Genomic DNA, 60,948 nt, shown 5'->3' on the forward strand with positions numbered 1-60,948 from the left:
TTAGCAGCTTTACACCACTTAAAAGTATTGTGTTAATTTTGTGCACGATAATGAGAATGTGCAAGTATAAAAAGATAACATATACAAAATCAATAAATCATTATGACTTGACTCAATATTGTTATATAATAATGCACCTGGGTTTATGCCCGTAATCCAATTAAAATATAATAACATATATAAGAAACAGAATGATCCAGACACATTAATTCGTAGGTATAACATGATGTTGATGCAAACATTGTGCACACGTACTCAAAACAAAAAGTATATTGATTTAGCCGCAATAAACCAGTCATAATGGAGGTTTTAGCCTCCTTTGATTTAAATGATGCATCTGCAGCTACAATGAACGGCCTGGTTGCTTTAACGCACATACTTGCATGGACTTTATTATGAAGAGGCCTGTTTGTGTAAACTGCGTAAAGCTCATTTCCTCAATCTGCCGTATTGTGATCTGTGTGATCTCTCCCGCAGATCATCCGGGTTAGTGCGTCGGCCTCTGCGTGACCTCTCGCTGTCACCCTGCGTTACAGGACGCCCGGCATGCTGGCCAATTAGGCGTCCCCTCTGTAAACGTGTCAGGGGAATGAAAAAAAAAACCCGTTTTTAATCAAGAAAAGCGATTTTTAAAGGAGGATTTTGTTAAACAATATTTATATTTGTCCCCTAATTTTATCCCACACTTTGCTTTTCTTGTTCCTCCCACACGGCAATCCCAAATAAAAAGAATTTAAAATGTATAATTCCTTCATCAACAATTATTTTATTAAGTTATCTTTACTTTTTTTTTTTTCTGTTATACGGAAACACATTTTCACTAAAGCGCGCATGCTCAACAAGTATTAAAAACACCAAGCAAATGAATATGAAATCCGAAGAGACAGAGCAGATCGTTTCTTTTTAAATAGGCAAATAAACATTATTTATAAAACTTTGAAAGTAAAGTAAAAATATCACAGTTCTTTTTTTTTCAACATGAAATACCCACAGAGAACAGCAGGTTAGGCGCTCGGATGCCTTCATCCCCTTTTCCTTTTTTTTTGTTGTTGTTGTTGATTTATGTTTCTTCTTTTTTTTACGTTTCTTCTCCGGGCGTCGGTTTAGCGATTAGTCCGTGAAATATGTCTGGTCCTTGTTAAGTTCAGTTTATCCACACGTGGGTGAAACGCCACCAAAGGTGTACAGGCCTAGAACAGGATAAGGACGCACAGTCAGATCCCCTCACGTTTTGGCATCGGTCAGTATCAGTGTGTGTGAGTGTGTGTGTGTGTGTGCGTGATGTGTGTGTTTTGTGTTTTAACTCAACGCAGGCACTATGACTCGTTTTTTATTAGATTGTCTTTCACTCGAATCCCTCTTCACTTCATCGACACCGGGGCCGTGTCAGATGTCACATTCACTGTCGCTGGAGGTGATGGAGATGGCCGAGGCCGCCGCTTTGCTGGACAGACTCGCCTCCGGACTGGACGAGTTCCCCAGGCGGTCCACGGTGCCGTCCTCGTCCGCCAGGGAGCGAACCGAGCCGCCGGACAGGACCTGCTGCTGGAGCCTGGAGAGACGTGGACAAGAGAAAGAATTAGCCTTTTCAGTGTTTACCCTCCTGACAACTGCATGGAAATAGAAAATATAGAATGAAGGATTTATAGTGGCACAACAGCCTCCTATCAATTTTCAAAATGTACTGTCTAAAGAATTTCCTGGAACAATTGGTTCAATAAATGCAACCTCTTTTTAATTTTAACTCTCACAAAAATATTTAATTACATTTGAAAAAAATTGTGGAGTGCATGGTTGAAAATATCCCAAACAACTAGCACTTTTATGGTATATTTCAAATAACTATAACATAGCAAGATCACATATATTATGTGCAATATAATAATACAACAGTGGACTATTTCAAATACTGCCATTTCACCAAGATCTCAGTAATTCACACCATTCACTCTAAGTGCCTATTGGAAGATTATAGGCTATTTCAGCTGTATTAATTCAACAGTGTGACCTCGACCCACACTGTAACAGGCCTTTCAGCACAGTGGCTATTATTGTAACAGGCAGTTAAAATACATTTAAGTTGTTACAGAGCCACTGGCCTATAGGGTGTCATAATAATCAAATATTAAAAATAACTACATGTATATAATATAATAAATGATATAGGCTAGCAATTAATGTGACTCAAATTGGCCTCAATGTTGTTATTCAAAAAAGTGACAAATAAAACCATTTATTAGGAGCTTTGTTCTCCCATATTTTTGTTATTGTCACAATAGTGCTGACTGGACATTTTCTTGCATTTCATCCTCCATAAAATATCATTTCATCACAGACACAGAGATCAGCGTTCAGACGAAAGAATAAAAACAAAACCCTGATGTTGGGATTAGAGGATGATTGTGATAGTGCAGAGAAATGTCAGAGTTGAATGGCTCCATGCAGGCAGCGTGGAAACGGCCTGGTTTTGTTATAGTAAACTGAATGTGTAGTAATTCACATGATGCATAGATCGAGTCCAGATGCACGGTGTGTGTTTTTTAAATTATTATTTGTATCCTATGATGATATAAATCTTTTGTTTACAGTTGCAGTCATCAGACATCGTCCAGCAGACGCGTGTGGCTCACCTGTTCTTCGCAGCCGCCGCTCTGTCTCTTTGTCTGCGGTTTTTGAACCAGTTTCCTACTTGTGTGGGTGTAAGTCCGGTAGCCTGTGCAAGCTCCCTCTTTTTACTGGGGTTCGGGTACGGGTCCTGCAGGTACCACTCTCGTAACAAGTGCCGGGTCCTCTCCTTGAAGCAGTGGGTCTTCTGCTCTCCATCCCAGATGGTCCTGGGTAAGGGGAACTTCTTGCGCACCCTGTATTTGTCCACCGGCCCCAGCGGGCGTCCCCGCAGCTTCTCCGCCTCCTGGTAGTGCGCTTCGAGCCACAGCGCCTGCAGCTTCGTGTGCGACTCTTTGGTGAACTTGTGGTTCTCCAGGATGTGGTAGAGTTCGCGGAAATTGCCGGTGTGGAAGGCGACGACGGCGCGGGCCCTCAGCACCGACTCGTTCTTGTTGAGGACCTCGCAGGCCGCCGGCGCGACGGGCAGCGACCACAGGAAGCGGCCGAGGCGCTCGACGTCCCCGCTCTCCTCCAGGGTCTCGCAGACCCCGGCGACCTGCTGGGGGCTGAAATTCAAGATGGGCAGCTGAAACATGGAGGCTTCTCCTTGTTGTTTCCCTCTCCCCCTCCTTTCTCTCTCCTCTCCTCTCGCCCTCTCTCCTCCGCGTCGAGTCCTCCGCTGCTTCCCTCCGTGCGCCGAGGCAAATCCAAGACCACCCTCTGAAAAAAACGAGGCAATCCCAAAGTTGGCGCACCCGCCGTGTGACCAGCCGTGAACGAGCAGCGAGACGCCGCGGAGGAGGAACGACGGTGCGCGGGGGGCCGGCTACCGCATCCTCGTGCTGCGGGCAAACTTGGCTGGCAAAGGGCTGAAGGTGCGAGACAATTAAAGCCGGAGCCGCGATGTATTTTTCAAGGTGGGATGCGGGAAAGAATTAAAGCCCGAGCCGAGATGTGTTTTTGAAGGGGGGGAGGAAAAAGACAGTCAGGCCCCCCTCCGATGATTTCCTATTGGACTTGGCAGATTGGCTGCCCGGTTGCCATGGCTGCACGTCAATCACTGTCAAGTCCGGCCAATCAGGCGGAAAGGAGATGTGTGCGCCTCCCTTTTCAAAAATAATACAAACATTTTGACCTTTTTTGCGCTCCGCAGTCTGCAAACGTTTAGCTGCCCCCGAACACCCCGCGCCTTTGTGCGGCGGGCGGTGTTAAAGAAAGACTCTTCAGTGTAAATGGTCAAGTGCCAAAGCAGGAAAACACGCTCAGCAGTCTCCTGCTCTTCAGACAGCAGAACGACTCTGTCCCGCCCTGAGATCAATCATTCATCTACACTGTGTTCTGCACATTTTATCACAGTTCATATTCAGCTTGATTTACTGAATTATGATTCGTGTATTGACCTCACTTATTTTAATCTACTAGGCTCATTAGGCCCCTTAATGCTCTTATGATATTCCTACATCCCAAATCCACATTGCTTCTATATGCAATCTGCATGCATTCATTTATAAAATCAGCTTATAGCCATGTATACCTTTTTAGATATATTTAATATCCCTTTTAGGCTTATATAGGCGAAGTTATAAAACTAAAGCAATCATTTTTATTTGAAAGGCTTCATCGTGGCCTTTATTTGTGAGTGTGAATCTGCAGCCCGCAGCCCAGTTTTAAAACCTTGAAGAGTTAGTCAAGGCTCCCCTCGTTTTTTAAATCTTCATTGATGAATGACAATTAATTATATTAGAGGATAAGTTGTGATGATGCATGCTCTTTTATGTGGGGCATGAATAAATGCTCTTTTTTGAAAAACACAGGCTAATTGATTGCTGATCTCTTGTGGTGTGTGTGTGTGTGTGTGTGTGTGTGTGTGTGTGTGTGTGTGTGTGTGTGTGTGTGTGTGTGTGTGTGTGTGTGTGTGTATACCATATATTTACTATATAAGTTGCATCAGTACCGACAGCATCAGTAGGGGAGGCTGCTCCCAGGCTGTGATGGCTGTTAAACATAGCAGGGGAGAGAAACGCTCCTTGCATTTGTGTGTGTATTTGTGTGTGTATATAGGATTATCATGGCACTGCCAGGCTACTCGGCTTTAGTATCAGACACACTCCGTTTTGTGCACAGGCTGATTTAGTAAATAAGAGGGCGGATAGATAGCGCAGATGGTTTGAAGTGTCGGGTCAGATTATTTCATGGCTGAATACAGTAGTAAAGTTCATTCTGACGGAAAAGCCCGATATTATTTTCACAGACCCCCTCTCCCCTACTCTCTTTCTCTCTCTAACACATACACACAGTTGTCTCTCTCTCTCTCTCTCTCTCTCTCTCTCTCTCTCTCTCTCTCTCTCTTTCTCTCACGCACACGCACGCACGCACCACACACTGGAGCTAAATCTCCCTCGGGCTCTTTTTTTGCATGAATTATAGACTCTTGATGCGGGGTTATGAATGCCTTCTGCACAGGAAGCTGCTCATTCTCTCGCTGGTCTGCTGGAGACTGATGCATCACCACTATTGAGGTTGTAAGAAAATATACGAAATAATCAAGAATAAAGACGAGGCGTGTGCGTTTCTTACAATTCGGCGTGTGCATTGGTTGCAGCCTCTTGTAAATGGAGGAGCCCGTTTTGCACCTGCACGAACACACAACCCCAACTCGCCGCTCACTGCACGCGAATTACACGAGTAAATATTGGTAAATAAGTGAGTGTAAGACCTGCACCAGACGCAGCGGTGGATGTAAAATGCGAGGGCGGATGACAAGGTGCCGGACTGAAATATTCAGCTGCCTCCTGTAAATATTGCATCCCTGCAGGCTGCCCCGTCCCAATCTAAATTTACAAGCACTGCAGCGGTCCTATACCTTTTTCCTAGGAAGCGCGCATCAATAAAATATAGGCGTGTTGTGGATCTCTTAAACGGAGGGCTGGAAATAACAATTGCAGACTGTGCTCTGTAACCAACACGTCTACCTTTAAGGCGCTGTTTAAAGATTTATAACGAAAAGAAAAGAGAAGAATATTTCTCCCAGTGAATTCAGCATTTCTGTGCTGATAATCTCGTGGAAAAACCTCATGAAAAGGCCCCTTTCATTCACTTGTTATTATTCTTATATAATTGTTTTTTTTACAAATGGTTGAAGCCTCATAATTTCCCCTCAATATTCAATGCCCCCTATGATAAATATTGCATGTGATCTCCAGGAGTGGTTACTGTATGTCTCAGTGAGTCCGGGCCTGTGTCACAGTGTCAGGAGATACTGGGCCTCCTGACACCAATATCCCCGCACATTCAGCAGCAGCACAGAGACACTCATTCAAACGCCAACACATTTTTTCTGTCTCTTGTCCATTTGTTACATGGATCCCACCCCAGCAGTCTCCCGTCAGACTACAGTCACATTAATGATGCTGTAGCTGTCTATATAAGACCATTATTATCATTATTGATTATCATTATTGTCAGTATTATGTGGGTGATTTTTCATGTCCGGTATATTATTATTATTATTACTATTATTGTGATTATTTCAATTCGATTTCCATAGCTTATTTTGTTGTACATTAACCTTTACTACCCTCTTACTGAAATTCTTGTAATCTGGAGATTGAGTGAAGAAGAAGAGTATTGAGGTAACTGGGTGTGAAGACCTGCCACTAAAATCCAAACTATTGTAACTCAATCTGCAAAATGAGCAGAATTTCAATTCAACACTACTCTGACAGCAGTTGCAATAAAAAACTGACCATTATAGCTGTCAGTAAATAAATAGCAGGCTTTTTGTGCTAAATTACAATTAGGTTCTGAATGCAAGGTTTTGTTAAAGATGCTAGACATGGGCATTTTATTTCTTAATATATCAAAAGCAAAATATTATTTACAATAAGTCTATAAATTGCTGAGAAAAATATAAACCTTCAATTATACCATGACAAAGTCCGTCTGCTGTTAAGGATCATGAGATATGACTGAAAGCTCCAGGACAGCAACTAAATGCACCAATTGTAAGTGAATGTCTTGTAAACTGATGTTTCCAAGTAATGAGAATGAACTTTAACCTTAAAAAATATTCATCATTTATTTATCTGTCATTATGTAGCCGGCAGCTTATGTAGCTGCTGTTGAAGTAATACCAGCTGATACAGATCCATCACTGCATTTAGCTGCAGATTATTCCCACAGAGAAAAAGCTTTATATCTGCTTCTTAAGGTGGAAGCTCAGTGACAAAAAAAAAAAAAAGATGGATGACGGATCAGAGGTGTAGTGCACCCTGCTCCAACTCAGCCTCCAATAAGAGACATTTATTTTGTGTCATCATTAGCATGTAGCTGGGTCGTAGCTCGCCCTGGGCAGAGGGAGGGAAGGAGTGGGGAACAGTTACATGTGAACAGGCTGGAAATGACCCAGATTCCCTAGGATCAGTGGAGCAGACGAGACGCTACAAGAGTCTGTCACCAACAGCCATCCTGCCACTATCCCATGCAGACCTACAGTACCTTTCTCTCCCCATCTGCCCTCCCCCACATCACGGCTGCTCCTCATATTCATAAGCCTACTGAAATGTATGCAAACAAGCAGGCAGGCACAGCAAAGGCTTTTCTCACACTAAATGCCACTGAAAAATTCCAATCCGAGTTTGAAACACATAGCTCATATCACCAAAGTGTTAACGTGCTCCTGTTATTGTAAATACCCCGTGTGTGTAGGCACAGAGCACGAGTCAGAACATTTGTACAGCATCCAGAGGAGGCAGGCAGGGATGTAAAACAGTGCCACAGTGTAAATGTACGCTGTTAGTTTGCCTGGGGTGTGCAGGCACTCCTGCCTGGCAAAGATGGGGAATAAAAACATCACTGTGTACGTTCACAAGCTGCCGGGCTTCAGCGTTTAGTTGACTTCTACCATGTGCGACAGACTGTTTTAACCGAAGAGTTAGCTGTCCCGGCCCGGGATTAACTTTCCAATTAAGATATCATGTCAGTAACACCAACCCGTAAACCCTGGATGACCCGGACGTATTTAAAGGCCAGGCTCATGCAGCGGGACTTAAAGAGTCACTTCGCTCGTACGTTGTCTCGTGGCTCCGCAGTGACAGAAGGGTTAAGTCAAAGCTCTCTGCGAGTTGTATTTTCAGGCCCATTTGCCCCCGGGGCAGCACTAGCTCTTGACGCTGCATTTAATCTGTGGATTTGTGGTAACAGAGAAGACTTCTTATCCACTGACCCATTGGCCCCCAGTGTACGTAATCCAGTGCCTTTCAGTCACTCAGCACTGCTGACATGGATAGTGGAGAGAATACACTGCAGCAGTGCAGCGTGGGGGCACACACACACACACACACACATGGCCAGCCGTGCCCTGACACACATACTCCTCCCCCCAAGCTTTTGTTTTGCAGGGCATATTCAACACAGCACAGTCTGCCATAATCAGTGCACTTGATACTAGAAATTATATCCACTAAGCCAATTCACACTAGCATGATGTCCTGAATATGTAATTCCATAATGCCTATTTCAAACCCGCGATTGACAGCAGCAGAGTGTATACTGGATTGTACATTCCCAACGCTGCCGTGAAAAGAATCATTTTACCAACGCACGCCTGCATTATGTGCGTGGCAAGGCCTTACAAAAGCAGGAGTGCCATTAAACCTCGGTCAAAGGCATTTCTTCTTGTGTAAATCTCTGCAGTGCTCATACATATTACAACAGGCTTTATCAACCATCCGTGGCCTGTAAACGCAACTTCATTGAATCTCGCTATTGTCACGCAGCATAAAAAGTGAGATCCGGTGTCCAAGGTTTCCCAGAATCTCCATGTTTCGTCCTACCCGGTGGTTGTAAACGTAAGTGAGAGAACACATTTCATGGAGCATGTTATAGAGTGCATACAATTATTACATCCATTCCACTCTTGAATGCAGTCAATTTCTGGCCAGATAGAGGGCTAGATGAAACCAAGCAGAGTGCCCGTTGCACATCGTCTGCTTACCAGTGTTTGTGAAAGAGGCAGAGCAATAGAGGAGCAGAAATTGCAAACAAATGAACAAATGCATGCATCACCTATAGCACTTGCACAACAAAGCGATTGTATGCGGGAGGCAGCGTTTCTATGTTAGCGCTAAAATGCCAGCCTTGTAATTATGAACAGTAAATCCTCCGCTCATGCAGTTATATATAGGGCGCTCTTGAAATTGAAATTGAACACAGCGGTAAGTGATTTTTCCGCATACAAAACATACATGAATTTGGCTTCCAGTGGTGTGTTTTCCTTTGCAATCACTCCCTTGTTTCCAGTCATAGTGAACTGCAACTGTAGAGAAGCGGTGAATGAAAAGCAAGCCGTCCAAAAATCAATTCCATATCAAAATGTTCTAACACCTCACATAATGGTCTAGTTGTCAAGTCCGAGTGTTGCATGACCAGATATTTAACAAACTAAAGAAAAAAAAACCTTTTCAGTGACACAGCTACTGTCAAAACAGGTGGGTTGACTGAATGCCTGGGCCTTAGACCTTCCTCTGCTGCCACCCACACACTATCTCTGTCTCCCTTTCTTTATTTTATCTACTAACAAACAGTCAACAATGGATCAGGCTTGAAATAGGAAAAAGAGTGAGAGTGCAGTTTTTATGTAACGTTTCAAAAATACTAGACACGAGCACATAGAAAGTTTATGACTGAATTTCTTACACCATTATCCGGGACAACAGGAGGTTTCTAAAGAGCATGGCTCTATGAGGGGTTTCTGAGTTATTCAGTTCACGGTGTGACAAGAGCAAACCTTTTTTTTTTTCTTCAGTTTCCTGGTGTCTTGATTCTGTCTGGAAAGCAAAGAAAAAAAAAAAAAAATCCATGCCCATGTCAGAGGATCTTGACGACACCCAAAGGTGACAGGAGTCAAAACTCATCACAGTCAGGACGTCCTCTGGCGCCAGGGAGCTACATGATGCGTGAGTCAGGGCACAGGTCACAATGCCCGGCAATGCCGCCTGGGCCTCACCTCCACTTCACATTGTCCAAGAGCCTCGGCTTCTCCTAATCCACCCCCACCACACACACACACACACACACACACACACACACACACACACACACACACACACACACACACACACACAGACGACTGTCAATAAATGTCTCTTCTAGCAAGAGACTTTGCTCTTTTGTCTGCACTATCGCAGCTTTTTTGACAGTGACCTTTACATGGTCTCTTTAGGATGCTTGTGTTTTAATACATAGTATGGGGGGTAAAAAAATAAACAGCTTCCTTCTCGTACAGTACAAATATGGGACGCTGGATTAATTTCATGTGTTTATTTCAATGTATTGCCACTAACAACAACTCATACATCTTCAGGCAATTTGTGAGAGAAAAAAGAGCGAAGCCTGGATTGTGTCTATTAGCTATGGGGAATGATTCATCCATCCCCTCATAGAGCGGTGACTTCACCCTGAGCTCAGAATTAATTTATAGTAAATGGTACATTCATCACTGCATTACACTCTCCCATACTATGAGGACCAAAAAGCCTCCTTCAGGTTCATTAGTGCCCACAGAGCAGAATTGTTTTGCAAATGTAGAGTTTTTATATGTGAAGGAGAGCTTTCACACACAATGCGGCACAGTTACACTCTGAGAAAAGTTGATTCAAAGTTGAGTCTTGGGTAACTATGACCTGGACGACTGAGAAGCTTCACAGACACGGTTATACTTTGTGTCTATTGAATATGAAATTATTTGCATATTTTTTACATCCATCAAATGCAAGTTTTAGAATGAAGATACAATAGTGATGATCTTCAACATTTAAGAAGGTTATTTAAAAGAAATAAAGATGATGTTCATGCTGGTGGTACATCAGCGTTCCATCATACTGTATCAGCTCAAAATGTGAGCGTCATAATCCTTCAAATTGCAAGCGGAGCACCAACTCCGATTTTTCAGAACATTTTCCACTGCAAGGGGCAGAGGCCGGGGATATCCTGAATTTCCAGACTCTTAATGTCTGTCAGCTGTGCTTTATTGATGGCTTATGTCAAATGCCATTCTGACAGAGCTCATTAGGATGAAGAGAGTCATCTAGGTAGAGACAGGAGAAGGCAGAGCTGGCAAGCTGCCTGATCAGTGTGTGCACAAAGATCACCACTGTACCTACAGGGTGATGCCTCTGACAGGAGACTGCAGACAGGGCTAGCTCTCCCTGTGTGTGTGTGTGTGTGTGTGTGTGTGTGTGTGTGTGTGTGTGTGTGTGTGTGTGTGTGTGTGTGTGTGTGACACAGACAGGGGCAAGGGAGGTCGATGCATGCAGTGCAGAGAGAGAGAGTATATGTGTATTCATGTCATTGCTTGAGTTACCCCGTGTCACTGAGCAGGTCCCTGCTTGATGCCGCGACGCCAAACACAACTGACAGGCTGAGAGTCATCTCGCTTTTGCCACTCACACATACTCAGATATTTAACCGTGCACAGCCCTCTCAGTGCACCGCGTGGCATCAGCAGTCTTGCACTACAAGGACGAGGCCCTGTGGAGATTTCAGAGACCTTGAGAAGATGAGTCAAATGATTTCCCTCACTGGTCTGTGCACTTCTCCGCCAAACACTGAACCTGAACATCCTGCGATTCCCTTTAAACAGACACCAAGATTACGTTTTATTTGCAGCTGAATTTTCACCCTTGCTATAGCTCTCGTATAGGAAAAATACATTTTACACATCATCATTCAGTGATTACTCCCTAACAGCCTGTAGCCAGGGTCTAATACTGCTTTAAACAGCTGAATCCATATCTGCTATGGCCAGCGGCACTGCTGATGAGCTCAGACTGTTATGTGACATCTTAATATACTGATTAAAAATGCATGTTTGGAGGGTAAGCAGAGGGGTGCTGTGGGTGCTCCTGCCAGGGAAGATTAAATCATTCTCCTTAACAGACACGCTGGGAATTCGGGTCAATGTAAATGAGCAAGATATAAGACACCAAAGTAAACAATGGATTTTTTTTTTTTACGACGTTGTATCACAGGAAAGAAGAGGATGTATTATAATAAATAATCCAATTTGTGAGTTATTGTAGCTAGTTTGGAGCAATTAAAATTTCAATTTCAGTCAGTTTAAAAAAAGAAATCCACATTGGAATCAGATGCAAAAGTTGGCTGCACTCATGATAGAAAGATATCAGTAGCAGAAATCCTGACGTGCAAGTTGAGCAATTGTTTAAGAATGTGAAAAAAGTTTGTCAACAGCCTCATCAGCATCCAGTTCCATTAAGGTCCTGCCAAATATTTTGGCACGCTGCGGCACATCAGCCCTGACAGCGACGGGCGAGGCTGAGCCAGTAAAACCTGAGACAGTGTTAATGCCATCTTAGCTCGGGAGTTGTATGGAGCCGGGCCAAATCGACGTGGCTGCTAATCCAATCGGCTAAAATACAAGTGTGTGTAGGCTTTGAGCTGAGCTGATCATAGCTGCTCTTTCTTTGCCAGACTCACACTCACACCTGTTCACACACACAGGTGGACCCACACTTAAACACAAAACAGCATCGTCAAACACAAAGCATCACTATCTTCATCCCGATGAGCTGAAATCAAGGTTTACAACGTGAGCAACTTATTTAACTGTAAAACATGAAAAAAGTCATGGCAATGAAAGATATAACATGAATTCCTATAGTTTTATATTTGTTTATTATTAATTGATGTGTCAGATGTCTTTAAAGTGTAATCATGTTAATATTTAATTTATTGAATATTTAATATACTGAATAACTTCATGTTGGTCTATTTACACATTCATATTTAATGTACAAGAAATAACAAAAGCATATGTGTGAATATAATGCATTGAATTAAATTGAAGCAAGCAAATGGCTGCATCTGCAATTACTTAATGTTCGTTTTTTGTCTTGTTGGGCATTATTAAATGTCCAATTAATGTTTTCAATGCATTACAATGTAGTTGAAACTAGCAGCAGCAGCATCGTCTCAACAGGTTTAAGAGTCCAGATAAATTGCTGTTGTATTGACACCAGGATTCACATATTTTATCAAAAGCAACATTAACGAGCTTCTCAGGAAAACACAGTATCCAAGAGATATTTAAGTGCATGCCTGTATCTTGCTCCAGACATTTTCTCTACCTCCCACATATAAAGGATTGCTATTGTGTACAGTATCTTTCTTCTTTTTGTAAATTGGTGGGTTCCTGACAGTTTTTAGCATCACCATTTACAATCTTCCAGATGCTTTTAGAAATCCTGACTGTCATGGCCTTGTGCTGAATAATACAGCTTTAGAGAGAGCAGGGGAATTTTCCTCAGGGCACACCTGTGGCCTGATAGTCTCATAAGCCCCCGGCAGCACAAAGAAAGGAAGATGCTTTCTTGGTGAAAAGGAATCGGGAGGCATGAGGTGGAGAAACAGATCAACAATGGCTTTTTCGTTTGGGTGTATTTGGTTTTGACCTTCAGACAGAGCTTCAAATAAATGCGAAACCGAAGGGGAATATGTGATGTTCAAAGATGACTGGGAGGGGAAAAAAAACGTCTCTAATTCTTGAAATGTGTAATACGTTTTCAGACAAGCGGAGAGACAAAGTGTGCAGGCAAAGCCTCTCCACAATCGGCAGCACCAGCAGCCGCAGTCGTTTTCTTTTTATGTTTGAGGACATTTGAAGACAGAAGAGCAAATATACTGTACCTATAAATGTCAATAAAATACATTAAGCCTCATGTCTATCATGCATGTGACTTACCGGTACATGATAAACCTGAATGTTGATTCTTCTGCTGTGCAAATAATCAGCAAATAATAAAGCTTAAATCACTCTACTACAAACCAGTGAAGTTTGACATTAAACTAAAATATATGTGATAAAAAGAGCAGCTAAAATGATCTAGAACAAACGGCCTTGGACTTTAAACTCTTCCATTTCTACCAGGCTCTTAACTTCTGCCTGCACATGGTCCTCTGAAAGGGGCTGAGATGCTTGACATGCACTGACTGGGTTGACAAGGTAAGTGGCCATACTGCTAAGTCAGGCCGTCAGGAGAAAGACAAGACACTTATCGAATGAGGAGACGTGCAGAAGGAAGTGTGTGCTCAGGAAAATTCAACGAGTCCGTCAGAAAAATCTAAATAACGACCATATCGGCTGTAGTTGGTATTAGGAGGGAGGTGATCGTTTCAAAATACACACAGCTCATTTAATAATCTCACTGTATAGATTTGGAACACAACGGTATTTCAAATGGCAACTCAAACAGCGATGCCTGCAGGGAGAAGGGAAATTCTGCCTGCCCGCCACCATGAGAAGATTTTATTTATTTAATTATTTTGCTGATAGCGCAAAGTGTCTCCATGAGGCTAATGCTTTATGTCACATTCTATACTAACTAGCACATTAGAAAGAGGGGATCCACCTTTACTTTCTCCCATAAAAGCATTTTTCTTTTCCAGCTACACTCAGCAGCAGTGAGGGGTTTTAAGTATCGACACAGTTGAAAAGCTGATGACTAGGTTCTAATAGGTGCTAGAGGTGTACTGTAGAATCCTCCATGATTCGCCCTGTTTTGTGTGTTTTCTCTTCATTTTATTATCTACACTTCAGCAACAAGGGGAGCCAGACAAGTGAATTGATGGGGAGGGTGGAGCAGGGACGGGAGGCGGAGGCGGAGGGGAGTGATAAGGAAAAGAAAACAAAACAAAAAGGAAAACAGACAAGGAGTGCCAGGCTCTGAAAACTGGCATGCTGCAGTTGTATGTCAGTCACCTAGCAACAAGTCCTCCCCATCACTTACCCCCCGCTTCCCTGTCTCCCGCTGCGCTCTCTAATTCAACAAATCTGCTCAGAATGTATGGCTGCTCTTCTAACAAAACGCATTCTGTGCTGGGGGCTAAGGATGTGGGCCTCCGCTGAACACGCCACTCAGCTGCCCATTGACCACCGGGGCCTTTCTCTGCACACACTAAGGAGCGAGGGACAAAGACCCTGAAAGCACGGGCAGCTCCACAGAGAAAACATTTGCTTGTAATTGTGTTTGACTGCATAATGAAAATGATGTTCTTTTTTAATTTGGGCTTATTAAGGCCACACTATTTTCCCCTGGTCACCTGATCATTGTAAAGAAGCAACCCCTCACTTGCCCTATGGGGCACAGAGGGGGGAAATATTGAAAATGGTCCAAAGACCTCCCCACTCTTTACTTTAACCCCTCTTGTGTTTCAAGTGTTCCCTGTAAAAAAACATAAATATGTAGACTCTGTTCATTACAGGATGGGAGAGTATGCTAGAATGAGTTTTCTCCTGAAGAAGGATAATGACAACAGGGCACACAAATACACAAATGGGAGCAGTACCATGCGATCCCCGAGTTGCGAAGCATTGAGAAGGTTAGCATTCCTGGTGCTACTTCAGCGAAACGGACCAATAGCGGGAGCATCGGGCTAGCACCCAAAAGAGTGCTTCAATGCACACATTCACATTCAGCAATTATTTGCACTTTTTAGCCCCCAATTTCCTGTGTTATTAACATCTGTTCTCCACATTCACCTGCCTTTTCCCTTTCCCCCCCCTCACTGCTTTCCTGTGGTAAAGGTGAGTATCATTCGAGTGGGTATCAACTTGAAAAACAGATATTTTAAATTACTTTAAGCGGGGAAAAAATTTGTTTAATTGCGAAAATGTGTTTAATGTAAAAATAGCCTATACTGTACCAGTGCTTCTTTTTTTGATGGTTTTAATGTCACATGTCTCTGACGATTTCTGTCAGACAGTCAGAAGCTGATGTGTCTTTGAATCCTTCAAGGTTTGCCGTCCCCCTCCCTGCACTATCCACTGATTTAATTGGTTTAAGTCAGGGATCCGTTTTCACCATCATCTCCCTCGATAAAGCGTCAGGTTGCTGAGAGGTCGTGGTGAAGAAGAAACCCGGGCTGCCCTCTGCTCACTGATATTCAAGTGTATTCTCTAGGTTTTCATGCAGGAGGTCTGGATGTGAGGTCGACTCATTTGACCCCGACAGAGAACTGCGGCCTTCCCCAAAAACCACAACACCTTTTTCTGCAGGTGCAACACCAAAGTCATTCATGATCCGGCCTCGTGTTATTGAAAATTGGAAAATAATATATATATATACGTGTGAGTTATGAGAACATCCCCCAGCACGGTAACCACTGGCCTGCTATTATAGATTGATTATATAGAATTAATTCAGGGTTTATTATATATAGCAAATACCTCAATGTGAGCTTGAGGTTTAGGGCTGTTTCTTATATTTTGTACACTGCATTTAAATCAATGAGCGTAGATATGCAACGGATAAAATGACATAAAGTTGAATCAACACCTGCATCTACAGCAGTTTTACCACAAACTGATCATTATAACCATCATGAAGAAGGTTGATTTACTGCAGGACTTTTGCACTAGGCTGCAGGAATTACTGCTATGAGGACTTAATAAACACTTACAGGTAAAATCAGCAAATGGGAATGTCTGTTTTTACCTTTTCCAGCCTGGAAAAATCAAAGTACTTCATTAAATTCAAGCAAAAATCGAATTGTTCCGCTCATTGATTTGCAACATTACCAAAGATAGTTTTATGCCACCAGAGATATTCAAAAAATGATTATGAACTTAGAAAATATAGGAAAATCACTATCATCTCCCAGTATTCATCCCAGTAAGCATCATTGGAGATAAGATGATTAGTTAATTAATTGATAGTTCGATATATTCGTTATTGTTGTCTAAGGTGGATTTGCTGCCTAACACAAACGTAATAATGCACTAATATTGTTTTAGACAGCTTAACACACAAACCAAGCAATATGAGGACGTCGCCTTGAGCTCTGGGAAATCACAATCGACAACTTTCACTGCTGCCTGACTGGAACGGTCGGAGGAGGAAATAATAGGTGAACTGAAAGTGAATATAAATGGGAGTTGCTGCCCTACCCCTATTCATATAAACAGATGAAATGTCACACTCCGATGAGCACAGAGAGAGTGAAATCTCCTCTGTCATCCAGCCTGGTGAGCAGTGAGTCTGCAGGTGTAAAGAGGAAGGGTTGAACAGTCTGAGGGGTCAGACGGGACTGACTTAAGACGAAGGATCCTGTCAGACTGGAGTGGCTAGAGGGCCCGCGCTAACACCCCCACCCCCTCCACCTCCCACTATAGATTAACAAGTTTCAGCACCACATCTACGAGGCCCCCGTTTCATTTGGTGTGTGTGTTTTTTTAAGTGTCAACAAGTGAGCGTGTCTGTCTCCGTGGGTATTTTCAGGACTTTCACCATAAGGACCCCAACTCTGACACCAATTAAAGAGATTACGTCTTAAGATGAGAGGGAAACTATAGCCGTGTGTTACCACGGTGATTACTTTTGACAAGGTCACGGGGTACGGTGCAACAGTGCACGACCTCGACTGGCAGCTGCTGATTTTAGTGGGATGAACGCAAACAAAAAAAGAGAGAATAATCCCTTCAAAAACACCCAGACACAGAATGTGAAACAACAGCTTAAAGATAAAACCTCAGAAACAAAACAAAAGTGTGTATCTGATGAACCAAACAGTGAGCGTGGGTCAGTAGAAGGATATGACGGTTTAATTTTAAAACTTTTAATTCACTTTACTGAGCTTTGCTATTTTCTTTAGACACGTGGCTGCAGTTCAGCACTGCTCTCCTCTACATGGCCTCCATTAAGTCAATAGTAGAGGAGTAAAATATAATTTACCTTAAACTTGATAGTTTTTTTTGTTATCGCTGCTTTTTATAAGATAATCAAAAACTAATTCGTTTTTTTATAAACAATTTTAACAAATTTTGACCATAAATAAGTCTTATTTGATCTTATCCTAATTGCAAATATCATTTAAGTCGTTTTGGTTTACATATATGTGTGTTGTTGTTGTTTTTTGTTTGATTAGATATAAGTTGATTCATTTACACAAAAAAAATTGATACAGCACATAAACTTAAAAGACTTGACCAACTATCTTTAACTAATATCAATAAAGTTGTATTGATTAATAAGAATAATAAATCTGAGTTAGTCTGGCTGATGCAATCAACAATCCAAGCAAACCCTTTTTATTTACATTATTAATGTCAATCACATCATCCAATCCTATTAACTAGATATAATTCAGAGTAATAAACTGATATTTTATTGAGAAACATTCATTTTAAAATTAAAACAAACGAAAAATAGAACAAAGCTGGAGGAGATGATTTATTTTTAAAGGCCAAATTTATTTATGTGAGTGAGTTTTTTTTGTCAGCCTTTTGCTTAAATTAGTAAACTAAACTCTTTATTAGCCTTCACGCTTTACAGGTCTTTTTTAAATTCTCAAATGAGCAACAGAGGAAAACAAACAAACAAACAAACAAATAAACAAAAGAATAAATAAAAAGGAAAAAATGTAGAGTACATGTAATTAATAAACCTGAATCAGCTGAGAAGGCCTCACCACAGCTAACTTTACAGCATCAGCGCTACATTAGCTTACATTAGCATCATGCTACATGCTAACCTGTAGCTTTAATATGGTCGCTGTATGTTTTATAAAGTTTGTGAAGTCCTACCTTAATGTGGAGGGTTAGGCTCATTCTGACGGCAGTTTTGTATCAGTGGGAGGAAACTCTCTCCTCTTCCTCCTCTTCCTCTTCTTCTTTTAAAAAAAAAAATCAGGTTTTCACGTTAATTGGCAGCAGTTGAACCGCGAGCCGTAAATCAACAGGCGCAGAGTGTATTAATGAGTTGGACCACCCAGGAAAACTATTTTCTCTGCACTTTCTTAGCGGACAATGTGAGGATACTCGAGTTTGCCATGCTCTGAAAACCATGAATGAACCCTCACAAGAGCAGTGCTCCCCTGCTGCCACGTTTCCAGCAGGCTAATGGCTGCTACAAGTACTGATTAAAGTATGTCAAAAAAAAGGTAGTATTCTGGACAAAAACAGATCATTTTGCTGGATGAAGTTAGGATCCCTGCATGTGTCGTGGAGTATTACGCTGAAATAGAAAACGTTAAAAGTTAAGGTTAAGCATAAACTAGCGGAGTGAAAAAAAATAAAGCCAAAAATAAATGGACAAATCACGATTAACCACTGGCCTTGATATCAATATAAGGAAGTTTTTTTATCAGTTTACTTTATGATAAAATAACCTTGATGATAACGTTTGCTGATAGTTTGACCCCAGTTTTTTTAAATAAAATCTTAGATGTAGCAGAAAAGTCAACTTACAGGTTACAGGTCTCGCTATCCATCAGACTTCAGTTTAAAGAAAAAGAAAAAGAAATTTCCCCTCCACACACACATTAACAACCTGCCAAAAATAAATATTTTTTCCTACAAGAGCAGATCCCCCTGCACTGAAAGTAGTGCTTAATTGTCTTCCATTATGAAACCTCACAAAGCTAGACCACTGGCTACTAAAATACCAAGGTTAATCTTGATTAAATGTCTTTCCAGGGTACAAAAAGCATATTTTACATAAAACATCCCTCAAGGGGATTGAGGCATGATGTTGGAAGAAAAAAAAAAAAACATAAAATATCCCTGATGGCAAGGCCAAGCATCCCATCATTACAAATCAACATACCACTAATATGGCTTCATCTGCCGTCCTTATTATCCTCCTCCCCAATTCAAGTCACACCTTCGCAAAGCCGAAGCTGCAACTTCAATCTTTCCTCAAAGTATGTGTTAAGATTTCACGTGAATGGTTTTCAGTGCATATGTGGTACTTACATTTTTTCTCCTTTTGTGGCCCAGCACCGTTCGTTGGGAAAGACACGTTTTGTTGCCTTTGAGAGGCTGCATTTAATAGACTTGGGTATTTTAAAAATATTAAAACAACGAAACATCAGTTTCCATTTGTGGATTTCTTACATAGAAACAAAATGTGAAGGCAAACCTTAAATATTACGGTTAATTCAAAAAGATAAAATTTACAGATTTTCAATTGCCATAGATAATTCTGGAGCATTTAAGTCATAGATAGTATAGTTATAGATGTTTCTGCACATGCAGCTGCATCAAGGCCGTCCTCTCTGAGTGGGGAAATCCTCCTTCAGACTGAATGCCCTCTCGCCAGTTCCCTCGCTCTCACCCCACACACTCATAAAGTAACATCCCTCTGCAGACAGCAAATATTCCTGCCCACACCTGTTGATGAATTGTGTTTGTGTGTGAGGCTCAGACAGGGCAATAACACTTGTGTCTTTATATGACTGAGGCACCGACCCAAAATAAGTCGTTTCCCCTCATGGGCGGTGGTGAATGAGGGGAAACCCTTTCACAAAAGCAGCAAAGAGAGTTGTGGCCAAATGAGAGGAATCATCATTGACAAGCAGAAAGTAGTTCCTTGGACAGGAAAGTCATGTTCAGATGCCTTAATGACTGCTGCTGCTGTGCATGCAGGAGGAAAAGAGACTGTGCTCTTGTTGTGCGGCTGGTGGCCGGCTGCCCACCCCATGAACCCACACAGTGTTATTACACCAACAATATAGAGGAACAAGACAGGAAGTCAAATTGAAGAAGTAACTAAACTCTTTCAATTTATGTGCGAGTTTTTTATCCAGAGCCATTTGTCACCAAGGAGGTTGTGTTTTGTACCTTTCACTATGTAGCTTTTGTCTATTTTGAATTATGACAATTTTTCAATTAAACTCTGCCAAATGAAACATTCAAATGTATTAACTGATAATTTCAACTTTAACATTTTTCTAACTGTGATTAGGTTTCGACCAGACATTTTATATCAGGTTTGCAAAAAAGCTCATCTACTATAAATGAAGTGAGTGTAGAATTCTGACACTATTTAGTTCAAATATAAGATCTCTATCAATTTGAATCCAAAATCACAGATGTCAAACTTTTGGTAATGTCTAACATGTAATATTGCCCAAAAAAAATATTTTTGAAATTGCATTAAAAAAAAAATATATCACTTAGATTAAAGGGTTTGCGAATAAATTAATTCAAATAAGACCTCAATGAATCAGAAAACAATTAATCTCACAAATATGCAGCAGAAATTCGGTGTTATTCCTGCATATAAGTTATTCAGTATTCCTACACAATGAAGGAATCAATGTAATTTAATGGAGAACACTGGGCGCTCAGTGTCTGACCTTTCCCATTGTGGTGCTTTGCTTGTAAGCAAAGCAAATTGAAATGTGTTACACGACGATGAGCATGTTGGTGTGAGGTGTAGGAAGAGAGACAGTGGGAGAAGATGACAGAGACAAAGAGAGTGAAGGCACTTTATCTCTTCAATGTCACTTAAAGGAAGCATCGTCACCTCCCTGACCTACGATGCACAGCTCAGAATTCCCACAAAGGCTTTCACATAACACAACACACAACAGGGGTGACAGCTGCTCAAGGTTTTTATTCGTGGACACAAATTTCACACAGAACAATGTGATGTCACTCAGACCCCCCCACCCCCCCAACCCCGGGGGCACAAACATGGCCTCTGGATAGATAGTACAGTACATTTCAATGTTCACCTCTGTTTGATTTGTAAGCGCTGATCCAAAAGCTGTGTTGGTTCCAATCCTCGGTGGTCATACAGCAGGAATAATAATACACGCTCACTTTGGGGTTACAGCGTTAGAACCAGCAACTTACTTCAGCACCATTGTTTGCCACAGACTATTCAGTTACGAGTCGTGTGGCGAGGTCAGTAAAAGACAGAGGAACAACAAGTTGTATGATGGACTGAGAAAATCTGAGGGACACACAAATGGATTCCTCTTGAGTAAAAAACATACTGGTGCCATGAATGAAGAGCTTTGAGTGTGTAAGCTCAAAGCCTTGATTAATGCCTCTTTACATTGTTTTAGAATGACAAGAACCTGGTTTTTAAAAGTCCAACAGGTGATACACAGTCAGCGAGGTAAAATAATGATCTAGCACATTGGCAAACAGAGCTGCAGCAGTTTGTGCTGCAGCTATGGGCGGATTTCTTTAGAAATTGGTTTTACCCTTATTTACAGGGTGATGTAAAGGGATGGAAATTTACTCGTCCCAGTAGCCGAACATCTTAACTAAATATTTGCAGGAACAAGCTGATCTGATCTGGTGAGATGTTGATGACTGAAACAATATAAAGGTTATAGCAGCCAAAGCTAAAATAGACAAGTCTCCTGAGTGAGGGGAAATCATCCACAAGCTCTGCTGGTGAGCTACATACCTGTGAGAAAGTGATATGTTTCTGGAGCCATGATGAAAGACTTTTCGAAACTTATTGAAAAACCACCTGTGCGCTTTCCGAAGGTATTTGGGGATTTAGATATAACATGTGGAGATCAATAAGATGTTACTTAACTCAAATGCTGCCCAAAAAGTCGTAAAAACTGAACGATTCTAAAGTAAAACAACTTCCAACCACTTGGAATAGGGAATAAGAAACGTGGTGCGACTCCCCTCATTGGGCTGGTTTTTCTCTGCAGGTGTTACCGGACTAATTCCAGCCGACCACGATGATGTTGTCTTCTGTAATTTCCTTTTAGCTGTGGTGAATTTCACAGGTCCGTCCTGCTCATCTGCCTCCAGGCCTCTGCACTAGTCTCTCTGTCCACCACACAGCTAACAACTGAATCTCTGAATAACATCACCAGTGGGTTGTTGGAAGACCAAAAGTGAAAATCTTACCTAAATACATCAAGAAATGTATTCAGCCGTTGTCAGACAAGAAATCTGGAAGATATTCGGAAAATTGGGCCCTGGCATTTACTGGAGTTTGCCTTTCACATATGAAGAACGCAGGAGGAGACTGTCCACAATAGTGGTGTCTGGGTAGAGCATGCAGGAAACAGGACATGACGTATAAATTACCAGCAGTCTTTTGCCGTCAGTGCAACTTGTTTGAGAATTTCGGGATTGGCCCTCATCACCCAAAGGTCTTGAATCTCGTTATATTTCCGAGTTCACACAGTCTGTGTCTTCTTTTTCATCCTGAGATATTTGTGTTCTTTCAGTTTTGCTTCTGTCGTGTGTTAGAAACTTCATCAACACGCCCACTCGCTGCAAATTTTTCCAGAAAATGTCCTGCTGTATTCTCACATGGGCTCACTCTGACATTTTCAGGACATTTTACCAGGGGGGCTGGCAGGAAAAGTTCCTGGAAACGTCCGGAGCAGCTGAGTTGGACATTTGCGTTCTCACATGCAGCCGCTCTGGAAAATTTCATGAAAACGTCAGGGCATGTCTGAAAGCAGCTCAAGTTAAAGGACACAAAATTAGAAACGGAGACTAAAAACAAATGACATTAACACAGGAATAACTCTGAAGCCAAGGTACCTTCATAAGTGTAATATTCTGAGCATGTTTCAGTGATGTGTTGCTGCTTTACTGAGGTTTAAAGAATCACATGCAGCAGTGATTGATGTGGCTACCGGCTCCATCCATAATAATGTAACATGAGAATGCCCAGATTTAAATATGAAACATGAAATACGACTTGGTAAATTCCCATCCCTGCCCAGAGTCTGCTACAGAATCAAAATTAGTATTAAGATGCTGTTTGGAATGATGTTAACAATGATGACAACAGGTGAAGATAAGTTCATCTTTAAACAGGTGAAACTATATGATGATAAAATGGGCTTTTTGACATATCAGATGTGTAACTTGACGAGAGCAGACACTTTAGTGGATGATGGTGGAGAAATGCTTGGCTTGACATCCTCTGATTAGTTCTTGTTTTAGCTGAAACCACGGAAGAAGAGGATGTCTGGGTCCTGGGGAGGAGAAGAGGAGGGTGCAGATGAAGGGGGAGCGTATAGGTGCAGATGAAGTGAGCTGAAGGCATGCAGCAGGACTGAAACAGGGGCTGTCAAACCAGGGGCTGCGTGCTGCCAGATCCCACACAGCATGCAGACGAGATGGGGAAAAAAAGACAGAAAAGATAGAAATAAAGAAACCAACACCTTTGTGATGTTAGCATTAAAACGAAAAGAAAACATTAACGGTGAGGACCCACTGAGACGACAAGACACCCAGGCACAGTCGTGAACATTTCCATCTCACTGCAGCCCAATTACAGACAGGAGAGCATGCTGGAAACAAGAAAAGGCTGCACAGGTACAAAAGAAAAACAATTTGCTATCAGTCACATTTTCACAGTAAAGGACAATAGTTGGTTTTAGACGAACAGCGTAATGAAGGAAATTTCTGGTATGGATTTGACAGGCGACAGCCCACAAAGGCTCGGAATAAATACCGTACGCCTGTAGCAGCAGCAGACAATCCAGAGAAAACATCTAGAAACCTCATCGATAAATCGTATTTAACCTGTTTTACACATGAAATTGAATTGCAGTCTTTTCTTATCTTTTTATGTCGGCTACACCTCGTGTAAGCCTCAGTGGTCACTTCTCTGGGCTACGTTTCTCTTTCCTAATGCAGTTGAGACGTGTAGTTAAAGATTTCCTCTCCTTGCCACATTATGACATTTTGCAGTTTTTCGACTGATGATGAATTAAAATCACTTTGGGAATGTGAGACATATTAAGATTAACAGGATTCTGTCAGATTTAAAGGGCAGTTGCTGTGAGTTAGGATTGGACTTCCATAATTTTAGCGTACCTGCGAGATAAACATTTAAAACAATTAAATTCTGAAATTCTAAATATCCATGGTCCTACGATTCCCACAATGCAACTCAGAAGCATCATTTTTATAGGCTTCAAGCACAGGCTAATATACATTTATTATTATTTCATACATACACATTATTTCAGACTTTAAAAAGCTTCCTCCAGAGACACAGAAAACGTTATACCAAAGTTTTTCACAGGTTATCGCAAGTTTAGTCCAATTCACGGTTTCTGGGTCTACATGATGTAAAATTCATTATCTGCACAAGTTGACGAGGGTTCAAACTAATTCCTGGGTGGATGTCCACATACATAGCCCAAAATTTGAGACTGTGCAAATTGTTATCATACAACACTTGTTTCATGCTTAGTATTTAATGTTTTCCACATCCTTTGTCCTGTATCTGCTAAGTGGTCAAACACAAACACAGTTGCCCCCCACCTTGTTAAAAAACGTTTTCCTGTTCGACTAAATACACCACACAACATCATGCAGCACATTTACTTGCATGTGTGCTAAGTATGCATAAACTAGACTGTAGTATATCTAGGAGCATATGTGCACATGATATCCTAATGCAAGTCTGCAAAAAAGATGGAGCCTGTATTCTGTGTTTCTCACTGAAAGGTTTTGTACATTTCCTTGAGATCTAAAAAAGGTGTTAAAAGCATTTTGTTTCTGGACAAATATCCCAGATAGAGGTGCAGCCATCTTGCACATTCGATGTAATTTGGAACCAGAGTCTGTGCAGTTGCGATGGTGTTGTGTCGCAGTAACAACTGAAGATACAACAGTGGGATAACAACTACCTAAAATGACAGAAACCACTTTTGAGAAAAACTTATTTGACGTACACTTTAACTGTTTAGTTCGGTCCCACCCATTAACATGGAGGAGGTGGGATGTATATGCCCTGTACTGCAGCCAACCACCAGGGGGCAATCAATACAAATTGGCTTCACTTTTGGGGAGCAGTCATATCATCCATCTCCGTGTCATTCCTGGTCTTTCGAACAATAACGATTATGTAAAGAAAAAATACAAAATAACTGTTCAAACAATTTATTACATCAAAAAAAGTCATCAAGACTTAAAATGAGCAACAACAAAAATAAAAAAAAATCATCAAAAGGAGTAAAACCAACTTGGCATCTGCTGCAGGATTATGATACATGACTGAAAGAAGTAGTCAGCCACTTGCCAAACGAGAGTTATTCTGAGACAGGGTTTGTGTTCACCAGCTTCCACACAATGAAATATGGATAAGAGTGGCGGGGATAGTCGGCAGCTGTCAACCAATTCCACGGCTTCCCGCCACCACTGATCAATCAGCCCCGTATCTGAACCACAACAGCACTGACCCCGCCGGCGAGAGCTGACATTAATCCTAAACCTTCCAGTCAGTGTGGGGGAATGACAGGACGCAACGTTGTGATGGTGGTGGTGGAAAGTGAGCGCTGATACAGGCTCTAACAAGGAAAGGTGCTGATGCTAATGAGTGTTATCTGTGGCTCTTTAACAAGCCTGCATCATTTGATGTCCTAATTTACAGTGAGCTGTGTCTCAGGGGTGCGGAATAATGAGCTGGCCCGGGATTCCCAGGGCAGCAGCTTGTGTAACCCACCTCATGCAGGGGACACTCGCTCCCACCGAGTAGAAGTGAGAGACAGAGGGAGGGAAGTAGAGAGGGAGAGAGAGAGAGAGAGAGAGACGGTAGCAGAGTGAGCAGGAAGGACATATTCAAGGCGTGAGGGAGGAGGCTGGGGAGGTGGGTACATGTCATCCCTATTTGATATGCTTGTTTGTACACACCAATCATTGAATCGCTGCAACCAAGTGAGAAAAGCTTGTGTTCTCTGTGACAAACTGACCTCGGGCAACAAGAGCACTCACAGAAAGAGGAAATGGAGAAGGAGAGCATGGCGGGTGGAGGAGAACAGAGGCTCGACGTCGTATGGGCTCGGATCCTGATCGAGGAATACGAGGACGTCCCTTCCCTTGTTTCACTCTTTTTAATCCCATCACATTTTTTTGTGCACCGAGCAGCCAACTCCTTGTGCACTCCAAACCAAATTAGCAAATGTGGAGCTCAGTGACCTCAGCGTAGAGACCATCCTGAGCATGCAGTGTGCCTACCACCCCCACCTCTTACTGCTGTGTCTGCATGGCCGCATTAGTCAAGCTCAAATGGGTTTTTCCGCCATGCGAAGCAGAGCATGACATGCGCTAAACAATGGCAGGCAGATGACGAGCCAGCTCCATTTGATGATGGCCTCTGCCGACGTGGGCACTTTTTTCTTATGTGGAGGAATATAAGGGCAGCATGATTCATTAGGGGTGCACAGGTGGCCCGGGATCTAATGAGTCACATTCTGTGTCTCCTCTAACGTGCAAATGGCTCAAAGGCGAGTGTGCATCATTAAAAGAGAACAAGCTTGTTTTAGAAAGGACTTATGAATTCTCTCAATTTAGTGATATTTACTTTTACCCCCGGTAAATTTTAATTCGCTAAGCGACAGAAAAGGTTCCCAAGGCAACAGAGAAGACACCGAGTATTTAATACCAAAAACAACAGTGGCAATGGCCATTTACATTAATTTGTCACAAACTACGTGTGTTGCTTGTGTGTATTCAAGAAATTATAACCACACGGCTTAAAAGACAAAAGTGTTACATGCTGTAATTGTATGCAACTAAAAGCTGTCATCATCATCATCTATAATAAATGGAAACTGAATTTTTCTATTAATTAACTTTCAGAGGACGGTTTGTCTTAGTGAGGATTCCCCTGTTGGTGTCAGCCTCAGCTATTAACACTGCCCCCCTCTGGTGAGCTGCCTGCCTGATTAGAACATAGCTATTCCAGTTGATCACTTAGATATTGGGTCTTAGGAAAAACAACAGAATGCATGAGACATGTTGTTGCACTTCTACAACAGATTCCCTCTTACATTCAGGATATATTCACTTATGTGCAATTTGTGAATGTTAATGGTTGCTAGAGCAAACGCCAAACTGCAAAAATAAATCTGACCTCGCTTCAGTGTCTGTTAAAGTTACCCCCCAAAAAAAAATCATGCTGCAAAAAACAGCTTGTTGTAACATACTAGTCAATTCATCACAGGGGCCACAATAACCCAAATCGTACCTGATCTATTAACTGCTCGCCACTGAGCACCGTTTGAACATTTGACCTTCTAACACAGCTCATGACATTATGTTGACATTTAAAGTAATCCCTCCCACAGTTCTTAATCCCAGTGGCTGTGGACTGCCCTGACCCATCCTCCGAGCTCAAGCCCCTGACGTGCACTTGCCACACACACACACTGACAGAAGAGGCAGCGAGACGAGCGTGGCGGCTCTGATAGCCAGACGAGTCAACAACACCGCTGTGCTGTGAAGGGCTCGTGGGGCTCCGAACATGCAGCAGCAAAAGGGCTTGTTAGTTTATCATACACACACTGAAGCTGTAAATCACATGCTGAGATTGAAGGTGTAACACGAGGACAGCTGCGGTTTGTGCCTCTCATGTTTTACCAGAACAACAGAAGTCACAGAGCTCAGCATAGATTTACTGTAAATAAATAAATACCGGCTCATTTGAGCTTGTTCGACAACGGTTACATCTGTGCTGAAGGAATCTCCAGAATCATAGGACATCTGGATGAAAATCATTTTTAAACGGTTTCTCAGGTTGCCACTGTATTTTCTAACACTAGTATCCTGAGATGACAGTTAAATTGCATTAAAATACAGAATATTAAATACATCAAAATATACCATATTGCGTATATGGCAAGGATAGTTTTATATTTTGGTTTGTTATACAAACTGAGCAAGACGACAATGTGTTTACCAGCTGCCATTTTTGGAACAGGAATAAATCATTAAAACATTTTTTATTTTGCAGTAGACATATTCTTTATTCATATGTCTAGAAGAATCTTTAAGGATTTAGGAAATACCATCAGAACAGCCATACGTTTTGTAAAATGACCATTTCTTTTTATAAACGTAAAGTTTTGAGGAAGTTGGATGCTCAGCTTTGTAACCTGAGGGGGATGGTAATAATACAAGAGAGAAAACTGGAGCTAGCATGAGAAATACCAGAAAGATATTTACAGTACGACTCCCTCTACACTTTCAATTTAATAATTTTTTTTTGTTAAAGATCATTATACTACTCCAGAGCTACAGTTACTGACATCAGCTTCTTCTTGGCCTTAGAGGAATAATTGACAACGTGGGTCTGGAGTCATGTGAGAACAACTGAAATATTTGCATAACGTTTAATCAATATCTTATGTAACTCCTATTTCCTGTTTGGACTTAATATCCTCCATAAATCCTCTTAGAGACTAGAACCCAATCAATACATCAGTTGGTCGATTTGATCAGCCGATATCGGCCTATCACAGATCGGTATGAGCACATATGTTGTCCAATATGAACTAATAAGAACTGTTTTTGTAGAGAACATAATGCAGAGGAATATAATTCATTTGCGATAACTTGGCCAACCCCATTGTTTACAATACTCTCAGCACTTTAAGCACAGCATGCCTCACTGCCGAGCAGATGTGGAGACAGGTGTTGTTTTCATGCCAAGTTACGAACTAGAAAGTGAAAAAATAAAATTGCTGGATATATTAATATTGTAACTTTTACTGATGAGTGTTCTTTTCAGTTCAGCTTTCACTGTAAGCCGTATTGTTTCTTCAAGTTTCCCTTGTGCAACAGGCCCGAACAGATAAAAAGTGATGAAATGAGAGGTACAAGATGACAACCCATTTATTTAGTAATACATTCTGCAAACTAGAAATTTTATTCAAACTTCAAAGGCTAAAAAATGAAAGAAAGGAGGGAAAGAATGGGAGAAAATGTAAGGAGCAGGGAGAGAAATGCATCAATTCACAAGCAAGGAATGCAATTTGTTCAATCAACAACACAAATAGTACAATTTAGTTCAGGGAACAAAGCTTTTTTAAACATTTTCTTTTTTTTTGCCATTCCTTTGGAGCTAGAACATAATACAAAATATACAGTTATTGTACTTTGTAAAATCACTCACAGAGGCCTCTGAAGCATTTGAATGGACATTGACAATACGTATCTACAGCATTCTAAAGCTATTCTTGAATGTAATCATAAATATAGCAGACATTGATGTATGTATGCACATTTTGAATGCTTACGAGGTTACCATGTTAAAACACTTGCATTTGTTAAAAGTATGACATCATCTGCAGTGGAGAGTTGAATAAGCTTTCGAGACCGAACTTCAATCAAAGGAAACATGGAGGGAAAATGAAGCATACAAACCAGCGATGGTTGGAAAAGTTGTACCTTGTGACAACCAGGACAAAGTCACTTTGTTGATAGCTTAAGTACCCTAACATGGAGACGAGCTTTTGAATCTAGAAGAGCGTAATGTCAGCAGCATTACTCCTCCTCGTAGTGTTTGTGTTGAACAAGTATTTTAGGGGGCAACATGAGATTGGGTAAGGCAAATCGGTGAGCTTATTTATGAGCTGAAAAAAGGTCAGCAAAGTGGGGCTCGGGTCGCCCTGCGAGGGGACATGCAAACCGCCACTGCTAGGGGTCACACAGTAAACGCCACAACCGAGGTACATCGATATGTACAAGAGGGCGCAAGTGTTTTTAAATCTCTTCAACTTCTGCAAGGTAGTCCGCCGTACAAGAATATACAGGATGCGTTCCAGGCAACCAAAGGTAGCTCTGTTAATAGCTTTATAATTTTTTTTTCCTCGACAATAACAACTTTCGGAAATAAAAAGCTGATTATACAGATGATCAGTGCATATGACTACGATCATTGAGTCACACCTATTTTCTCACACGTTTCTAAAAACCCTGAACTCTCGATACAGTTACACAGGTGAGCATCTGAGGGCGCTGCTGCTTGAGAGGGGGCTGGTCAGCTTATAATCAAAGGCCAATAGTGTTCCTAGTTAGTAATATATCATCAGCACTTCAAATACTGCACACGAGCACAGGCGTGTCCCACTCAAATAGATCAGTGTTAGAAATCACAACTTCTAGGGGAGGGCCATGAGAAAACGGGCTCTGATTAACATGAACTGCTTTGTGAACAGTTTTGGATCTCATAATATCAAGACAAAAAAACACTTCCTATAAATGTTATGAGGTATTTCAGGTCATTAAAAATTAAAACAAGGAGAATATATGCTATGGGGCTTTTTTCTGTTTTTGGTACTTTTTTTTCCCTTAGGGATGGGGAGGTCACAGGGATGCACTAAATTTAATTTTTTTCACATACCATATCAATAAAACACCCAGATGTGACAAATCACGGCCAAGCCACTGTCAATATCTGACAACATTCCAGCTACAGCAATTTTGTATTAAATAAATAAAAATAGTTAATTTCAACATTTGTCATTCAGGGGAATAGGTGGGTTATAAAACTGGGGGATTAACCAGCATCGATTAAGGGCCATGTCACGATTTATATAATTTATGGGGTAAAATACGGGACAGTTGGGGGGAGTTGGGGTATCAATGGCCTGAAAATCCAAGAAAACATGTTTGTTCTTTATCAAGCCTGGAGAAAAAAATTTAAGTCGCTTTAATAGTCACCAACACCTCCCAGATCCGCTGGGTGCTGGTTCGATGAGACGTTTTGTGCACAAATACAGGCGATGCAGTGAAAATAAAAGAGTTCAGAGTTGAAATATAAGCTGCCTGTCTAAAAAAATATTTGTTTAAAGTATGTTTTCAAACACACTAACAAGGTTTTTTTTTCCACAAACACAGAGTGAAATTGAGTTTTCATGATGTGAGCACAGTACGTTTACAAGTATGGCTGAGTATTGTGGTGGTAATACCACACTGTAATCTTAAACCAGAAAGATGTGAATTGAAAGACATTTTTTACAGTTTGTTTTTGTTGCTTTTTCATGGGAAGGAATATTTAGTGAAACAACATTTTCATGCAAACAGAGAAATCCATTTTCCGATGTTACACTGAATTATGACTGTTATACATGTTTTTATAAGTTGACTGTTCAAAAGGTATTAGGAAGTTTCCACTCTAAACACAGAGCTTGGTTTAGATTCAACACCTCGCAAATGTTACCTCACGCAACATTTTTAAAGGCTATTTTCGTGTTTTAAAATCGTATTCTTTAATTGGTTTAGTGGCACTTGTATACCACGTTACAATCAAACCAACTGTGGATACACATTACTGCCCCTGCAGTCCACGGTGTACTGTATGTGCGTCCTTGTGCAAGTAGAATGATCAAAACGTGTCTCTACAGCACCACCAGTGGTCAAAAAGTCCACAGAGTACCTTTAAAAAACTGAGGAACGGCAACTAAAAAGTTCACAATGAGGTTGCTTTACAGCACCCTGACATTTTTTACATCTTTTCCAGGGGCTACAGCTAGCTTCTCCTTTATATTCTTTGTGTCTTGTAATAAAGACTTCCTAATTACAAAATGGTCTTTGGACTTTTTTTTTTTTTGCCACAAAGGGATTTTAGGAAGCAGCTAATTTAGGATTACAGTTAGTGTGTTTTGTTTAAGATTTTATAATTTGCTACATGCCACAAGTCTGAATGGAGTGAAATCGTTAGGATTGTCATTTTGATGAATGAAGAATTACAAACTTAACACATTATTGTGTATTATCTAAATGAAACCTTCAGTGTTGCTAAGAGGGACACCGAAGTTGTTTGCCACAACACATAATAAAATGCAACTAAACATACCGAGACCCACCAGAATCATATTTTGTCCATGGCAAAAAACTAACTCAAGCAACATGATTTATTCCTTGAAAGTTGAAGTCAAAAATATATACATACATAAATTTCCAACAATGCAATTTTAGACAAAAAAAATGGCAGAAAATAAATTCGAAATAAAACCATTTCTCTTCGAGAAATCTACCTAGTGTGTGTGTGTTAGATACAGAATTAGTCAATGACTATTCATGTTTTTAGGAGGAGGGGGGGTTAACTGAAAGAAAGAACCCACAGATCATACACTATAGCAGCGAACTGTATTGTGCTCTGGCTTGTGGTGGCGCAGGGGGAGGTTTTTAAGCAGAGCAAACCAGATGGGAACTAAAAAAGTGCTATACAACCATGAGAACTCATTGCAGTTAGAGGATTTGTTCTTGGTTTGAAAGTCCAAACAAAGACCATGTTGCTCCTATTTTCAACCTAGTGATGGGTGATTTTCTTTAAAACAGTCAGTGCTTAAACTGCTCACATCAGTCAAATGATCAGATGCTAAAAAAGTAGAAGCTAAAATTCTATGTGTACCACGTACAAAAAAAGAATCTCATGAAAAACAAAATAAAAACTTGGCATAGGCTGTTGTAAAGCTGAAACAAGTGATCATAAATCATATGGCACCCACAGTGGGCACTGCTTACAATGAATTTTTAGAACATGATATTAAAATATGACACAACAGATGTGTAAATGGGTCAATGATTGAAAAGCTGCAAACCACTGAAACACCATGGTTAAATTGAGCTACGTGTGTCAGGTTACAGTATAGTTGTGATATATAGCTTGAAGTTGTTCAAACAGCGTAACAGCATTTAAACTCTGTTAACCAAAGCTTTTTGTAATTAGAAGTAGTGAGAGCCTATCTTGGGTTGATATGGAGCACCGGCTGAAAGAAAAAGGGCAGACAATGAATAAGCAGTGGGCAATTCCCTTAAAACTCCAGCCTGGTCTGTTGTCTGAACCACCTCAGCAAATGTCATTGCCTTTACACTAACACACGTGCGCACATACATACACACAAGCACCCACGCACGCTTGCAAGTATCTATCGGCACAGACAAACATGTTAACAGGGGTATTATCTTCTTTTTTTAATCAGACGCCTCGAAAGAAATTTAAAAAAAAAAAGATTTTAGTTTCGCTTCACACTTCCCAAAATGACCAAGAAACACTTTGCAATTATTATTTGAGCATGTACAGAAAGCCACTTACAAAAATAAAATACAATTTTAAAAAAAAGCACAGGAAAAAAAAAAATTAGGATTTAAATGGTTTTGATATAGAGAGCTTACTGTGCTGTCAACTATACAATTTACCCGTTTCTTAAAAGGAGCAGAGACTAACTGAAGAAGGAGAGAAAGGAAAGTAAAAGCGCAGAGACATTGTGTCTGGAGGACAAGCAGAAATATCCACTGAACAGACATTTGTTAGAATTCCAGAAGAGCAGGAAAAGGCAGATAGTGCATAAAAGGTTCTCTTTTTCATTTCTTTCATTTTTTAACTTAAAATCAAGCTGCATTAAATACAGGCTGTTTGTACAGGACAATTGCACTTCACAAAAACAGAAATATACAAACACACACAAGGAAATGTGAATCAAATTAATTACAGCAAAAAAATTGGACTACTTAAGCTGATTATTAAAAAAAAAAGAAAAAAAGAAAACCTTGTCGACTCACTTGTTATGGATTACTTTAGAGGAGAGTATTTAGGTGGGTGAACATAAATGGGAGACAAGACGGTGAGGATCCTGAACTCCAGAGTAGACTGGTGCTGCACTATTCCAGGTTTGTGTGCATGCAACTCCTCTTCCTCCTCCTCCTCCTCCTCCTCCCATGAAATTCCCTTCTTAGAAAACCAAAAGCTCAGAGTGACGGCGAGACAGACTGCTGAGCCGAGCTGCTGTGGGTCTTGAGAGGATGGTGGTTTGTAAACTCTATGCTGTGTTAGTGGTAGGAGGTTGTGTTACCACATGTCGTCTGTGGACGCAGAGTCCTTAATAAGAGAGGAGAGGAAGGAAAAACCCTTCAGACTCTGACTCTACATCCAATGAGATCTCTATCAAGAGCTGGACAGGTTCAAGCATGTATGATACAAACTGACAGAAGAAACAATCCAGGAAGTGATAGTTGTATATCAACACCCCCACAACATGTTTTAATGCTATTATAAATACTTTTACAGAAAATCTGGAGATGTAGTTATTGATGAATGAAGCATTAAATAACTTGTCAAGTATACAACATAGATTTGTACCATGGCCATATATCAGACATAGTTATGGTTTATAAGGCTACCTCCTTGTAAATCATGGCTTAGTTAATGTGCACCAAGTGTCTGAACCTTCTGATACACCATCTATTTGTTTGAAAGCACAACACTTTAAAAGGTGACTATTATGGTTTGTCTTTAACCAGCTGTAACAAATAATGATGTATAGTTCAGGTAAACGTAATGATTTTAGTTACTTATGAAATAAGAAGGTGTTTATGAATATGTAGACATATGTTGATATGTTTTACCAGGCAATAGAGAAGCTTACTGCTTTTGCCATAACTCACTCATACAAGTTTATAATTCAACCATTTGTTTAACTCAGGACAAACATCCAAATTCTTATAACAGTTCCAGCAGCTGATGATCCTACACACTATATGGAGACTCTGAAATATCATCAAATGCTTGACACAAGATCTACAAATTCATCCATCTAACTGCAAAAAGTCTTTACACATACATGTCCTCTATGCCTAAATGTGGCAGACTCTGCTCGGGATATAATGAACTGAATTTAACTGACCAGGACACATGCTAGCTACATGGTTAGTCTTTACAACCAAACAAAGGAAAACAAAATTCTTCCGTGTCAGAACTAGACTCCGATTATACAAGGTGACGTCAAGTGCAACGCTACCAAATGATAAGCAAACAGCTTGAGGATTGTTTTATGCGCTTGTAAGGATGTGACAATGTTTTGAATTGTATATATTTAACATGCCACAGGTGGAGGCCATTACAAACATATCTTGCTTGATTGTGAATGATGCGGTATTTAAAGAACGTCGTCGTGTATCAACGTGTTCAGACAGATTGATCATGACCTTTCATTACTATTTTATACTTATTCTTTGTGCTGGAACAGCAAGTGTACAAAAACTACATGTTAAGAGCTAAATCATGTACTGGGAGTGGCTAACATTGTGACTGGTTTAAGTGACTCTTCCTGTAGGATTCACCACAGACACAGCTGATCCCAAGGTGCAGGTCCAGGAATGGGTTTAACCACATATGCAAATCAAATTTAGAGAGAAGCCAACATGACAGATTATTTGGTTGCACTGGAGCAAATGACTCATGTTTCTGACAACTGGATTTGAAAAATACAGAAGTTTCAGGAGGTCTATCTGTTGAGATTTCATCTATATCATATATAGGATACATCTGTATACATTTAACTTTATTAAGTATACTGAGCGTCTTATGCACCATCTTTTCTTTTGGGAATGAGAAATGTTTCTTCTTATCGTATGCTTAGGTTGTAGTTTTTTTTAGCTCGAGCAAACACTGGTCTGCTGTGTCATTTAGATGAATACGTTTCAAATCAGCCTTGGTATGAACACGTATCTAATAAAGGATTTGAGAAACTTGATGAGGACAGCCTGAATTTTGATGCGTGCCATGACATGACCAGCATACAATGAGTTAGCTGACTTTTGCCAGACAAACTAACCTCAGAAGCTTTTCATTCAGAACGTCAGCTGCAGTAAAGGCTTATAAATACAAATTTACAACAAATTTAAGTAACACTAGAATAAAAACAAACAAAAAAACTATAGAATCCAACTTCCCTACATTGTGCCAAAGAAAAACATCTCAATGCTGGCCTTCATAGTATTGCCATAGAAGCAAGTAGGCAGTCAGATTTACCTTCAGCCTCAGCAAACACTCAAACAAGGCCAAAACACTTGATGACGCTAAGGTGCAAAACTGAAGTTATGTCCCTAATATCATCTGCTGGTGGCCGCTAACAACTGCTTTAATCTTCTGGTAGTTGGTAACTTAATTTGTGCAGAAGACCTTCAAACGTACAAGGGATATTCATCATCTTGTCCTATATTCTAAGATGAAAAAAAAAAATATATATATATATATATATATATACACACGTGGTGTGAATGGTGCAGATTTCTTTTCAAGTTTAGTTAAAAGGACAATAGTGCCTGGGTTGACATAAAAGAAGTAACACATGACTCATACTTTTTTCTTCCCCTATTCAAAAGTCAATATTATGATTGCTGTGGTTTGGAAAACTGCCCACATGGTACAGCCTTTAGGTATTGTAGTCTCTGCTCCGTTATTGCCACTTCTTTGGTGTGGATCACAAATCTAAATTCCAGAAAATAGTAGAGGCAGTTGTAAAGTGTGATTATATCTGCTGTAGGCAAAATCACTGCCCTCAGAGACAATTAAATACACCCACCAAAGAGTCTCCAAGGTTAGTCACAGATTGCACACAAAGCTCTATAAGTTGTATTCAGCTGAACTGACCTATTGCCACCCAACGACTGTTTGCAGTCTGTATGAAGCAGCGTTTCTGATAACATCTGACATTCATATAGATTTTAGTGAAATGTGCTTTTCCACAATACTGACCTATTCCAGAATGACACTATGTTAACAAGTTTCACTCAATAAAGCAATCAATTACACTACCTCAATGACCCATGGCCTTTTCTTTGTTGTGTTACAGTACAAGTTCATAAAGGCATATTAGGATTCCTTGTCACTGATCTATATCTTTGTCTCTGTTAGGGTTCACATCTGACAATGAATATCTGTTATACTCAATAAATATGATCTATTTATGTGTCTTGTCTGAAGGGGTAAGAGACAGAGTGAGCTGGATGGATACATCCAGGGGACAAATAAGATTGTATTCAGTGTTTATCCATCACTAACTGAGCTGCCAGGCAAGGTGGACAGGTTGGACCAAAGCACCAAGGACAACCCAGACCAAGCAACAGATGAGACCTACACTGAAAGCAGTCACAAAGACATGTAAAAAACAAAACCAAACAAGGAGCGGTATGACAGAATGTCAGTTGTGTGATAAGAGGATGCACAAAGAACGTGACTCAAAAACAAGTCTGTGGTCTGATGATAAAACCACATAACTTTACATTAACAGTGCAACGTGCTGTCAAGTATGGTCCTGATCACAGTATACACTTTTTTTGCTGCAGCTACAATAAAACTAACAATCTACAGGAGAAACTGGTGGGAAAGGCCAAATACTAGTGCTTTAAAAAGACCAGCACAGTGCACAGTGTTTGTTACAGTACAGTCCCCTCTCTAATACAAGAATTTTACATTTTATTGATAAGATATCCTATTTTAGCTGTGAATTACTGTGCAACAACAAGAATGTTTAAGTTTTTGTGTCTAAGTGAGACTGCAAATTTGAATTTCATCATGATACATTGCAATAATTTTAATTAAACCGTTCAGTTTCTCCCCTTCCTGCAAATCTAGAAACAACTTAACATCATTCAGATGTGCAATGATTACACAGATATGTCCTGGGAGACCTGGAGGTTGAGACGCTGCCAAAGGAGGTGCAAATTACTACTCACTGAGATAGACTGAATACAGTAACAAATACTGTATACGGTTTCTATGAGACACTCTGAATTAATCTGCAAACATTTCTAATAAACTTATTTCACTTTCTGCCATGGAAAGCTTTGTGTGAGCTGTTGGCAAACAAAACCTTAATTTAGCCATTTTATATTGAGACTGCACCAAATAATACAGACAAGTCAAGAGCTCTGGCAGCAATCTGAAGGTACACCAATTTCTGAGATACCTCAGTGTGGGAAAGTAATTCAAAACATCCATCTTCACACAAACATGAAATACTAAAACAAATTGCCAATTTTTCATGGTCAAGGACAAGATGAGACGAGCACAATTTGAGAGCTGAACCAGTGAACTTATCTGATAAAAAATTTAAAGCACGATATCTGAGTAGACAAGGGCGCTATCTTTGTACACAAAGGATTGCTGAGCAATGCTCCTTTTAAAATCAGTATGTAAGAGAATGCAGTTTTTTTATTCCTTTCACACTAATGTCAGATAATATCCCTTATTAGCTCTCTCACTAATTATTGAAATCAGCTCATGTGGTATGAGACTGAGTCTTTTTGGCACAGGACCTGCAATGCACTTGTGGTAATGTGTCAAAATTAAAGCAAGTTTTGTGACTGAGGAATTACTGTGACTATCTAGAGAGAAACGATTGGATCATTTTCTGCTGGTGTCACAGAAAATTTGTAGAATTACAACAAATGAGTTTTCATTAATTTTATGTGGCTTTTGGTTTCAAAGCGGGAAGAAGGAAAATAAATAACCAATAAAAGTCACTATGTCATCACATACATTTTCTTCTCTTTTTTTTTATCACTTGGCAAGGAGCCTATTTCCTTGTTCCATCTTGTTGAATACGACTGACATGCAGAAGATTGGTTAAAACTTGCTTATCACATGTCAACAAGCATGCATACTCCCCAAAAAATGCAAACATACAGAGAGTTAAAGACAAGCTGGGATACTTACTGTGTCATCACTTCGGTAGGGGTTGAGCTTGTTGTACACCGCTTCAATAACACTTCGTCTGAGGGACAGAAGTACAAAATTATAAATGTTAGTTTTCATTTTGTAAAAACAAATGGGAAAAGATACCCAGTGATCAAACTTAAACTGTCATAAATTAAAACCTGTAATTGATTGATGAGGTTTTAACCACAAAGCGCACTCACTTGCTTGCCAGCTCTCCTCCAGGTGGGAGGTTCGGGATGCTCTCAGACGCTAACGTTCGCATAACATGGACCAAATCCGGGACACCTTCATCCCCATGCTTCTTAAGGATCTCTGTTGGAAAACAAAATTATTTATTTCGGATCCTTTGACAATATTACACAGAAGTGCACCTAGAAACATCGTATTACTTTGTGCAGTTATATTGGAAAAATTGGTATCAATGTGTAAAAGAATGCAGGTGAAACAACCCCGACTTATATTTAGACTGCAGAAAAGATGAGCACAGTTCTGTTTTGTTAATTGTGAAGAGATGGACATACCATTTTTTTTAGATTAAAACACTCTGCTTAATTGAAGCAAAAGACTCTTCCTAAAAATGATTCACTTTCTGGAGGGAAATTTTCCTAATGTGAATCAATGGTCTATTAAGCTGTATAGACTGTGAAGCCCTTTGAGGTAAATGCGTAATTGTGGTCTACAAAAAAACACGCACACACTGACTTCACTCGATTTTGACTCCTGATAGGAAGTATAAAGGTTTGGTGTAACAACTGAGGGGGAGTGGTAAAGCTTGTTGAGACATGTGGTCACCTACCAAACCTACAGTAAGAAAAATGTCAACCAGTAAAACTTATTGTAGACAAGTAACGTGTTCCTGGTTGTCACTGTCAGAGCTGAACAATATGTCCAAGAAGATGAAATAATAAAGAATTTGAAAATACGATTTAGGTTCTTTATAAAAACCTACACACACATCAATATGTTAGTTTGCGACTCTCTAGCATGACTATAACATACATAAGATAAACAGTATGACAAACACTGAACTGTTGATCGAAACCTGCCTGACGTGTTAAATGTGATCTGGTTAAATTGCATCTCAGGAGTTGTGTCTAATGAAGCAGATCCCATTACTTTAAAGTGATAGAAAACATTTGAAAAACTAAATTATATTCGGTCAGGTATTTGTTTATTTTTACATTTGTTATTCCTCAACACTGCAGACGCTTTGTGATCATAACTCAATCTAAGAAAAACTGTTTTCTTTGAGACAGGCTTTTGGATAATTCTTGGCTCTTTTTGCTAAAGTTCCTAATAGAGTATATATATTAAAGCATTATTCAACAATCAACATAAGGATAATAAGGGGTTTACATTGAACATAAAAAGTAAAAGAAGCAAAAAAAAATTGAATTATTTCCATATGCTACATATTAATTGTGGTCCACATAGACAAATATAATGTTTCTCCCCTACCTTCTACTCTGGCTTCCAGGTATTTATCCAGCTCAGCCTCTCGTTTCACTGCTTCTGGAGATACCTTTGGGGCTCCGGGAAAGCAGATTAACACAACACTCATATTGTCCCGGCTTCCCTGTGGAAAATGAAGAACAAACACAGACGTCAAGTAAATCAACCGTAACAACACAACAGACGAGTGTGTAACAAATTGTTAATGTAGGATATGTGGACACACTGTACCTTATACAAGCAGGTGTCAACAATTTCATTGCTGACTCTTTCAAGATCATCTGTAACCTCTAGCCTTGACCTGACAAAGTCACAGAGTTCCTCATTGGCCATGACATCCCAGATGCCATCACAAGCGAGTATAATGAATTCATCTTCCCCTTCACATCTTTCTATTGCATAAACTTCAGGCTCAGGAGAAACAAGCTGCTCTGTCGGGCCTTTTCCATGCACACACTTGTAGTCGAAGTCTCCCAGAGCCCGAGAGACTGCTAAGGACCCATTAACTCGCTGGATCATGACTGAGCCACCGGCGTTCTGGATCCTTTCCTTCTCCAGAGGGTTGCTGGGTTTGTGATCTTGTGTAAAGAAGTGCACAGCTCCACCCCGGCTGAGGATCCCCCGTGAGTCGCCACAGTTGATAAAGTAGGTTTGGCTTGGAGAAATCATCACTCCCACAGCGGTGGAGCCACTGCGGTCCACGCCGTGCTTCTTCTCAGAGATGGTTCGCATGTGTTCGTCAATCTGCAGGAATCCTGTGCGGATCCCGGTCTTCACGCTATCTACAGAGGGGTCCTCCTGCAGAGCACTCTGGAAGTCTGGGTTGCTGGTGATGTGCTCCAACAGGTGCTCACAGCAGTACTTGGCCACTTGAGAGCCGGCATGCCCATCGTAAACGGCAAAGAATGACCAGAGGTCGAGACCATGGGGCAGACCAATTACTGATGTGTGTGCATCCTCCATCTCTACCCGCCAACCCTGCATGCTGCTCAGCCCATACCTCAGGTGGTTACCCTCACCATGGGAATTGTACTTTTCCATCTTTGGTTTGTCCAGAAATGCACCCATTGTGTTCCTCTTAAAACCTGTAAAACAAATTAAAAGAGAGAAATCTAATTATAACATAGAACCAAAATGTAGTGTTTAATAAACAATGAGGCAATATTCAGTTTGTTATATTATTAAGCAAAGCTGCAGTGGAAAAATCTGAATCATTTTCTGATATTTAACCATACATATAATGTATGTCTACTTTGTTATATAGACGTGGTGTTATTTATTTGTTTATATTCATTGATAAATGTACAAAAGATCACATCCTTCATCAATTTGTAGAGAAAGATTAGCATCTCTGAGCTGAGTTCAGGCCCCTGCTCTGGTCTAAAAATAGTAGACCTGTGAACACATTTTTGCTACATATTAGGAAGAGTGGTGAGGATCAAACTGAAACGCCCTTAAACCACAGGCTCATCAAGCTCTACGTGAAATGTACTCACGCGTATTGAGTAATTTTACCGTATTGTACATACACACAATACACCGCTGGCCAGCACCTCTCTGACCTTCGCAGTGCAGAACACCTCATCGTTCTAGCTAGTCGAGGTGATAGTTAAAGCTGTCGTTACATGCCTGCAGAGCTAACGCCAGCTAACCGACCGACCAGTAACTCGATAAACACAACACCATTGCAGGAGATCTGACGAACCCAGCAGCGACTCTGTCGTCGTGTGGAGCTCAGTCACAGCGTGTACCTGCTCTGGAATGACAGCATTTGTTGTTGGATTGCCGTGAAAACCTAGCTCGGTACCAAGTCCTCACCACAACCCAAATAAACAAACAGCCTTCGCCTAGTTGCGGGCCTTGACCCTTGTCCCTCACAGCTAACTTTGACAGGCCTCCCTCTGCCCTGCTCTGCTAACGTTACGCTGAGGCAAGGAGAGCCCTCGGCCTTGCTAACGTACTACGGCTACATGCTAACTTAGCTCGGGTAGCTAACTGCCGAGCGTCCCCCTACAGCTGCTGGCGTAAGAGTAAACATTCCAATCACTTACCAAATTTCCAAAATAGTGGTTGACGGAAACCGGAGCTGCGGCTGCGAGCAGGACTGACCGGCCGTGGTTCGCACCGGAGAGGTTACACCGACGAAACTGGAGGGGGAGGTTCGCGTCGGGTTAGCTAGGCTAGCTAGCCAGTTAGCTAGCAAGGAGCAATCGTCACTCAAGACTCAGTGCATAGAAATGGTCTCAGTGCAGAGTCGTGCGCCCGTGTTGCATTACATTATCTCAGCTGGCGACCTGAAGTATATTCTAACAGATCCGCATGTAAATCTGAGGGCTGGAGCTTTGAGTGGCCGAGCCGGGGAGGGGAAGCTGAAACGTCTGTCCCAGCCTCTCCACTTGACAGCTTGACAGCTCGCTAGCTAACGTTAGCTTCGCAGGAGCACAGCGTCGCTGAGGCAGGACCCGGATGTTGCAGGTTGCGTACTCGAAAACATGACATCATCCCTGAAGAGTTGAGGCTTCTGTGACTGCTGCTGCACACAGAGGACATGGACTATACAACACCACGTTATATACAGGGAATCACACTAACAACAACAACAATAACAACAACAACACCACGTTATATACAGAGTCACACTAATAACAACAACAACAACACGTTATATACAGAGAATCACACTAACAACAACAATAATAGCAACAACACCAAGTTATATACAGAGAATAATACTAACAACAACAACAGAAATAATAATAATAATAATAATAATAATAATAATAATAATAATAGTTAAGTTATGTACAGAAAGTCACACTAACAACAACAGCAGGAATCATAATTATAATAATTATAATTATAATAATTGTCAAGTTATATACAGAAAATCCCACTAATAATAACACCAACAACAGCTTATATACAGGAAATCACAAAAATAACAACAACACCAACGATAATAATAACAACAACAGCGACAACAATAATAATAATGATAATAATAATAATACTAACAACAACAACAATTTATATACAGAAAGCCACACTTAAATAATAATAATAATGATAATAAAAATAATAGTATATTTTATTCACAGGGCTGAATTTGCACGTTGAATGGCTGTAAGAAATTAAAATGTTTATGTGTCTTACACACAAGAATTGTGGAGTGCAATGCAATGAGGCCTGCTCCCCTTTTTTGCAAAAAGATTACTGGGAAAATCAAGGATTAGATAAAAGCATTTTAATTTTTTTAATGCAAGTTCATTTTTATTAGTGTATTTATATATTTCTTCTAAGTCGGTTGCTGTTTGTTTGGCGCTGTTGTGTGATTGTTTGGGTCTTAATGCACCCAGAGAAGTATTACTTCGAATTTCGTTGTATGCATAGCTTACAATGACAATAAAGGCATTCTGTTTTGGGAATGAATAGATATAAACACATATTACAAGTGCAATTATACAAAGGCAGGGCAAAGTGCATAGAAATGTATAAAAGTTTAATGTGAATATAGATATGGCAACCATTTGGATGTTGTTATGATTCTTACTGGTGAGGCCAAAGCAAGGAACTTTAACTTCATGAGTTCAAGATTCTTAGCTTTATCTAACTATTCTTTATTCTTATTTATCCAGATTTGATATCTCTTGATTAGAAAAACTTAAATTTACAGGACAGTTTGTGACAGTTTGAGCAGTTTGATTTATTTTGTATAAATGAAGAGGAAGGGGACAAATACATTTACATTTCCCAAAATGAGGTATCATACTGCAAAGACATCAATATTGATAGCCTGCCCTGTTCTTTAGTAATTTGTATCCATTGTTTGTTTGTCTTACCATAGTTACAAGTGTGCAAGTTGTTTTTAATTTTAGCAGGGAAGTTTGAATTTAGTTACTAATTCACACAAAAGATATTACAAACACTGAGGACATGACCTACAGGATATGTCCTCAGTGGTGTTTCAACAAGCAATGTCCTTATTGCACAATCTACTCTGAGTTGTTCAGAATTAGAAAATGAACAACATGCACACATCTCTGTTGCACAACCCAATGCGGAACAAAGGACAACGATAAATGCAGTTATGCTCCATAGCATTCACTCATGCAGCGTAGACTTGCACAACCCAAGTGCAAGGTCTACACTGGTAATCAGAGAAAATTCAAATTTGAAATAGCTGCACGGCCTGTTTCGCCAACAAAAGCTTCAAACAAGAGTCAAAATATCTCAAATTACTGTCAACTAGTGGACATTATGATCAACAGACTTTGTGTTTTCGGGTGTAAATATGTCTTTTGTGATGTCAGTGTTGAGGATTCTGCTGTAGAACAAATTGTATCTCTCCTGATACAACTCAGAGGCACACCTTCTTTTTAGCCTCTGTTCATTCACTGGTGACATTTATGAGGCCTCGGTCAAAACAAATATGTCGAGGTGGAACAATGATTTTAATAGTGCACAATTCAAAGGGAACCAACAGGTTTGTGTGTAAACATTATGGTTGAAATGAACAGTTGCCAATGTTGGACTTGGACCTTCACTGCAAAGTGCAAGTCCAACATTGGCACACTGCAAGTTTCTCTCAACTGTTGAGAGAAAAAAAATGAAAGTCGTATAGAACCATCAAGGTGACCTTTATGATCGTTTTAATTGTTTTGTAAAATAAATTAGAAATGGTCTTCACTATATTGATGATCATTTATCTCCATCTTCAGCGGGTGCTTCTTTAATATCTTGAAGCGGATTAGCGCCGTGCTTTAACTCTGAAGGTCTCAGAGCGGAAGTGACGCAGTGTGGTGGAGCCGCAGTGGTTTGTTGTTCTTCTTCTTCTGTGTGGAACTTGGGTCTCTCTCTTCTGACCATGTACTGCTGCCTGGTATCCGCACTGTGTTCCGCACTGTGTGGGTTCGTAGCCCTGTTTCTACTCATCCACCTGTTGGCTTTTGTTTTCGGGGATGCAGACTTCACGCTGCTGTGGGCCAGTGTGACAGGGAACAGTCCTGGTGAGCGCAACATTTTAACTTGGTTTATTATTTACATACAGGGAGTGAAGCGGGTTCTGGAGTCACAGTGAGTGAAAACAGTCTATTGTCATATATATATATATAATATAATATAATAGACGCACGTTACATGGACGGATACAAACAGTAAGTAGCCATTTAGCTAGTACAGCTATGAGCTCTAAAGTTAGTTGTATTCACTGACAGAATGATTATTACGTTTGGGTTAAGGTGTAATATCATATCATGTATGATATATACTTTATACTATTGTGAAATCACACACACAGACACACACACACATATATGCAACATTTATATTTTATACATATTGTATACTGTACCTGCCTCAATCAATCTATCTATCTATCTATCTATCTATCTATCTATGTTGACAATAAGTGTATAGGCATGCATATTTATGATAGATAGATAGATAGATAGATAGATAGATAGATAGACAGATAGATAGATAGATAGACAGATAGATAAGGTTGTATCTATAAACACTGTATATTAAATAAATGTGGAGTAAAAACAGAAATGTTTTCTCTTAAACGCAGATGAATTTGAATTAAACATAGCACTTGAGTTTATTTCCAACAAGCCGTGACAGTGAGCCAGTGTAATATTGAACAAAATGACTGTTTGTTTCTGTGTGAAATGCTGACAGTTGTGTTTTGTGTTAACCAGAGACCAAGTTGAAAGGCCTGGTGGTGTGGATCACTGGAGCTTCCAGTGGTATTGGAGAGGAGCTGGCCCAGCAGCTGGCAAAGTGTGGATCACGACTCATCCTGTCTGCACGACGTGAGGATGAGCTGAACAGGGTCAAACGTTGCTGTTTAGGTGAGAGAAGTATTATTTATTTTTTTGGCAAGGTATTGCAGGATCAATGTAAAAATAAACTGACATATACTTCATTACACTGCAGGTAGAATATTTTAGATTTTTAGTGATTTTCTTATTTCTTACTGTTAATCTTTTTTCTCAGACCAACAGTCAATTGTCCAATTGGTTTTGTGATCTCACCTGTTTCATTCAGTGTCTAACCTATTTATGACTGAATTTACTTCATCATTTGTTCTTTAAGACAACTCCAGCCTCCAGGATGAAGATATTCTCGTTCTTCCACTTGATTTGTTGGAGAGGACATCGCATGAGGAAAAAGCAAAAGCCGCAATTCAACACTTTGGACACGTGAGGCCACTTCAGTTGCCCTTTTGTCGAAAAATCGATTTGAATTTTCAACAAGAACATTTCTGCTGGATTAGAAGTTCAATTACAATGTTTACGTTGGTTTTCTGTTACATAATAGACATATTGCATAAAGTCTTCACCTCACCTTGATGTTCTCTTTTCGTAATTCAACTTCAAATCCTACCGTTTTCGGGTCTCTGGTCTCTTTGTCTTTTCAGATTGACATCCTAATCAACAATGGCGGCCGAAGCCAGCGCTCCCTGTGCATAGACACCAGTCTTGACGTGTACCAGGTCTTGATGGAGCTCAACTTCCTGGGCACGGTCTCCATCACCAAGCAGGTGCTGCCTGAGATGACACGGCGAGGAACTGGGAGCATTGTGACCGTCAGCAGTTTGGCTGGCCTCGCTGGGGTGCCCCTGTCAACTGGATACTGTGCCAGCAAACATGCTCTTCAGGTGAGGGGAACAAAAACAGCAGTGTGGTTTGTGTTTGGGCTTCGACTGTGTCACAGAGGAGCATGTCTGGTTCATCTGGATCTGCCTTACTGTGTAATACCTCAGTCTATAATGCAAGTGAAGACATGTATGAATGAACACTCTTGTTGATATTAACTTTATTGTCCACAGGGTTTTTTTAATTCCCTTCGAACTGAACTGTCTGACTATCCAAACATACTCATCAGCTCAGTGTGTCCAGGGCCTGTGCAGTCACAGATTGTCCAAAATGCCTTCACAGAGGAGCTGAACAAGGTACTGCTTTTCATTTCTTAACATAAAATAATCCAGTCTTTTAGCCATGTTTGATCTGTTTGATGTGACAGATGCTATTGCAGGTGTTTGGTCTCAGTAAAAAAAGAATTTCTTCTATTACATAAGCCTCTGGCCACAGCTGGTAAGCAGGAACACAAGATGCCGACAAGTCGCTGTGTGCATTTAATGCTGGTGGGAATTGCCAACGGGGTCAAGGAAATGTGGATCGCACAGCAGCCCTTCCTCCTGTTTTACTACGTCTGGCAGTACGCTCCCACATTGGCGTGGTTCATAACTGACGTGCTGGGCAGGAAAAGGGTGCAGAATTTCAAAGCTGGTGTGGTACGTACATAATAAATAACTTTTGAGAAATCTACATGTACAATATTACTGTGATGCAAATCAAGCTTATTATCAAAGTGGTTTACCTGGTATAACACTGAGAAAAAACAAATATCACCATTTTGTCTGACAGTTACCTCCGCCAAGTCAGTCTGTTTATTTGTTTGTCAGCATGATTACGCAAAAACTACTGAATGAATTTCTACAAAACTTATGTAAACAGGATATGGGTCAAAAAAAGGAACCATTCAATTTTAAAGTGGATTTTTTTCCACCTTCTTTAAATCTGCACGTCTGTGTTAATTGACATTTTTACTAATTTCCCAGGGAATAATAATTTATGCATCTTGATAGAAAAAAAATCAGGCATTATTTAGAGGATTGATATCTTTTGTGTGTAATTTTGAGTGGCTTGATTTAATTTAAAGCTGGGGTTGGTAATCCTGGAAAAGCTAGCAAGGGCAGGCTACACATAAAAATGCAACCGATACATGGCAACCCCCTCCCATCGGCCTTCTCGTCAAAGCTACGCCCCCAAAACACATGAACGTGCACATCCTTATAACTGCTAGAAGACGACTTTTACTTGACTCGCTTGCTATTTTAAGTGTTTCAGAAACATAGCAACCCTACCTTTAAGGGGACTGTTATGTCTTGGCGGAGGTTTGCCCTCCACTGAGTGACATTCTAGGGTCTTTAGTTTTTTTTGGCAAGAAAGCAAATAAATGCATTTCCCAAACTATCGCTTAAAAGTTCGGTGGAGCGATGCTGGGAGTCTGCTTAGGTCATTAAACTCAATATACTTGAAAGATTTGTAAATTTGTTCCATTTTAACCGCTGAAACAACACCGGAGACATGAAGCCACGTGATCAAAAAGTCCTTGGAACAGATTTGATCAGCCAAAACAAATCATTTCCTGCACCACTGAAAAATAATTTTCTATATTCAAGATGCAGGTCCATAAACGGTCAGTCAGTTAAAAAGGCTTCACTTTACTCAGGAGCCATCAGAAAGTGCTCACATCTGAGAGGATCAGTTTGTGGTTTCTGTGTGCTCGGCCTTGCTGCTGCGTCCTGTAAGATTGACCTTCCTCCATTTAAACTGGGACCGGGGGATTCTCACAGTGTGAACGCACTGAAAGCACTTGAATAAAGCAGAGCGTGGCAGACACAAAGCAGAGCTGTCTCTTAGCAGCTGGGGGGGCTCAGCTGTTGCTGACCTTGCTTGGGTCTAAAGAGAAGACAGTGGCCAGGGTATGACAGTGAACAAGACTACTCCCCCCCCTGGTGTTGACTGACAGACTGACCAGTGTGTCTGGTGGCCTCTGCTGGACAGTGAGAGCTGAGGGCCATGGAGAAAGGTCATCTTCCAACCGGCTAGACTTGAGAGCGTCACATGCTTTTGCTTCAGTAGGACAAAAATAAAAGTGCGATGTGGTGTCCACCTAAGAAACGAAAGGGTCAAACCCCTGATCACCACACATCTCACCAGGATCCTGTGTTCAGAAACACATTTCATTCTCAAGTAAAAACCTAGCATTGCACAAGAGCAAATTCCTCCGCCAAGGCCCAACAGTCCCATTATGGAACCACATTTAAATTCACTAGATTACCCTCATTAATATCAGTCCTCTAAACATGACATATTTTTTTCCATCAAGATCCATGAATTATTCTCTGAGAAATCGAGGACAATGTTGAAAAACTAAAAATCCACCCCCTGATTTGGATCTGCAGCAAAATGTATCTGGTTCTTCCCTGACCCATATTACATCCTTCCACCAAATTGTGTGGTGATCCGTCCAGGAGTCTTTGCCTAATCCTGCTAACTAACAGACAGATAAAAACTAAAACATGGCCATAACCTCCTTGGTGGAAGTAATAAAGATGACATTTTGATTTCATTCACAAACACCAGTGTTAACAGCTACTTCTTTTTTTGCAGGATGCAGACTCTGGATACTTTGGTAAACCCAAGAGGTCCTGATAGTCATAGTGAAGTGGAAACGTGTTTGATGCATGTTTGATTGATGTGTTCTCCTGCTCAGTTTTAGGGTTTTTAATCTTCATTTTGGTGGGAAACAAGGGAACTAGAAAATCTTGTATTTACATGTCCTGATAATGTGTATGTAACCATATAACCATATGTAAGAATGACAAAGTTATCCGGTGTGATTGGCCAATAAAATTCAGTTTTGATAGTTTTCAGCCTCTGCCAAGCTATTTTATTATAAGTATATACAGTTAAACATATAAAAAAACAACAATATGTACAAGAGACTGTGGACATTTTCATAGAATTCTTCATTCTAGACTGTAAACAAGTGAATTGTAAACAAAACAAGAGCACTAAACACCTTACACATACAGCAAGACATACCCAAGGCACATCCTTGATATTTTTTTAACAAAACTTTAGAATTGTCCCTTTTTTTGTGGAACGAGGAGGGGAAATCACCTGAAAACTGAAATCTATAAAGTACAATAAAACCAGAGGTATTCCACAGGCATCTCTCAGGGGAGGGGGTGGGTCATTTTTAAACTTCTTCACAACCATTAACATGAAAAAAAACAAAAAAACATATGTGCTTCAGTGGAAACCTGTCAATGATCAAAACATTCAAGATACAAATGTTTGAAGGGAGTTTATCTTAACGTGCTGTTCTGTGAAATTGTCCACATCGTCAGTTAAAGTCTGGTCACAAGATTTTGTAAAAAGAGAACAGTGGTGACGCCACGGCTTCTTCCTCTGTGGTTCAGGAAGTGAAGCACCAAAAATTATTTTTATTAAAGTTGAAAAACAACAAAGTTTCCCACACAGACATCACTCTTCTGAACTCAAGAGTCAACAGTTTTAAAATTAAAACTCTAAAACCATTTGAATTCTTCTCTTGATTTTGCTATAGTTTCCACATAAACTTCCTAATAATCATTACCTTTGGAAATAGAGGTCTTGCTGTGAGACTGACTGAAAAGCAGCCCCTTCCCACTTCAGAGTATGTTCTTATGTTCAGAGGCAGGGGAAGTGGAGGGGGGCTGAGGAGTAAATGGGATACCCTAAAGGGGGATCGGCTGCCTGAACAGTTAAGTTTCTGAGCATGAAGGGGTGAGCCTGGATGCTGTAACGTTCCTCGTCGTCATTGGTGGCATACAGGAGCTCCCAGGAAAGGTTTGCCCACTGGCCTCGTACCCCCTCTCCGTTCAGACGGCCCACCTGCACCAGCTGCTCCTGCAGGGACAGGACTCGTCCTGTGTAGGTACCCTGTGGACATGGAATAGTAATGGTAAATGGTCTGTATTTATATCGAGTTTTTTTAGTCTTGATGACTACTCACACAGCACTTAACAGAACAGTTTAGCCATTTATCCATTCACACACACATTCACACACTGCATCTGTGTGCAGCACGTTCTCTGTCACACACCACTCACACACTGCTGGCACTGCAGTCAGGGGCTATTTGGGGAGTCATTGTTTTGCCCAAGGACACATCGGCATGCAAAGTGCAATAGCACGGGATTGAACCACCAAACCACCGGTTAATGCACAAGCCGCTTTAACTCATGAGCCACAGCCACCCACACATGGACATACACATGCAGAAACATACATACAAACAAATGTAAAAACATATTTCACTGAGATGGCCTCTGAATAGGTAAGGATCTCAACAAGTGTATTATATTATGTATGTTAATAATATACATTTTCCAGCCTAAATTGAATGTGAAGAAGGGCTTGTCTGTGTAATCACCATAGCTAGGTCATGTCCTAGAGAGAATAGGAAGGGTTTCTCCTGAAGGACACTGTCATGCCAGCCTTTTTCTGTCACCAGGCCAATGTACCAATCCCTTTCATATTCCTCCAAGGTGCTGAACAATTCATCCAGGGACTCCATGGGCCCCAGGCTTGCTTGATCAAACAGCAGCTTGAAACTGAACCTGAAAGCAAATAAAAACAGGCAGACTTTAGGAAATATGGCTCCAGTGATCATAAACAGAAAACATTAGCTTAATATGCATTTTACCTGAAAGCCTGAAGAGAGAGCTGATAAAGCTCTTTACTTGAAGAGAGCCACTCCAGTCCTTCTGTCCATGGCACATCTCCACAGTAGAGCCTGTAGACGTAACTGGGACTGGTGAAGGCCGACTCTGCCCCCAGTGAGATGAGACAGGAGAGTGCGACTTGAGCGTGCAGTTCTTTCAAAGCTTCATCCTCCTTCAGGGCTTTGGTCATGTCCTCTGAGCTCTCGCCCTGCACAGCAGGCCCGAAGCGCCCCAGGGTAAACCGAAACCAGTCCTCTGGAAACAAAGGCCTGAGCTGCAGCAGGCGGGATGGTAGCAGCGGTGCAGTCCTCCACCCTGTCGGTAGGTTGAAAACCTCTGACTGAGGGCAGCTGAAGTTCAGATGAGGGACTGAGTTGGGACTCTCTCTGAACACCTCTGTGTTCCGGCCTCTATCCACAGCTGGCATCCCGATGCCCAGTCCCAGAGGCTGCAGAGGCTGCAAGGCAGAGAGAGCCATGTTTTCAAAGAGACTCCCCATCTCCACAGAGCCCGGCAGAGACGCCCCTGTCTGCAGCGCCGTGAGTCCAGGCTGAGCTTCTGCAGTCACTAAAGCCACCGTCCGCCTGGCCTGTTGAGGTCCAAATAAATCATCCTCATCTGACCAATCACCAAGGGAGGTCAAGCTGGAGCTGTCTTGTCTAAACCTGAGAGAAGACACGTTTGATTCAACCACGACAGCCTCAGGTGGTTGGTTGCAGGTAGTGTGGGCCAGCTGAGAAGACTGGGACTTCCTGCCTCCAACCCCTGGCCCGTCGTCGCTGCTCCACAGGAACCCTTTGTGCTTCTGAACACAGTATCGAAGGAGCAACCAGACCAACACTTTGAGAAAGTCATCTTGAAGTTTCCTCAAGTTGTCATGAGAATCAATGATGCCGGAGAGCACATTCCGGGCATCGGAGTAGACTCGAACTGCGAGGGCGGCACAAGGGGTGAGGGCGTTCCCCCAGTGCAGGTTAAATCCCTGAGTGAAGCCGAGCCTCTCGGGCCGCTCAAAAGCCGCCTCGAACACCTCATCCACCCTCCGTGCCTCCACTGTGTGACAAGATGTCTCCTGCAACTCCAGACCCTGTACCAAAATACAACACATTATTTGATCTTCTTGTAAATGGCTGAACTGATGCTTAATAGAAAAAAAGCTGCTTTCAGACATGCACTGAACTCCGGATAATCTCCTGACATTCCCCAGTCAGTGTCAGAGTCAGAGGCTCTGGAAATTCTCCTGAGTTTCTAATGTATAATATGACATATAATGTCTGTCTGAGCTCAGGTGAACCCCGCCAGAGTTCTCTGTGTTGTTGTGAACACACTGACCAGAGAATGAAAGATAAATTCCAGAGAAAACCCAGACTCAATTGTGCAGGAATTCTCCAGAGTACACGTCTGTTAGTGGCTAAAGAGCAAGATACAGTACCTTAATGTTGACTGTACAGTAGCCGTATCCTCTCTCCAGGATCATTATCCAAACCATACGGTCCTGAAAGCGGCCGAGGAAATGAGAGCCTGGGGCTAAAGAACCTACAGACAGGGAGAAAAATAATCAGTCATCCATGTGTCTAACATGCTGGAGATGCGATTTGTAAATTGAGGGCAATGAGGAAGGGAACACACAACATATACATCATGCAACAAACAGACAGTCTCGCCGCGCATCCCTTTCATTTTGCATCAGCCGTGCGTCCCTCTGCTGACTATGTGGATCACATGGCTGCTGGATGAGCTGCAGAAAGACATGTACCATCGCAGTAGTACAGGAAGGTCATGATACTATTTTAACTGGCTGACTGCACAGAGATCTAAATATGAAATCTTTTCCTGGCCTTAGCTTTCCATTAGTCTCTAGAACTTCACTCTTTTTATACAATGTGAGCTTTTCATTCAGAGGCAGAAGACAGTGGGCAGATGTTTATTTCAACACAGATGAAAACCAGTGGCAAGGTGATGGGAGAGTTTTTTTTTAGTAGTTGAGTAGTGTCTGCTTGGCTCAAGGATAATGTTATGTCCCATCATGACATCTCAGATTAAACCCAGCCGCTACCTCATGATGGGAAGTGACACGCTGGGCAGACTCCCTTCCTGGTCACTGCTCCCCAGCCCCCAGTGTGAGTGAAGCAAAAGAACACTACAAACCGCCATCGTTAGACTGCCTGTATCAACTTAACAGGCGCTTATTTTGAATTATACATAACAGCTATAGCACCCCGAGCACAAAAAAAAAACAGTAAGACAGAGTGATGACATCACCTCAGTGGTTTTGTTCAGTTTGAACTCATCTGTCCATAAATAATGATTCTCTACTTGCACTGTTTTTTTTTTCTCCTGCCCCCTCCCGATCGAGCGCAGGACAAAATCCTAGCAGCAGCTCCGTTTGGCCTAAGAGTATTATGCGGTTAATGGTGTGGAAACATTTGGATGTAATGAATACAGATCAGAGCTTTTTTTTTTTGGGTCACTTCACAGAAGCTCAACTGGATCATGCGAGCTCGCATTACTGCCAGCAACTCCGAAGAGCTGCTCGCAACAAAATTCCTCTTACTATTAAACCATATGAGGGGATGCTTCAGTGCTCTGTGATCTGCATACAGACCCGACTTGACCCATGGGAGAGGTCAGTCACTGCAAACATAGCACAAGTCAAAACACACTGAAGTAAAAAAATAAATAATAAAAAACACAAACTTGTGTGTATAAAAAATTTAAGCCACACTGAATAATATATTTTATTCAACGTATAGTTCTTGAGCCAATTAATCCAATTGAATGGCTAATTAGGAGGTTGTGTTTTCATCTGGTGTTTTTTGTTTGTCAGTTACCAGAATTACGCAAAAACTACTTGAGAGATAACCAGGAAACTTGGAGGAGTGCGGATCGGGGAAGAACCCATTACATTTTGATGCCGATACAGATCAGGGGCAGATCCAGGATTTTTTACTTTCTTCAACGTTGCAAAGTAAGGCGTTTTTCGGCATATTCATTGATTTCTCAGAGAAAAATGTATGGATCTTGATGGGAAAATTTCTGACATATTTAGGGGGTTGGTATCAATGAGTGTGTACATTTTGGTGTGGATGCAAATAAAAATACAGATCAAGTGGATTTAAATGTGGTTTCAGAAGGGGACTGTTGAGGTATGCACTCTTCTGAGTGCCATTCTAGTTAATTAAATGTAATGACCAATTCCAAATATTTTTATCATGGATTAATATTTTTTGTCATTTAGTGAGAATATGAAACGATGCAAGCTAAAAAAATGTAATTACTAAGTATGCCTGTACAATGTGCACTATAATAGAATATTCAGACATTTACAAATCTAACAAATGCTAAAATAGTAAAAATCATTTACTTGTAACATTTGAAAAGGATGAAAAAATGAAGTCACAAAAGACAGGAGCGATTTCAAGCATGCACAACTAACCCAGTGACCCTCTCGCAAAGGCTGTCCTCAGAGCTGAGGCCAGACTACCGCTCATCTGCTGGTAGAAGATAGAGTCCGTGCAGGGACAAGCCGTACCCACAGGCCCTGGCCAACTGCGCTGAGGCCTTGGGAAGCCCACCAGGAAGATGGGCAGGGTGAAGAGGGGCAGCAGAGGGGCAGAGAGCAGGGCAGAGAGCGCCACCACTGCCAGCAGCAGCGGGCACAGAGAGGCGTTCAGAGCCAAGAGAGTTCCAGCCGACTGACGGCGCTGCTTCTTCTCTGTCCAAGACGTCACCAACACAGTCAGGGTGAACTTAAGCTTGGCCAGGAACTGGGTCAGTCTGTCAATCACAAGGCCCACCTGAATCACAAACACAGAGGCAAACATGCGGAGTATATTTAATTGATTTGTGTGCTTCAATAACTTTATTTATTTTAATTTGTGTACTTTTGTTGTATTACTCATATTTGAATAAATTGACTGAAACACATTTCAATGTTACTATATTGACCTCAGTAAGAAGCATAATAACAATTGTAAGTGAATTAACATTTCTCTAGTGAGTGATAACAAAAACTGAACACAAATTCCAGAGTTTGAGATCTTTTGTATTGGAATACATTAAATTGTACCAGTGTATTGTTAGGTTGTTTTTTAAACACAGTTCTGAATTTAGCTTAAGGAATATGTAGCAAAACAGGGGGAAAGATGGGATCATTGCCCCCATTTCATTATATTTACATTTAGAAAACATTTATAACCATTATGTTCTAAATAGTAAAGACTAATATTGTTAAAGTTCAGAACTGAAGTATCTCATGTACTGTCAACAGGTCAGTGAGCCTTGCACAGCTCTAGACGTGTAAGCATTGTCTGAGTCAGATTTAAGCCTGTGCAGATGTTATAATGTAAAGGGAAGCAGCAGTAAGGGACAAATCAATGTCAATGTCAATCTCACCAGAAGAAGCTGAACTCCGGTTCCCAGGTTGTCCCACCCCGGCAGCACTTTGTTTCCAGCTGCAAGCCGCACCAGGACCACCACCACCATTTGGAGCAGAGCGTCTTCTGAGCTCTGCCACAACTGCACAGAGGCACAAAAGGAACAAAACTTAAGTGAAATTAATCACACAGGAAGACAAAAGGACATGTGGTGTCTGGGGTTGCTACAAAAAATGACTTTATAGTCGTAAATATTTTCTGCATGTTTTGTTCACGCTGATAGTTAAGGCCGTGAGCGAGAGTGAGCGTATTCGTACCACTCTGAAGGCTCGTGCGAATCCCACACTGAGGGACGCCCTGTGGAGCAGCTGCAGAGATTTGTCCATAGACAAGAAAGCAACCATGGCAAACGGAGACACTATGAAGTGAAACACAGAAAATACAGGGTCAAAAACACATTCACATACAGAGCACTGGTGTTTTCACACCTGAGAACTATGTTAGGATTGGAATCTCAGACTTAAAATACACATTACAACAAGCTCACCAAGATAAAGAAGGACTCTTCTGATTGCTGCAGCGATGTATAATCCTCTGTTCCTCTGCTTAAAAGTCTGTACACTGGACATCCCCTTTGGGTACAGGGGATTGAGGAACACTCCTCCAAATACATAGGCCCCCTGGATCTCTCTGAGAGCCCAGCAGAGGCAGAAGAGTATGAGGAGTAGGTAGCTGACAAGAGCCTGGGGTCCTGTGACCAAGCTCTGGGACTGAGCTGAACCGAGGAAGTGATGTAACAGCCCGGCCTCTGCCATTGCCACCAGTAGTAGGCTCAAATATAGCAGCAGCTCCCTGCAGCCCAGATTCCAGCCAAAAGAACTGGGAGGAGGAGGTGGCGACCCCCCTCTGCGAAATCCACGGTCGCCGAAGGCTGCCCGGGGCCCCCGGCAGAGGGTGCCGACCTGGCTGAGGTCCAAGCTCAGCAAAAATCCCGCAGAGATGGAGAAGAGAACCACACCCAGTGTTGATGGGATGAAGTAATTACACACAGCTACGCTGGCGGATACACCAAACATCAGCAGCAGCCTGTGGGACAGCACACACAGTCAGCACCAATGATACACAGGCGAGTGTCACACTTGTCACTTCACTGGGACAATTACAGTCTGATGTGGACGAGTTTCTCACATAACATGAGTAGGAGTTGATGGCATTAAAAACGTGTTCTGGTTAAACTGATGCTGTGGAGGATTTCAGACAAACCAGCATTTTATCTGATAAAATAATATGTATGAAATTCAAGGTGAAATAATTAACATAGATACAATTCAGTGTAGTGTTACAGCTGTTGTGGCACCAGAATTTCAACAGACAATTACATATGGAAACCTAACTGATTTAAATCTATACATTTGCACATATACAAAATAGAGTTTTACATATATGAAATGATGAATGCAAAGAAGAGGAGACTTTATCTTAAAACACAGGCACATGACTGTGGTGTTGATGACAAACATATTTTGTTCCTTGTTGTGGCTTGATGCTTCCAGATTTTTTACTTGAATTTTCTTGCTCTCAGCACGGCCATAAAAAAAGCTTTTCTTAATACCAGTGGATCGCTCAAATTTAGCTCGAAGCTTACTGCTCTTGTTTATACCTGAGGTTGCTAGACATGGGGGAGCCTCCAAAGCCAAGCACAAGCGCCTGCTCCATGCCCCAGAGGAGCAGGGCATCCAGGGGAGGCAGTATACCCAGAGCCCACAGCAGAGGTAGGAAGAGGAACAGCACATGGAGAACCTGACTGGCGAGATGGAGCTCAGGTGCAGAGCCTGAGAATCTGAGTCACAGCAAGATATAGAGATTTATTATTACAGCAAGCATTATGTGAAATAAAACTGTATTTTCTCAGTTAATCAGACAACTTTGTTGCTTTTGCTCACCTGTCAGCAAGGTCCACAGCGATGAAAATAAAAATGTACAGGGGCCGGGTGAGCGGGGTAACTTCATAAGTGTCCTGTGCGTGGAAAGTGGCCGTCTCTGTGGCCGTATTTACAATGAGGGAATACTCAGCTATACACAATGTCACCCAACTCAGTACAAAGACTACCAGGGACACACCAATGCTGCTGTAGAGAGCACTCAGTCTGCCAAGGAACACGTACCATGTTCCAAAGCCACAGAGCAACCCAGCTAGGACTGAATGCAACACTACATTCAGCCCAAACCTCTTCCCAGGAGCGATGAAACGGACCGTCTCTGGGCTGACACAGTGGGTGAATTCCACTTCCTCTTCATCAACCAGGATGTTTGGCGCACCGAGTCTTTCCACCGTGCCGCTTCTGTGAGCTGCATACAATGCCAGGGCCTGGACACCCGCTGCAGCCCCGAACATGAGCATACCAGAGAGCACGGCGGCATGGAGCTCCTGAAGCAGCTGCAGCTGGCAGAGCAGAGTGCCAACACCTCCAAAGAGCCATGGCGTCAAGAACAAGACTGCCTGGTTGACATAGACATATGGCGGGGCGCAGTAACCCAACTTGAAGCGTGGACCCCCCAACAATGTCTGGGGGAAGCGCTTCCAGAAGAACTCTTGCTTGTACTCATTAAGAAGGGGCACATCTGGCCCCATTCTGACCATTCCCAAAGGGGCAGAGGGTCATCTCCACGCCGCTGAAGGAGGGTTTCCATTCATCGTCCCAGACACAAGGACGCGTTCTGCAATGAAGCACACCTGAAGTTAGGTAATGTTTAAGAGTAGGCTTAAAACTTTCCTTTTTGATAAAGCTTATTGTTAGTGCTGGCTCAGGTCTGTCTTAGATCAGCCCCTTAGTAATGCTGCTACAAACTTAGATTGACACATGAGCTTCTCTTTCCTCCTCTCCCTCTTCATCACATTAATATCTCATCAATACATCCCTGGAGTGCTCATGCTTTATAGTTACAGATCCAGGATAGCGGATGCGGCAACATCATGGAACTGTGGTAGCTGATCGTGGATGGTGATTACGACTAGATTGCTGAGATACACAATATGGTACTCACGTATACTACTATCACTGACAATACCTCTATCATTACAATTGTCACAGCTGCTCTCTTCATCTCTGCCAGACATTTTATTATGTATAAACATTGATAAACCCCACACATATATGTTGACACTGTCTTTTCTCATGAATGTTGTAAAAATCTTAATTTGTTGATGTGCTACACGCGACATCTATATCACTTCTGTGCATCCTGGGAGAGGGATCACTCACTTGCGACTCTCTCTGAGGTTTCTACATTTTAATCCCCTGTTAAATGTTTTTTGGGTAGTTTTACCTGTCTCTTGCTGAGGGTTAAGAAGAGAGGATATTGCACCTTGTTAAGCCCTATGAACCAAATTGTGGTTTGTGAATATGCACCATATAAATACAATTTGATTGACAGAGTAGAGATGCAGTAGAGAACCCAACACATTAACAACGTTATATCTGCAATACACTTTTCATTGTCATTTCTGAGATGACATTTTAACCCAGAGCAAATGACACCTCTTACTGCTATAACACTATAATTAGAACAATTTTAAAGACATTTATTTACAGGACAGGACAAACGTGTGAAAAGCCTCATTCTAGTAATGACGGCGATTATCTCTCCATCAATTGTCAGTGTGAAAATACTGGATCTCTTCATCAGAGCCACACTTTCACAAGATCTGTTGTGGAAATCTTCGCCCATACAACGAGACTCCATTAAATGAGGTTGTAATAGCACAGGCGCCATTAATGGTCTTTAAATTGTGATATGTATATTGGCACAAACAAAGAGACACAGGACCAGGAGCAACACCCACTGAGTTGCCATGAAAACACAGCACTGGATGCGCTAACCTGGGCTAACCTGCTGAAGCTAGTGGCCTGACATTTCGAGACTAGCCTAGAAAAAACAACAAATCAAGTGATTAAGTTAAACGATCATTGTTTTCAGTAACGAGTCTGCTGTTTTCTCTTTGCCCAAGCTAGCTCTGTTATTGTTCGCTAGCCAGTAGGAATGATACTTGACTGCCCGTTAGCATGCTACCACTAACAGCTACAGAACAGCGTGTTGTGGACCGTCAGTGTCTCCGGTGGGAGATACACTTACCGTCAGCGGCAGGACACTCAGCCGCAGCTTCACTGTGTCTGATATTTGACGATGTAAGTGGCGCCGAGGGGGAAACGGGCAGGAATCGGCCAGCTCCGACATTAGCAGCTAGCTAGCCGCTGGAGAGCCGAGCGACATCGGCATGACACAGAGACAGACCGCGACCAATGAGAGGGGAGAGGAGAGGAGAGCGAGCCCTCTGATTGGTCTGTGCCGTAAACACCCCGCCCCTACACGACAAGCCCCGCCCCTACGACACACACGCACCTACGTCATAAATGATACAAAGAACAACACGAATCAGTTTGTTGTGTGTTTGGAGTTGAGGAACAAACAAACACACACACACACACACACACACACACAGTTGGTTTAATGCCACAAAGATTCATATAAGTGTGAATAAGTTAAATGATTAAATGCCACAACTGTCAATTTATATAATTTTTCTATTATCTCTATTATTATTATTTTATAATTACCATTATTATTATACACTCCCTTCAGTATTTTAGCCAATAGTTTTATTTGTTGTGCAGCACTTATTACTTTGTGTTGAATTGTGTTATTATTATTAGTTACTATATTCTTATACTCGCTCATCAGCTCATTTACTTATCCGCTGCTAGATTTATTCATCTGTCACACATCTGCTGCATGGATATTTATTCATACGCTACAGTATTTATTCATCTGCTGCTACAGATCCTGTACATATATTCTTCATTATCAGTATTCACTTCAATTGTTCATAATCTGTGTATATATTTATCTTCTTCATATATATTTATTCATATGCTGCTACCTGATCCTGTACATCTATTCTTCATTTACCTTAACTGTACATAATGTGACTGTATTACTTACCTCAATGCACTCTGATCACTTTAATCATTCAGTATTTATCAACGTTCTTACAATCACCTCTCACAGCCGTTATCCTGTTCACCGTCCTTTTACAGTCATATACACTACTCTCACTTTATAAGGTTAGTATACT

At 41.2% G+C, this 60,948-nt stretch overlaps 4 protein-coding genes across 8 annotated transcripts in view; 1 reads left to right on the forward strand and 3 right to left on the reverse strand.

Moving 5' to 3' along the window:
* Nucleotides 1-3,794, reverse strand: part of six6a (SIX homeobox 6a) — a 9,389-nt gene extending 5,595 nt beyond the window's left edge. The window contains exons 1-2 of one of the 2 annotated variants that reach the window (XR_004697611.2): nt 2,631-3,794; nt 992-1,552 (exon numbers count right to left, since the gene is read on the reverse strand). Coding sequence is in view for 1 of the 2 variants with exons in the window: in XM_035167143.1 (XP_035023034.1) it covers nt 1,387-1,552; nt 2,631-3,202 (738 nt within the window). In the remaining variant the exon portion in view is untranslated. Of the gene's footprint in view, nt 1-746; nt 1,553-2,630 lie in introns of those variants that run through there. The other variant, XM_035167143.1, reaches the window with a different exon arrangement.
* Nucleotides 3,795-23,190: 19,396 nt separating this feature from the next.
* ppm1aa (protein phosphatase, Mg2+/Mn2+ dependent, 1Aa) lies at nt 23,191-42,547 on the reverse strand. Of its 4 annotated transcripts, XR_004697705.2 has the most exons (7): nt 42,146-42,547; nt 40,326-41,179; nt 40,101-40,218; nt 38,843-38,954; nt 38,640-38,697; nt 33,704-34,019; nt 29,012-32,910 (listed from the first exon to the last, which is right to left on the reverse strand). XR_004697705.2 is itself a non-coding variant. In XM_035168851.1 (6 exons), exons 2-6 carry the CDS (start codon nt 41,160-41,162, stop codon nt 23,341-23,343), a joined length of 1,161 nt encoding a protein of 386 aa, XP_035024742.1. In that variant the 5' UTR covers nt 41,163-41,179; nt 42,146-42,547; the 3' UTR covers nt 23,191-23,340. The 4 variants fall into 4 exon arrangements, 3 of the variants coding, with proteins under 3 accessions (XP_035024742.1, XP_035024744.1, XP_035024743.1); XM_035168851.1 differs by lacking the exons at nt 29,012-32,910; nt 33,704-34,019 and adding an exon at nt 23,191-23,376; XM_035168853.2 differs by lacking the exon at nt 33,704-34,019.
* Nucleotides 42,548-44,874: 2,327 nt separating this feature from the next.
* dhrs7 (dehydrogenase/reductase (SDR family) member 7) lies at nt 44,875-49,595 on the forward strand. Its single transcript, XM_035168114.2, has 7 exons — nt 44,875-45,100; nt 45,794-45,946; nt 46,191-46,297; nt 46,516-46,755; nt 46,927-47,049; nt 47,176-47,391; nt 49,337-49,595. Exons 1-7 carry the CDS (start codon nt 44,959-44,961, stop codon nt 49,376-49,378), a joined length of 1,023 nt encoding a protein of 340 aa, XP_035024005.1. The 5' UTR covers nt 44,875-44,958; the 3' UTR covers nt 49,379-49,595.
* On the reverse strand, nt 49,585-60,101 carry pcnx4 (pecanex 4). Its single transcript, XM_035168113.2, has 11 exons — nt 59,949-60,101; nt 57,758-58,532; nt 57,475-57,654; nt 56,362-56,900; nt 56,132-56,232; nt 55,834-55,956; nt 54,875-55,235; nt 52,871-52,974; nt 51,420-52,525; nt 51,147-51,333; nt 49,585-50,653 (listed from the first exon to the last, which is right to left on the reverse strand). The coding sequence occupies exons 2-11, from the start codon at nt 58,453-58,455 to the stop codon at nt 50,402-50,404; spliced, it is 3,651 nt and encodes a 1,216-aa protein (XP_035024004.1). The 5' UTR covers nt 58,456-58,532; nt 59,949-60,101; the 3' UTR covers nt 49,585-50,401.
* Nucleotides 60,102-60,948: the final 847 nt, after the last annotated feature.

The sequence above is a fragment of the Hippoglossus stenolepis genome, chromosome 10 (assembly GCF_022539355.2).
Source record: "Hippoglossus stenolepis isolate QCI-W04-F060 chromosome 10, HSTE1.2, whole genome shotgun sequence".
Classification (NCBI taxonomy): domain Eukaryota; kingdom Metazoa; phylum Chordata; class Actinopteri; order Pleuronectiformes; family Pleuronectidae; genus Hippoglossus; species Hippoglossus stenolepis.

Excerpts from the sequence above, each read along its gene's own strand:
- dhrs7 (XM_035168114.2), top strand. The coding sequence starts at position 44,959 with ATGTACTGCTGCCTGGTATCCGCACTGTGTTCCGCACTGTGTGGGTTC. Across the intron at positions 45,947-46,190 it reads GGTCAAACGTTGCTGTTTAG|ACAACTCCAGCCTCCAGGAT; the intron begins GTGAGAGAAGTA and ends TTGTTCTTTAAG. Across the intron at positions 46,756-46,926 it reads CCAGCAAACATGCTCTTCAG|GGTTTTTTTAATTCCCTTCG; the intron begins GTGAGGGGAACA and ends TATTGTCCACAG.
- pcnx4 (XM_035168113.2), bottom strand. The coding sequence starts at position 58,455 with ATGGTCAGAATGGGGCCAGATGTGCCCCTTCTTAATGAGTACAAGCAA. Across the intron at positions 57,655-57,757 it reads GCTGTGGACCTTGCTGACAG|ATTCTCAGGCTCTGCACCTG; the intron begins GTGAGCAAAAGC and ends GCTGTGACTCAG. Across the intron at positions 56,901-57,474 it reads CCCATGTCTAGCAACCTCAG|GCTGCTGCTGATGTTTGGTG; the intron begins GTATAAACAAGA and ends GCTGTCCCACAG.
- ppm1aa (XM_035168851.1), bottom strand. The coding sequence starts at position 41,162 with ATGGGTGCATTTCTGGACAAACCAAAGATGGAAAAGTACAATTCCCAT. Across the intron at positions 40,219-40,325 it reads TTGACACCTGCTTGTATAAG|GGAAGCCGGGACAATATGAG; the intron begins GTACAGTGTGTC and ends CATTTTCCACAG. Across the intron at positions 23,377-38,639 it reads CCTACCGAAGTGATGACACA|GACCCAGACATCCTCTTCTT; the intron begins GTAAGTATCCCA and ends TCTCCTCCCCAG.